We start from the raw sequence: 58072 nt of genomic DNA on the forward strand, positions 1-58072 counted from the left end.
TGATAAACACATGAACAACAGTCCCAAAAAATATTGTCATTAAAGTCCAAAAGAGAAAGACAAATAAAACCCATCAAACTAGAAGACAGAGATGAATCAAAATGTCAGGGACCCGAAGAGTTCAATTCAACGTGAATATCTACATTAAAAAGGACAAAAATTACAGTGAATATCTTTAACCCATTCTCTGAAAAGATAATGTTCAATGGAATCAACACTTCAGAATGTGACAATTCAATCAAATCGTAATATATTTTAAATAATCTGCAAATGCATAAAATCAAAGCTTACACCCAAAGGATAAGTTTTATGACATGTATAACAAGATTTGCAATTTATTTTAACTTCTGATGTAAAGTACATAAGATAGATTCTTAGAAATTTTTGACCTCATGTTTTGTCCACCTTGCTTTGTTATGGTAGAGCCCAAATTATTGAGCTCTTTGCTTTGGATGCTAAGCCCAAATTTAGTAAGTGCTAGCAGTGGGTTAAAGAATTTTAAAATTAATATAAATGGATGGAAATATAGAAATATATATAGTTTGTTGATTAATGAATGTATATATGGTTCTGATTTTAGAAATCTAAATTACTTTTATTTTGGAAAATGTGATTTTTAGTAGAATGTATTTAGAGTTGCATTGAATTTGTATTTTGTTTGAAACGAAATTTGTAGTCTAGATTAAGATTGTGATCATATTTTTATTTTTTTATAAATTTGACAATGTAATTTATCTCTTTTACTTGTTATTCTTTGTGTTAACCTTTATATGCTTCACTCTTTCTTAATATTGATGTGCTGATAGCATTTGAAATGAATATAAATCAATGAAAATGAAATAATAAAATAGATATATTTAATTTGTTAAGTAAAAAGAATGAAGATTTTAGAAATCTAATTTGTTCACGCTTTGAAAATGTTTCTCATTATTAATAGAATGCAATTAGAGTTGTCTTGAATATATATTTTGTTTGAGATGAAGTTCATAGTCTTGAAAATTTATGATAACACTTTTATTGTTTATGTTTAGATTTGGCAATGCATAATTTGTATGTTGTCTTTTTTTTAAAATCAAATTTGGCAATCTACCAAAGGGAATGACCCTTATACAACCGCAATCAAAAGGCATCAAGAGATCAACAACACATTAATAGAGGTGTTAGATATCAAAAGGCATCAAGAGATCAAAAACACATTAATAGAGGTGTTAGATATTACAAGTGAAGGATTTACAATAAGGTCAAGAAAATATCATTAACAATACACTAGTAACACAAGTAGTAGTCCACATCAAGAATGCAAAGCCATCTCACTCACTATGGGGGAAGGAAAATGCAAGATAGAGATATTCTTCCTTCACCAGTGAACAATGTTCAATCAACACTATCGTTAGGGTCCCCATCACATAGTAGTGAAACCCCCATTATGGGACCATCAACACCTGAAATAAAGTGTTGGCAACAGTATACATCAACCACCAAAGAAGCATATTAGGAGTAGTAGTCAGAGATTGCAACTAGAAGGGATTGCACCAATAATGAGAAGTGGAGTTAGGTCCACCAAATTAGAGGGATTTATTTCAGTAGGAGTGTCACCCATGGGGGATCATCATGAACCTATAAGGAGTCCTTAAAGGTAGAATTAGAGAGAGATAGAAGCTTGAATGGTTAAATTATCACCATTTTCATCCTTCCTCCATGTAGCACAATCTTTATGATGCAACATAGAGAAATCTATAGCCAGATGACCAATGGAGAAGCATTGCCCACATCGAAAGGGGAGACTTGAGGACCATAATCTAAAGATTGATTCCAAGGATTATCCCTAACCATGAGCACCACATCCCCTAGAATTGACCAGTGTGGATATATCCATGTCAACTCAAATACGAGAAAAAGAGAAACCTAGATTGAATTTATAGCCTCATGCACTTTCAAAAAAATGGCCAATAGAATTTGCAAGGACCTCAAAGTAAGAAATCTCTCAAAATTGGAGTGGAAGATTGGGGAGATGAACCCACATTGAGTGGTTCAATAAGAAGGTTAGAGGAGACTATCTATAGTTTGACTGAGAATGAGTGATTCCGCCAAACCCATGGCTTGTTGAGCATCAAACCAACGTCTTCAAAAGAAGAAAATACATCAATAAAAAAATCCTTTGTATAAAGGAAAAGTTCAATGTTACTAGAGACTAAGGATTAGTTTATTGGTTAAAGGATGTAATTTTTTTAATATTGATTTAAGAAATGAAATTTATCATTTTATATTGAAAATGTGATTTTTTTATTAATAAAATGCATTTAGAATTAGATTGAATTTTTGGTTTATTTGAGATGAAATCTATAACCCAGGTTAAGTGTATTTCACTCTCTTGATCAAGGTTGTGTCTATCCATGAGAAAAGGTGTTGTTATGTCTATAAATAAGTAGTTTCTTTTAAAATATATAATTAATTCAAAACCGCAATTATTATTTATCTCTACTTATTCATTTATTCTACAATAAGAGGAATGGCTTCCTTTAAATTAACTATTCTATTCTTTACAAAATTGATCTTGGCTTTTATAGCTTTAATCCCCTTGCATCATGATATGATCGATCTTGGCTATTATAGTTTCAATTCTCTTGCATGATATGATCTTTCGCCTTATAATAAGTCTTTATTCAATTCTCCATTTAACAACCTTTAATATTTGAAGTATAATAGCAATAGTGTTCCTTCATAAAATGATATTGGTAAATCTATCTTTATAAATCTTTCTCATTTTCTTCATTGTTCATTTCTTATTTTTCCTTTTTTATCATCTATTATATATTTGTATACATTATTCATATCTTATTTTTATTTCAGCTTGTTCATATTTATTATTTTTAGTATTTATCCATAAGCTAAATACTATTGCAATTAATTTTCTTTTCTCTTTTTTTTTATCAATAAAAGCAAAGAGTCGTAACAATTTTTTTTAGTGAACTTGTGAATTTTTTTAATTATAAAATTATTAAAATTATTTATCCTAATACTAAAACAAGGGTAGTACATTTATAAAACTAGTTATTTTAAATTAATTAATAACTTTTGAATTATGTATAAAATAACATAATTATTTATTGTTATTATTAACCATGCTATGTTCATTTCTTAATAATATATGTGTATTTGAATTTTAAGTTTGTTTTTATTTATGAGCCACATTTTGCATTTTGGTTTTTTCACTTTACTAAATTCATTTTGCTTGAGAATTTAAAAAACATTTACTATATGTAACTTAAATGCATATTTTTATGTAAATTTAAATTTTTTAAATTTAAAATACAATTAAAAATATAAATTATAGCATTTTCTACTTTTTATTTTATTATAAAAATTCTAAAGCTATTTTTCACATATAAAAAAATGTAAACATAAACTTTATTTAATATTTTATATATTTTTAAAAATATATATAAATATTTATCCTATTATATATATATATATATATATATATATATATATATATATATTTATTTATTTATTTATTTATTATTTTTTTTTTATTTATTTATTTTTTTTTTTAAATTGAAATCATATTACAACAATATTAAAATTTATTTTCAAATCTAACAAAATTTTTACTCAATTAATTTAATAAATAAAATTACCTATATTGAAAATAATACATAGACCTTTAAATTGTAATTTTTTAGTATATTTTTATCTTCAAAAGTATATATTATAATTATAAATATACAAATTATATATTAAAATATTATCTTTCATAAAACACAATAATTTTACAAAAAAATAATACATAAATAATATTTTCAATTTAAATTATTAATTTATAAATTTATTCTTATATTTTTATTTTCATTAAATTTTAATATTCACTTATTTTATGTCGTGACTCTCTAATTTTATATATGTCCTTATATTTTCATCCTCTTCTATCTATAATTCTCTGTACATTACAATTTTTTAAATTTATTTTTACATATTCAAGTTTATTTTACTTTTCCTTCTTTTTAATAATCTATGTTGTTTTTCCCTAATTTTATACATTTCCTTATATTTTCATCCTCTTGCATAGTTCTTTATGTATTTTAGTTTCTTAGATTTATGTTTGCATATTCAAAGTTATTGTAATCTTTTTTGTTTATTTTATATATTGTCTTAGTTTGCAATTTAATTATTCTACTCCTAGAGATCTCTCTATCATATTAGGATAAATGTGGAAGGGTGCTCTAAAATACTAATATTGAATAAATTTTACATGATTAAATCTAGATAATAATCTACTGAACTATAAACATTTAGTGACTTTAATTAATAAATTATTATTCAAATATAGATAAATTAAGATAAAAATGACACTATCAAATATAATTGTGATGACTAAAAGATTCTTTTAATTATAATATATCTTATAATTTTAAAGTAGAACAATATGACAACTATTATATTTATATTTATATTTATATAAAAATCTGCAACTCAATCATATTAAAGAGAACCATTAAAGATTATCTTTAATGGTAATTAAATCATAAAAATATATAATGGAAAACCACAATCATTGTTTGCCAAACGAAATTCAAGTTGATAATTCTTATTATTCAATGTGCTAGATTTTCCTACTAAAATATTTACATAATGATAGTTTTATTCTACCAAGGCCTTGCACAAAGTCTACTTGTGAGAAAAAATGCTTGCAATAAAATGATCAAGTAGTGATATTCAAATACACAGAATACCTCTCATCTTTGAAAGCCAAGAGAGGTGAAAGAAGGTAATTCCTGTTTGAACCAGTAGCAATGAAACTCATGGGATGATAAGTGCTCATGCCTGCATTTACATTGAAGCTTACTGCATGGTAGAATTCTGAATTACCTCTCTCAGGAATGCATTTCAATTGAACTGCTTGTTCAACTTGGTAACTTGTTCCTCCATGAAGAAAACAAGAAGGATGGTCTACAGACTCAAAAGATAGAGAATTTTCACTCTTGTCCAATCCAAGATGTACTTTGAAAATTGTTGCACTGTTCTTATTTGAAAGCCTATCCTCAACTTTATGTGAAGCGGTGACATTATTGTTTATCCCTTGATGTGCAATAAATATTTCCGGAAGAGGAAAAGGCTCCAAATAAACATTTTTCCCAACAAAATCCATGACTGAATTTGGTTTTCTCTCTGGATTAGTAGAATCTACTATTCTAAATGTGGAATGAGCTGCTTCATCTGTCCCCGACATTGGAAAATGGTTCATCATTATTTGGTGAAGAGCATTGTTATATGTGAATACAAGGGTGCTGTTTTGTGAGCCACGAACATTTGATATTTTTCTCTCTTGTCCAAAAGTGTATAATTGAGATGCATAAGAAGGAGGGACTGCTACAATTGAATCAGATAATGGAGATGTTTTATCTAAGTGTAAGTCCCACTCTCCATTACTCATGGCAGCTAGCAAGTATGGACCAAATAGAATTGCTTGAATGGATTCATACTCAGAACGATCATCTGCAAAAATTGTTAAGAGGAAGATTTCTATGTGATTATCTTCTAAATCAATGAAAGAGTTACCAAAGTATAAGTTTTTCACATTTGAATATGAATAGACAAACCTTTGATTTTCTCTGTACTGAGGCCAACTGGAAAGGATAGAGACACCTTATCTCCTGATATCCATTTTCTCGTGATTGTCAAAAAGTTTCCTGCAATCCATGAAACCCACAATTAAATTTGTATGAATTCGTGTAAAAATATAATTTTGAATTTTAATAAAGTGCTATAATTGTATGCACTGTAATTGTATACATTTTTGTTTCTAAAGAAGAGGATGAAATATTTTTCTTGTATATTAAAGACATAAAGTTGCATGGAGGTCCTTCCACTTTTGTCAACAAATTGCTCTGATTGTTGAGGAAAGATGATTGTTTATTTATTATTTGTGGACTCAAAACTTTTATGGTAGGTTATTCACGTTTACTATTTTTGGTAATTATTTGCAAATTTATTAACTTTTAGGGAAATATTTGTTATCTATATATCATTTTTATATTAATAAAATAGTACTGTTATTTGTTGACAACTTTTTGAATCAGAGATATTAAGTTTCCATAGTCCACAAAACTTCTCAAGTCAGTAAATCATAAAATCTATCACCTTCATGCTATAGGGGAAGATTAGTCCAACTTTGAATGGAGTAGTTCTTGGCATTTATCACCTCCATGGTAATGTTGAAATCCAACTAAACCATATCATATAAAGGCATCCATCACCTTGGTCATATTAGTGGGAACCAACTAGATTGAAAGATATAAGTCCTAGTATTTATCATGTGCGATAGTGTAGCTAGCCAATCATGCCTTGATCATGTGATAAATATTCTCAGGCATCTTTACCTCTATGTTACTAGCAAAAGCTAACTAATCCTTAAAATACATTAGCACTTGGTATTCATGCACAATACTAATGACAACCACTACTACACATGTATTTAGACTCAATTCTAACATGTGGATTCACATTATTTTCAAGTATTCATAATCCATATTTCTTTAAAATTCATAAATACCATTCAAGTTGACCTAAATACATGTCACATAAAGTGATTTACAAACCTATGCATGAGGTTTTCTAGGTCTTAATGCAGTGACATAAAAGAGACACATTGATCTACACTAGTTTGACTTGATTCCCAAATACATACCAACAGATAAAGTAATTGAGTCTATTCCTTTCATTCAATTTTTTTTATTAAATTCAGAGCCTAGGAGGGGATTACTCCATACACAACCATGCCCAAAAGCTGTCAAGAGATCAACAACACAACAACGACGGTCTGGCCATTACAAACTTGAAGGATTTGCAATAAGGTAAAGAACGTAGCATTAACAATATATTAGTAGAAAAGGTAGTCTGTACATCAAGATTGGGAAGCCAACTCACTTATAGCAAGAGGAGGAGAGTAACATATATAATGATTATCCTTAGCATTAGGTTCCCCACTACATGGTAGCACAACCACCATTGTAGGATTGTCAACACAAGGAACAGAGTGTTGGCAACGTTGTACATCAATCACCACATACTAAAACAAATCAAGAATAATCGAAGAAGCGTTTGTGCAGCTAGGAGTGCACCGACAACCAGAGGTGGAGAGATGTCCAATGGTTTAGAGGATGTCAAATCAACAAAAGCATCACCCTATAGAGGATCATCATTGTCTTGTGAGGAATCCTTAGAGGTAGAATCAGAGAGAGAAAGCCCAAACAATCAAATGATCATCATTTACATCCTTCCACCAAGTAGCAACACCTTTACAACACAAAAGAGAAACATTTGTAGATATATGACTAGTAGAGAAGCATCCTCGACATCAAAAGGGAATGTCCTCATAGTCCAATGATTTAGTCCAAGTCTTATCCCCAACCATAAACATCATCATCACTTAGAAGTGGTGTCAAGATATTTATGTCAACCAAAATGAAAGTGAAAGTAGAGTGGCCCAATGAATCCATAGCCTTATCCACCTCAAAGAAATGGCCAATAGAGTTTTCGATGGCCTCAAAGAAAGATCAATCTCCCAAAAATGAAGTGGAAGATTGGGGAAATGAACCCCCACTATGTTGTTCGGTAAGAGGGTTGAAGGATACTATCCAGGATTTGGCTAAAAGAGAGTGATTTCTCCAAATCCATAACTTTCTCAGCACAAAATTACTATCTTCTAAAGAAGAAAATGCAAAAAATAAAAACCCATTTGTGCAAGAGAAACAATCATTATTAGAGATAAGGGATTTCTAGGAACTTGTTACCCAACAATGCATATCCAAAAGAGAAGGCCAACAACTAATGGATCTATATAACAACCCAAAATATTCATAGAAATTCACATTATCCACCACATCCAAGCCACACCACCATGGGGAGGTCTTCGCATAGACAATTGGTCATTTTTTTGCCTTCAAAGGAATACTAGCAATAGATTTGGCAACATGGACATAGCTTTTCCAACTAACATCAGTAGATTTTAAGGGTGGGACCCCATCTTTAACAAACCAAGAAGCAGAAATCCCTCCACCACTAATGCCAGGAACAAGAGTCTCAACAGCCACACTCTACAGTGGAGAAGCAAACACCTATTTGGTCAAGGTAGACAACTTAGCTCCCATCAACACATCTAATGTAGGGGTAGTACAATCTCAATTCATACATATACGAGTCATTTGGGAAGACAGAAAGATCAAAGGCATTTTCAAAATATCTATTTATTGTCTTCTTGTTTCTTTCATTTAGACGTTATTCGAGGATACATTATTATTTTAAGTAGGTGGTCCCATGAATTTTGTAATGTAGTTTAAGCTCCTACATTTATGAAAGTTGAAGGTCTCATGAATTTTCATAGTTACATCGTCATCAAGGATTGGGGGACAACAAAATATGTATATGACTATTAAGAAGTAAAATGACATAATTACAAAAGCCAAATACTAAATAGAAAATACTTTAATGTTGAACAATGAACATTGAAGTTTCAAATATTAAATTACTAATTAGAAATTAAGATATTGAATGCTAAATAAGTTTTAAATTTTTAATCAATCGAATCAACAAATGGAAGATTTCTATTATATGAAATATATCATAAAGATGATTACAATGAGTAGCATGATATCAAAACAATTACAAAATATCAAATGTAGTGAAGAGAGGCCTCAAATCATCCATTGGGAGGTCAAGCCTCAAGGAAAACTCGTCATAAGAATTACTAGAACACCAACTAGCTCTACATCTAAAGATGTTGTGTCCTTGTCCACATCAATCTATGATGGCTCCTCTGACTCTACACAAGGAAAAAGACGATCACCAATGACAGACACCCAAACTTCCCCGAGACACTCAAGGTTGCTCGAGTGTCACCTTCGATGTCTCAAGCATGTTAGAACATCCCTGCATCACATCAGCAAACAACAATTAATATAGGATATAGTTGGGGACTTGGGGACGACACCCCCACATCTTGAGGGCATCCTCGTACTAGGATTGCAAGGGTTTTGAGGGGGAATTATCCCCATGGAAGACTATGACTTTTATTATTTTGTATAGGAATATAGCACTAGTTACTAACCATGTTTGAATTATGGTTCCCTCCTTGCTCACCTAACTTCCCAATTACTGACTTTTAAGAAGCCAACAAAATGATAACTAAAAGCTCATTAATGAATTTCACATATACCAATAGTCACTAGCGTTTGCCACATTATTTGGAATTTCTGAATAGTTATTAGAGTTGTGAAACTTTATTGGTACCTATAGTGCAAACTACGACTTGAGATTTGTGTATATTAAAGTATTAACATTTTTTGAGGAGGTTATAGTGCCCAATAATTGGAGCATCTTTAAGTATTGCACTACACTTTGAAATGACCATTTTTTGGCACTTGCGCACAAATCCTAGAACATATATTGTTATTACCTAGAAACTAGAAAAATAGCGATAAGAAGTAAAGTCACATTCAAAAAAAAAATGTAAACATTGTTACCATTCAATGTACCATGTAGAATCTCTAGGTGCATAAAATTATCTCCTAACGAAGAGTACACTTCTCCTACTCAATTCCACAAAAAATTAAATTTCAAAATGAATGAAAGAAATTTCTAACCCCACTCCAAATATAGGAACTTGAAATTGTAATATTAAATTAAGATTGATAAGTAGGATATCACAATAGGATTTAGTTTGGTAGATGACTATATTCAATTGAAAGATAAGTAGGATTTAGTTTGGTAGATGACTATATTTGGTTGAAAGAGTAGAAAATAGTCGAGAAAATAGGAGATCAGTGTATATTTGGCATGCAAATATTATGCATGTACTACCACTTGGGAGACATGTTCCTTCCCAGTTCAAGTGCGGCCTAAATATCCTACTGTGTTTCGATTGATATCCATCAGCAGCTCTTGCATTGTTGGTGCCAGACAATGAGGGTAAGGAATTAAGACCGGTGTCTCGTGAAGGGATTTCAAATATTATTTCTACACAAGGGTCTTAGGGTGCAGTCCCATGAGAGGGTATGATCTATTTTTATGGAGTGGAAGGTCCCATGAAGTGGAAAATAAGAATCTATAGGGTTAATTGGAACCTTGTCCTAAAAAATAGCAACCCCTACTTTTTAGGGTACAAATTTGAGTGGGTTGAAAATGTGGGGGATTAGAAATTGCCCCATCAGCTTAGGCTTTTTGTCTGTCCCTTGTCAACAATATTTTCTTTTTAGTCATGTAAATTGACAATGTTGAGTAAAACAATTCTTGAGACCACCAGCTTCCATAAATTATGAAGGCTAAACTTTCTTTTTATAATGGAGGTTTCAGAACTACAAGGCAACCGAGCAAAGGCACGAAGCGTGCAAGCTACCAACCAACGAAGGCCACCACATAAATATTTTAAGAACATGATATGGGCCCACGCGTGCATCTCTTGAACTTAGAGCCAAGGAACGAGGGCATCCAAGCAAGCAAAATCACCCAGAGCATGATCCCGACCTCATCCCTTATGATGTCGAAGCCTTGCACACAACAAAACTTGACCCATGGTGGGCTCTTTGTGAGCCATTCAACTTCACCAGTAGACCAAGGACCCATTGGCTAGAGGTTGAACTTTTAAGTATAAACTCGGGAGTAAAATTCTCGAGACCTCCCACTTTAAAATAATCCTAAAAGTTTTATTAACACTCGCTATTTTTTTTAGGAAGCCCCCTCCATGGGATCACACCCTTATGAAAGTGGTGAAATTATTTTGTGGAATAGGGAGTCTGATGGAGGCTAGTGTTTTAGGAAACTGCATAATTGAGCTTTCTTTTAGATATAAAACACTCGCCTCCATAAGACCCTTGTTCTGTACAAATAATATGTGAAACCCCTCCACGAGATGACAATCTTAGCTTGGGGTTCCACGGAGGGGGGCTTCCTTAAAAATAGAGTGGGTGACTGCTATGAGTTTTTAAAGCTGAACAATCTCATTGTTTCATCTTTAAAATTTGAGCTCCTAAATTTAAGGAGGAATATCACCTTAAAAATTTAAATTTATGTTGTAATTATTTTATTATATTTTTTTTATTAAAAAAAAAAGATTCTTGACATGTGGCAAAAAAAATTCCAAAGTTGGTGGGGCTAATTCCACCCAATTTTCACCCAGCTAATTCCAGCCCCACCCCATTTTCACCCAACTCAAATTGAAGGGACTAAAATATAGGAGCTCCTATTTTGTAGGAAATGATTCCAATTAAACCTTTAGTCCCCCTCCCCCTAAAAAAAATTACCATGGAGCTATCCCCTGGACAAAAATAGAGCCCAAGCCCCTTCCATAGAACCCAAGTTAATTTCTTACCCTCATTGTCTGGCACCAGCAATACAGGAGCTGCAGATGGTCTATCGATTGAAACACGATAGGATGTTCAGGCCGCACTTGAACTGGGAAGGAACATGTCTTCCTAATGGTAAGCATGCATAATTTTTGCATGCCAAACATGAACTGATATGTTCTAGTATTTTCATGTGTCAGCTATTTTCTGTTTTTTCAACTGAATATAGTCTATCTACCAAACTAAACATGCTATTGGGAGATTAGGGAGGCTGTCCTGTCCCAAGCAGTGACACGGATTTGAATTTGAAGTGCGCTAGTGTATTTTTAAACCCATTTTGTGTGAGGTATCTTTCCATTATGAATGCCACTTGAATTGGTGCCACCTTCCCATTCCTCATTCTCAACTTCTTTAATAACCTCTGTCCTGCAAATGTAATCTTTTCTCTCAATATGGAAATCAAATGCAAAACGACTTCACATAAGCCAAAATTCCTATAACTTCTATGCTTTGATGGACTTTCACAAATTTGTTTTTTCTTTCCACCAGCTTCTATCAAATCAGTTTAAGTGGTGATGGATGTCCATACTACATTTCATAGCCTCCCATTTGGTGGTCCCTTTTGTCTTAATGAATTTAATGCCCTCAACTGCAGGTCCTCCTCCTTTGAGTTTGAACCATGCAGCTCATGTCTATTTTAATCACTTCCTCTACCCCACAATTAACCCCTTTTATTTGAATATCACCAGCTTCCAATTTCCTTATTGAATTTTAATGCCCAAAACCCTTCCTTCTTGAACTAGGCAGCCAATGAATCATTAATTCCCATCCAGCCCCCACCATCGACCTTTTTTAATTTGGAATAAATCTACAATTTATTTTTCCGCACTAGGACAACAAGGGATGTGACACTGACATAGTGGAAGGGCAAGCCATGGTAGTTGGACTCTTGAACTCTTTGAACCAAGAAGTTCAAAGTTGCTGAAAGAAGTGGAGTGTCTTTAATGCAGATCATTCTACTTCTGCCGATTTTGTGCCCAGATTGTTTAGGAAAATTTACTGCTTGTGAATTTAAGTTTGTCCTTTACCAACTTTACTAGTTCTTTGAAACTGCTCAGTCTTTAGAGAAACAATTGTTATTTAATATGTTTGGAGTCAAAATATATGTGTTGCTGAGTCCTTTCGGGTAGTAATTAGTAATGCCTGTGTGCTAGATAAAAGGGACTTTCTGAGCTGTAAATTATTTCTTTTGTAACAGAACCATGCCTTTATTTTTATTCTTTTTAAGTTGGAAGACTTAATTATAATATCACAAAAGATTAAGTGCATGTGAGATGTGTTGACTAATTAATCTTTTATGAACATTAGAGAAAGAGAAAGAGGGACTTTCAAGCATATCTCTCAAATAAACCTGAAAAAAATTGGCACAACCCAAAAGGATGTGTGGATGTCAATGCTAAATCCAAGCCCTCTCAAACGTGTATACTTAGAGATCTCTTTCTATGTGGTTTCTCTTTCCCTTAATTGTAATGTAGATTGTTTGATAATGCTTAATTTGTTTATCTAATGCTTAATGTGTTTATCTAATGTAGTTTGATTAGCTAATTGAAATGTAAGGAATGTAGAAGCAAATGTGATGTTGGCAAACAGATTTGTTCTTTCTGATTTTAACTCTTCAACGCCCTAATTTGTGAACAACATCTTATTACAACAGTTGGAAAGTTGCTTCAGAGAAGACCTAATTTCCTCTGAATTGTTAGGTGCAGCTCCCTATTTTGAAATTTGCAATGAATTTTGTTTACTCCTAAATCTAAACAGGGTATGTTCTTAACTAGAGAACAGGAGAGGTAAACTAAGCCAAACTTATAAGGGAATCAACTCAGGCAAGAAATGATATTTCGAGGGTTAGTTGAGTTTGTGAACTCACACATCTTATGAACTCATAGCTAATATGCACTAAGACTGATTGATCTATCTAGAAACTAAATTGCAGAGGGAGATTACATTGAATGAAAACATCTAAAGGATCTCTTTTAAGCCTATAATGACAATACTTATCATATTCAGCTCATTGTCTTAAAACAGGGGAATAAAACTCTTTTCGTTCCTCATTTCAATCCAAAATAAAGAGAAAAACAAGCAATTGATGACTATTCAAAATGGAACAAAAAATAATTGATACAGAAATACCATTCAATTGACTCTGCAACATCAAGTACTTCACACCAAGAATTTGCTGACCTTTTATTAATCTTTTAATCTCATACATATAGGACTCAGAGATGACCAATACATAGGAAGTTTAATCGATTCATCTCTCTCAAAAATGACAAATGGCAAAGAGCCTAATTGCCCATTACAATGATTACATCAAAATATGAAAGAAGCGAAAAATGGATCACTTTGCTTTCTTCCCTTTTTCAGTTTTTGTCCTATAGGCCTTGGCAGCAACAATGATTCGAATTAGTTCCTCATGCTTATGGACGTGTACATTGGTGTATCTCAAGAGCCATTTAGAGAGCTCTCGGGCCAGGTCTTTGAAGGCGCCCAAATGGTCTTCTAGTTCTTCCATGGCCACATGCACACCTCCACCCAGCTTCTGCACTTCAGAGATCCTGTTCTAAGGATTAGAAGCTATTCCTATAAGTCCATCTATAAAATTAGAGAAACTTGTCTTCATGACGGGTATTCCAATAATTGTCTTTCCTTGCCCACTAGACTGTGAATCTGTGTGCAAGGCTCTTAGTAGTTTGTAATCTCTATCCTGCTCCTTTGCTTTAGCTTCAGTTTCCTTTAGTCCCTCCTCTGCAGCTATGATCATCTCAAATTTGAACTACATGCTCTGAAACCATTCAACTAAGGGCTCATCCCCTTTAGGCAAGATATTTGCTTTGACAGCCTCCTTTGTCTTCATTTAAATGATCATCTTCAATAAGGAAACACAATCATCACTCCTAATTTTCTCCATAGCCAAGGTGGCTCTGTTTGATGATATGTTGTCCTTCTCTATTTCTAGCCTTAGTATAGCATTACCAATCTGCTCTATGATGGAGAGTCCTTCAATCTTGATTTTTCCGCTCCACTCTCTACCGATTTTCCCAAAATGCTTATCTTCCTGGAGCTGGGAGATGAGTACTTAAATATCTGCAGCAGTGGGATCACTAGTCATAGGCATCCCGGAAATGCTTGCCAATGGGGTGACCAATTGCCTGATGAAACCATTCAATTCTTGTATCTCCACCTTCATTCCGACTTTTGACAACTTGAGGCTTTCCAATTGCCCTTCAATCACTTCATTTTTTGACTTCCATAAGCCAACCTTGGTGTCATGTCTAGCCTCTCCAAGATCCATGGAGTGTAAGGCAAAATTATCAGTAGACATGTCCTCCAATCTTCCTTCCTTGATGGGCTTGGAAACTTCCATGGTCAGATGCCTTGTTTCAGGGTCTTGTCCAAGGATGGACAAAGTCTTTTGCTTCTTGACTTTGCTCAATGTTGATCCAGAGCAGATGGCAAGGGACAGAGTATCTTTGTTGGGGGTGCCTTCATCCTTCCTCTTTCTTGTTCTCTCTAAGGTATCCTCCAACCATGAATCTATACTTGTTACTTTGGAGGTTGTTCCAAGAGTTTCTATGCTGAAGATCTTTCTTTTGGCTGAAGTGGTGGCTTTGGCAGTCGAAGAAAAAGGATTCTTCGGAGTTTGTGAAACCAATTGCGACGAGCCTTGAGCTTTCTCCACTTCTTTGGATTTCTTTGTCGCCTCATTAGATTTGGTGGATTCGCTGTCACTGCTTTCACTGTCTCCCAAATCTACCACTTCTACATGAGGGCTACTTGGTAAAAGGAGTGCAGGGCTCACTGATGGGACTGCACTACTATGAGGCAAAAGGGAAGGAGTGACCACAGTGGCGTAGGCTTCTTCCACCTTCTTCTCTGCATTCGACAAGGATTCGATCACTAGGAGGGAGCCATCATGGCAAGTTTGCACAATGGGGATGTTCTTATCAAGAGGTTGATCACCTCCGCCGGATGGTTGGGTTGGTCCTTGGGTGAAAGCCAATGTTACACCTGATGTACCACCTTGAGAGGAAGGAGCTTCGGCAGCAGCTAGAGAGGCTTGAGCTGTGGCACTTTTCCTTCAGCTCTTCTTTTCTGTGGTCCACTAGATCCATTTCCCGGTTCTCTTGATAATTCGGGCCATCATCACCTATAGATCTTCACATGCATCTTCATAAGGCTCAAAACTACCAGGAATGCCCCTCAACTTTGTCCAATAGGTAATACTATACATGTTTTGTCCATCATCCTCAATTCCTTCAACGTCAAGGTTGATTTCATACATTTTTACTTGATCTACTATGAGCCTGGCGAAAGCACGGTCACAGCTTTCAAACTCATCTCTGTAATCAGCCCAGCAGTCTTCTATGGTGGTAATATGTTTTATTACACCAACAATCTGTAAAACATCTCTTGCATATCCGTTTGGGTCAAACATAGGTCTCAAGACCTCATACATTTCCAGCTTGTCCTTCATCTCAAACACTTTAAGCATGTTCTTTGCATCAGAACAAGATTCGCAACTGAAAGCTCCCACCTTCATAGGAAACTCGTAGCCTTTCTTCTTTAAGCTCTCGCTCAGCATGTTCACCTGAATCCCCTGCCTCATGATCTTGATCAACACAATCATGTCACTCGGGTACCTTAGTAGCTTCAAAGGGAACCCGTCAAAAGCCACAAGACACAAATACGAAAAGGATGAGAACTGGATGAAAAAGCTTAGAAATTGACCGATAGCCGCAATAGCTTCCAAGCTAAATCTCCATTTTGGACACCCTTGAAGTTCCTTGCAAATTCTCATAGTAAATGCATCATTAACTCTTATATACTCGCATAACTATTCTCCAATTGTAAACAAGCGTACAACTCATAAGACTTCACATCATCAGAGAAATTCTACACCCTTGGGAGGCTTGGCCATAATTGCAGAGAAGCTAACATATAAATGAGGAAAGACGACATATAGAATGTGTTTTAGAACTTTGCAACACGAAGAGCATTGGATAGATTCTCACTTACCTCATAGGCCCAATCAATGTATTGGGTATTAGAACAAATAACTTGCACCAAGAAGAAGTATTGCTCAACAAAATTCAAAGCTTCTACCTCACCTTTCAATCTATGCAAGAGGACCATGATATCGACAATCTCAGGCTTGAGATTAGTCCCAAACAGAGTCTTAGGGACCTTACTCTTGATGCCTTGTGGCTTTTGGAACCATGATTGCATGATCTCCTTTCTCCAAATCATCTTCTTGGCGGAGAATTCAGAAACAGCTCCTCCGACTATTAAATCCGAAAATTCTTCCTGCTCTGGAACTTGAAGGCAATTCACCATAGTTTGCCTATCAATAGAGATCAATACTGTGTTATCTAGCAATATAATTTTCCTGGTGCCTGGGTTATAACGATTTATGCATTCGTAAATCAATTCAAGAGCCTGGACTGCAACTGGAAAATTGGCTGCTTCAACTAGCCCGCATCCTTGGAGCTTCTCAGTGATGGGATGGATTGGCTCCGATTTCACTCTTCTAAAAATATTGCATGTCAAAGAAACGGGGAGAGGTATCAATGAAATTCTGCAAAGAAGACTTGATTCCATTTAATCCGTCAAAACTTGCAAATCTAGTTGCCATTCCGTTCGTGGGTGAATTTCAAAATCTAGAAAAGCAGAGAATAGTAAATGCACAAAGGCTAGCTTTTCAAACAGAGGTTGTGCAAACTAACAAAATAACAATTTGAGCAAGCGTGATAATTTTTGCAATTGTTTATGTATCTCTCTATATAGGAGTTTCAATCCATCCGTTAATCTTTAGGATTCGCGCCACACGAATGAATTGAAGGAGAGGTCTGTTGAAACAATAAATGTGTGGTTTCAACGAATATCTCGATGTCTTTCCACTTTTTCGTTGGGCCAACGGTAATTTTCTATCTCTCATATTTACTTTCCCGTTTTCCACTAAGTTTTGGAAAGTTATAAACAGTACTCTGTAACAAAATATCCGCTAAAGCAAATTCTACTTAATAGATCTTTCCCGCAATGGTTAGATTATTTACATTATCATCTTGAGAGGTTTGGCACACGAAATATGGGTTTAATTTGCTCACCAACTTGGTTTTCTTTATAATCCGGAAAATCGCCCTCATGGGTTGAAAACCCGCAGAGGAGAAGACAATTTCCATTTCTCTGCCCAAGCTTGCCTTTTAACTTTACCTTTTGATTATGGTTTCCTTTGGGTTTGGAGATGTCCAAAAGTAGTGTGAAAAGTCATCAGGGACCCACCTTTGCTTCTTTTCCTTCAGAATTAGCTTTTTCGGGAAACTGACTTCATGGGTTGAAAACCCACCGAGGAGAAGTCAATTTCTAGTTTTCCGCCTAGAATGATTTTGAGAATTGTGACATACCCAGAATCTTTCCTGAGGTAGATAATTGTAAGAGGAAGATTAATTTATTGTAGGGTACCTTGTTATCTTCTTATTTCGACCTGCATTCATCATTTGCTGCTTTCCACGAAAAATCACCTTCATGGGTTGAAAACCTGCTAAGGAGAAGATGAAGTCTGGAATTCCGCAAACTTCTGTCCTCATGGAGAAAACGATGGATCCCAAGCAGATATAACTCTTGTAAATGATCTTTGCATGTTTTGTGAATCTCCATCAGATTTGGTACTAAGCTACCCACAAAACTCACAACACAAAGGAAGACCACCCAGCTATGAAATGTGGAGAAGGGGAAAATGAAAAATGCAATGAAGACTCTTCCCACCTAAGGGGATTTGGACTTAGACTTGAACACACCTAGGACTTTACTAGAACACAAAATTTCCACTTTGCAAATTGGTTGGTGAATGAAAAGTGGGGCAACAGCTGGCTTTGACTGGGGACTTGGGTAAGCTATACCCAAGCAAGGAACCCAAAATCTCTGGTTTCACAAAAACAAAAGGTGGCACGCAATAAAACTAAAGCAAAGAAAGCAAGGGAAACCTAAATAGGAAAACATAAACAGGAACTAAACATAACTATAGTACAGTACAGGAGTTACCTGTTTTCAATTTGAAATTTGATAAAGCTTTAGATCCTGACCATTATACGTCAGGGGTAGCATCTCACCATCTGGATATGCCAATTTGACCAAGTTGTTTTCAAACGACTGATGAATAGTGAATGGGCCTTTCCACAAGGTATCAAATTTCTTATGCATACCTTTTGGAGCTCTTCGCTTATCCCACAATAACACACTATCTCCTATGATGAATTTTTGCAGCCTCGCCCTTTTATCAAATAGGTTCTTGACACGCATCTAATGTTGTGTGATATGATATACGATTTCTTCCCTTTCCTCTTCGAGTTTGCTCAAGTACAGAATCCTCTTTTCTAAACCATCCCTATAGATATCATGTTCAATTACTGTTCTTAGTTTGTTCATAGCTAATTCCAAGGGTAATGGAAGATTGGCTTCAGTGCCATAGACCAATTCAAAAGGAGATATACCAATTGCCCTTTTAGGTGTCACCCTGTCTGCCCATAATGCCTTGTGAATTTTCTTGTGCCAAGTCTTCTGATTATCTGATACTAATTTCTTGACAACATTCATCAAATTTTTGTTACTGGATTCCGCTTGACCATTTCCTTGTGGGAAATAATCAGATGAATGGCTGACTGTGATACCATGCTTGAAACAAAAATTGGTGATCTCAACTAACGAGAAATACGCTGCATTGTCCATCACCAGTTTGATGGGGACACCGAATCTAACTATTATGTTTTCTTTAATGAATTCGCACACTACTTCGGAAGTAGTTTTCTTAGTTGCATTGGCTTCCACCCACTTAGTGAAATAATCAGCAACAGTTATAACATATTGGTGACCGGCACTGGATGCTGGGTTGATAGGCCCAATGAAATTGAGACCCCATTGTTGGAAAGGACCTTCAATGATGACAACTCTGAGAGGCAAAGCAGCTAACTGAGCTCGCCCAGCGAACATCGTACGTTTCTCGCATTTTGCCACCCAAGAGTAGGCATCCTTAAACATTCCCGGCCAGTAGTAACACTGTCTCAGTATTTTGAAAACTATGACTGAAGATGAGAAATGTCCACCATATGCTTTATCATGGAAGGTTCTCAACAACTTTTCTTGCTGTTGTTTGTCGATGCATCGGAGAAAAGTACCATCTATAGCCCTTTTAAACAATTTGTCATCCCAAATTATGTATTTAGCTGCTTTCAACTTGAGATCTCTTCTCTGTCTTGTTGTCATGCCTTCTGGACATTCTCTATATGTCAATAAGTAAGCAATATTCTCGAAACAAGAATCTTGCATGCCTACTGCTAATACTAACTGCTTTTCTCTTGGTTCCTATGTTTCTTCAACAATTCTATTTTCTACAATTGCTTTGCACAAGGCATTGCCTCTCACTAGCTTAGTAGGCTTGATTTCAATATCATACTCTTGCATTTTCACTATCCACCTCCCTCTAGCATCACACCCTACATCTTGTTGCCTCAACACACCTTTTACTGCTACATCTGGAACGTAGACCACAGAATGCGAGTGCAAGACGTAGAATCGAAAATTCTTCAATGCTTTGACTACTGCAAAGGCATGTTTCTCGATTTGTGAGTATTTCAACTCATGATTTTTTAGAGGTATGCTCATGAAAGCTATAGGGGCTTGTATTCTTTCTTTGTTGTCTTGCATCAGGATTGTTGATAAAGTGTGTTCAAAGGCATAACGGTAAATGATGAAATCCTGTTTATAATCCGGATGACATAATACTAGAGCGTTAGCAATGGCGGTCTTTATGTTCTTGAATGCTTGTTTTCCAGCCTCATTCCATTTAAAATTTGAATTCCCTTTCATCATATCTACAATACATTTAGTAGTTTCCGCAAAATCTGGGACGAATCATCTAAGGAAATTTACCTGTCCGAAGAGTGACTTAACTCCTGTTTTATTTACTGGCAGACTTAAACCATCGAATGGCCTCCACCTGTTCTGGGTTGATTCTGATACCTTCCTGGGAAACTATATGACCCAGAAGCTTTCCTTTTGTAACACAAAAAATGGATTTTTTTTAATTTAGGGAGATTCTGTGCTCCCAACACCTTTGTAATACCTTCTTCAAATCTTCGATATGATTCTTTCTTTTCTTTGAAAACACGGTGAGATCATCCAAGTATATAACAATAATCCGGTCTTTTAAATCAGCAAATGTTTTGCTCATACATCTTTGAAATGTGGCACTGGCATTAATGAGCCTGAAAGGCATTCTATGGTATGCAAACGTACCCCACGGAGTAGTGAAAGCCCTTTTGTGTTGGTCTTTCTCCTCTACTTCTATTTGATTGTACCCTGAGAAACCATCAAGCATGGACATCATTTCAACCCCAACTACTATTTGTAATAGGTAATCCATGTTGGGAAGAGCAAAATTGTCTTTCAAAGATACCTGGTTCAAATTCTGAAAGTCAACACAAATCCTTATTTCTCCATTCTTCTTTCTAACTAGCACTATATTGGCTACCCAGGTGGAATGATGAATGGGATAGATAATCCTTGCTTTTAACATCTTGTCTACCTCCCTGAATATAGCATCAGCTACTTTAGGATTATAATTCCTCTGTTTCTGTCGGAAGGGAATTGCATCAGGCTTTAGGGGAATTTGATGTTTTACCTTCCCACCCCTATAACTTTTCAAATCTTCGTAGCTCCAAGTGAATACATCTTGGTATTCTATGAAAAGTTGTCAAGCAACTTCTTTCTCTTCAGATGAACAACACTTTCCAATGTTAATCATTTTGGGACTATGATTGTCTCCTATATTAACTCCTTCGTACTCACCTGTAGTAGGACCATTTTCCATTCTCTTTCGCTTGATGTAAGCATCGTGTATATTAAACAGTCTTTCCAAATATACAAAGTATGGGGGAATAATATTACCTCGCAATTGGACTTCATCAGCTTGATCTTCTCTTTGCTCGGGTTTGAGGTCTCCATGGTTGTCTTCCTTTGATGAGTGTTTGCAGTAGCTTTGTCATTTTCTACGAACAATTGCAAAGACTTACCAGGATTCTATATTGTCTAGAATAGAGGCTCGATACACAATCTCAATCTGGTATTTCTTATCTTTGAATTCAGGATGAGGTAGCAACAAGGAAGCGGAAACAACTGAGTTAGCTTTGGTGTTCATCTCCCTTGGTACTACTTCAATAGCAAAAGCATCCAAGCCTTCTATTTCGTCCCAAACTCTAATTCTATAGTTTTTCAACTTGTGGTTCTTCGCAGAGTATTGTCCTTTAATTTGTCTCATAATAAGTTCTGCATCACCTCAAGCTTTCAGGATCTTTACTCCTTTTTCCTTTGTGGCAATTATTCCAAGAAGTAAGGCTTCATACTCTATAGTGCTATTAGTGTTTGCAAATTCCAATTTGAAAGCCATGGGTTCAGGTTCTCCTTCGAGAGGTATTAACACTACACCTGCGCCAGATCCTGAAGAGGAACAACTTCCTTCAAATTCTAATGTCCATATAGACAAAGATTCCTTTTCTTCAACGGGGATTATTGGTTCTAGATTTTTTATTCCTTGTCCATTCAGGGTGTCTTCAGTGAACATGTAATTGCCAAATTCTAATTCTTGATAGAGGACCTGTGCTTTAGGGTCTTCTGACTTTAAGACAGTTAATTTCGCCTTTACCTCAAGTGCCAACTTAACTCTCTTGCTCCCTATGGGAATCATTGCTTGAGACCAGTGGATTTTTATTTCTCCTCCTAAATCTCAGCAAAAACTCCTAGTTAAGAGAAGACCATAGCTTGCCAAAATATCCACAAACAGGATGGTCAATAATAGTTTCTTTTCTGATGAGAAGCTAAGGCTACTTGAGCATCTTTGATTTGTCCAAGCAAGGGGACTTGTCTGGCATTCATAAAGTAACACCTTCCATGAACTTTAGTAAGAGTGAGACCCACGGCTTTAGCTACGGAATAAGGCATCACATTGTCTGATGTACCTAAATCTATTATGCAATTGCACAATTTGCATCCGTTAATATACAGTGAAATGTAGAATGGGTCGGGTTTCTGCCTGGGAGAAGTTGCTAGGACAGCGGAATCCTCTTGGTTAAACAAGTTAGATGTCAAAGTTTCATCCCCTTCTTCAATGGTCACATTATGATTCAAATCTGAAGCATTCCCTTTACAATGATCTACCAATCTTTTCAACTCAGAGGGATGAGATTTCAAATAATCTATAGAGGAGATTTGAATTTTTGACTCTTCACAGAATTGGATGAAATCAAAAGGGGTCTTGTCCTTACCTGTTTGAGACGTTGATGCTCCCTGATCAATGTGAATATTATTGATGAAGAGTTGGGGTCATTTCCAATAACATGACTAGAGCATGACTACTTGAGTTTTTGACCTTGGATTAGTACTATGTATGAAGTTCCATCAATAGTCACATAGCATTCACCCTTTGGCTCAAAATCGGATTCATATTCCAAGAATAAGTTTCTAGAGTCGCCATTTGAGTATGAATCTGACTCAGGGCAGGGGTTTGTGGTGCTTAGCTCATTAGTGGATAACAATTGCATCATACGAGCAGTTTCCAGGCAGCTTTCACTATCATGATTTGTTGTCAAATGAAACACATACATGTTTCCTTTCTGCGGTGCCGCTTCAATTGCCAATCTTGGTTGTGACCCTATAAGTTGTGAAAACTTTCCATCATTATTTCTTCCTAGCGGGTTTTGATAGTTTCGCTGGTAAGATTTATTTAAACCGGGTAATTGTCTCTTCACTGCCACCAGTTTATTTGATAACTTTTGAATCAATTTGTCATATGAGGTGGTATGGCTGGAACTTCCCTTGGTTTGGAGTTCCCTTTTCCACTTCCCGGCAGAGATCAAGTCATCTTCAAACTCGACCACTTTCTTTTGTGCATCTACTAAATCTGTGGGATGAGACCTTCTTAGGTCATAATTGATATCTAGTGGCATTGCACTTATAAAGAATGTTTTCAAATTGCCAGCAGTAGGTCTATCAGCTGTCGAGATCCGGCTAGTGATCTTATTAGAAGTCACAACGAAGTCCCTCATACTCATGGTGAGTTGTTTTTTAATGGATGCCAACTGTGTTAACAAGACATGTTCATCTTCTACAATCTTGAACCTAGTTTCGAAGGCTGTCCTCATGGTATCCCAACTAGTAACTGAGCCATCATCAAGATGATAAAACCAATCTGCTGTATTTTCTATCAAAGTTTCGACAAATAGCCTTACAACTACGTCCTCATGAGCAACTCCTAGGATGTGAGTCACTACGAAAAGGCCTTGATATGTTCATCTATCGTAACCTTCCCATCACCTGAAAAATTTAGGGATATTCTTCCTTGAACTAGATGGGAGTGGGTGATAACTTGTCAATGCCAACAGACTTGTTGCTGCAGCCCAAGGAGCAGCCATAATTTTTCTAGCAAGGTATGGCGAAAAATTAACAATAGGAGGAGCAGTCACTCCGTGCAAGGCCAATACCTAACAGGTAGTATGTGAAGAGCTTTGGTTTCTAATAGGTGAAGGTGGTCTACTTCAACTTTTCTTATCACCTTTCCGCTTAGGAATATCTAGGATGGGTAAACCGAGTTCTGTAAGCTTTTCAAAAACAAGGTCTTGCCCACCTTGTTCTTTGGTACTTCTAAGGAACCTTGTTTGTTCTAGGATGCTAGTTTAATTTTGTCTCTAAGCTTCATGCGCTAACCGTCTTTCTACTCCTCAGATTTCTCTCCTCTAAACAGCCCTTTCTAATGCTTCTGCTCTAGATTCTTCTTCCAATATTCGACTAGCGTTCCTGTAATGCTCAATGTTCCTCCTATTTCTCCAAACAAATGATTAAGGGATGAGATTATGTCTTCTTGGTCATCTTGGAAACCAAGGTTAGGTTGAAGCACTGGGACTATATTCTCATGAGGTAGTACCATTTTCCCTCATGTTATAAGGTGAATTAGTCAAGCAACTATTTGTCTTCTCCCCAACGGAGTCACCAAAAATTTGTTGGTAAACAAATTTTTTTTTTCTGATTTTATCTCTTCAACGCCCTAACTTGTGAACAACTCCCAATCTGTAAAACGTCTCTTGCATATCCGTTTGGGTCAAACATAGGTCTCAAGACCTCATACATTTCCAGCTTGTACTTCATCTCAAATACTTTAAGCATGTCCTTTGCATCAGAACGGGATTCGCAATTGAAAACTCCCACCTTCATAGGAAACTCGTAGCCTTTCTTCTTTAAGCTCCCGCTCAGCATGTTCACCTGAATCGCCTGCATCATGATCTCGATCAACACAATCATGTCACTCGGGTACCTTGGTAACTTCAAAGGGAACCCGTCAAAAGCTACAAGACAAAAATACAAAAAATGATGAGAACTAGATGGAAAAGCTTCCAAATTGACTGGTAGCCGTGATAGCTTCCGAGCTAAATCTCCTTTCTAGACACCCTTGAAGTTCCCTGCAAATTCTCATAGTAAATGCATCATTAACTCTTATATGCTCCGCATAACTATTCTCTAATTGTAAACAAGGGTAGAACTCATAAGACTTCACATCATCAGGAAAATTCTCCACCCTTGAGAGGCTTGGCCATAATTGCAGAGAGGCTAACATATAAATGAGGAAAGGAGACATAGAATGTATTGTAGAACTTTGCAGCATGAAGAGCATTGGACAGATTCTTGCTTACCTCGTAGGCCCAATCAATGTATTGGGTATCAGAACCATAGTTCTGAAAATTGCCCAAAAATTGCCAGAATCGCCGATTTTGCAAGTCAATTCAACCAAGCTAAGTTTTTGTGAATCATGAATCGTAATCGGCAATTTTTTGGCATGAATTGCCGATTCAGGCGATTCATGCCAAAAATTGCCTAAATCTGCCTCGTAAATCAGCCATGGCAGCCTATAAAATTGCATTGAGTATTTTTTAAAAAAATACATATTTTTATTCTTTTCTTTTTAGCCTTTCCTCTTTGTTTTAACCCTAAAGGGCCTTATAATTGTTAAGCATGAGTAGAAAAGAGGAAAAGTGAGAGAGAAGAAGAGAAAAGAAAAACCACAGGTTTCCAACCAGCAAGAAGGAAGAGGACCAAATAGATCAGAAGTCCATTTAGGGAGGCCATAAATTGCATTGGGAGCATTAAGGAGTCAATATCAACACTCCTCAACTCATTTGCAAGAGGTAAGTGCTATTTTTTTTTGCATGTTAGTGTATTATGCATTTTTTGTTAAATTTTTTTAGTTTTCATTTGCAAATCTTGAATGTTTTTTAGTTTTACTAAATTGCAAACTAGGGTTTGTTGTTTTGTAGCTTTTGTTTATTAGTTTCAAATTTTGATATTTTACATGAATTTTTTTATTGCAGCAGCCTTTTGCTTTCATTTTCCGCAATGGGTAAAAAAGATGAATGTTGGAAATATAACAAAGAGTTTCCTGGAAGAACCAAATTTCAAACAAAATGAATATTTTGTAAAGAAAAAATAAATTCTGGAGATATTTATATATTGAAATACCACATTGCTGCTATACCTGGACTGATGTTACAATTTGCACTCAACAAACTACTGAGGCAAAACGCACTTGTTTAGTGGCATTAGAAAAAATTGAACAAGACAAATTGAATAAGAAAATGCAACTTGAAGGGTCAAGAGGTATTGGATCCCATGCTCCCGTAGCCGCATCTACATCTGCATCAGCTTCCGCATCCATAGGTTGTGTTGGAGAGGGTTCTTCAAAGCCTCCTTTTTGTCCTAGTTCTAGTGCTCATGCGAGTGCTAGTGCTAGTCGGTCTTATACTGAAACTAAGTCCAACTCCAACCTATTGCAGCCTAGAGTGCGGAAAAACAAAATAGATAGTTACTTTGTGCCCCACACTACTCCTTGCTCCCAACCCATGCTTAAGGGCATGGTTTTGAACAAGGAGATTCATGATGCTGCCAAAAAAATTTGGTATTTTTGCAACATTCCATTTGTTGCAGCCAAGTAATTGATTCTTTTTTCTTTATTTTCTTTAAGGTTAAACTTAGAAGTAAAAGTAAAACTTTAATTATATCTACTTGTTTTATGATTCATTGACTAATCATAGATTCGCTTTACAAGCTTACATAATGATTTGAGTATTTGACATCTAAATTTTTAATCATTATCTATTTGTGATAGGGCTCCTTATTGGCAAAACACGATAGATGCAGTTGCTATTTGTGGTCTGGGGTTTAAAGCCCCAACTGAGTCTGAGTTGAGTGGATACCTCTTGGATGATATGGTAGAGGATATGAGGGTTGAGCTTGAGGAGAACTAAAAAGATTGGATCGAAAAGGGTTGCACCATCATGACTAATGGTTGGACAGATAGGAGGAATAGAACACTACTCAATTTTCTTGTATCCTATGGAGGTGATTGATCATTCTACTTTCCTAAATACATAATTGTGAATCGTGATTGACTATTTCAAATTTTGATTTGTTGATTGCTAATTTGTTAATGATCCATTATAATTCGTTGTTTTGTAGGATATACCATGTTTCTCAAATCCATTGATGCTTCCGCTCATGTAAAAAACGCCACATAGTTATGTGAGGTTATTGAGGAAGTCATAGCAAAGGTGGGGGAACAACATGTGGTGCAAGTGGTGACAGATAATGCAACAAGTTATGTTGCTGCAGGTAAACTTTGAACTTTTCAAGTTTTGAAAATAAATTTATTTGAATTTTGAACTTTTTCTAATTCTAAGTTTCCTAAGTTCTAACATGTTTGAAATTTGAATTTCTAATTAACTTAAAATTGTTGTAGGTAAACTTTTGATGGAGAGGCACCCCACCATATTTTGGTCCCCTTGTGCGGCACACTGCATTGACCTCATGTTGGAGGAAATTGGCAAGCTTGAGTGGGTCAAGTCATGTATCGAAAGGGCAAAAAATATATGCAAGTTTATTTATAATCATTCATTTGTCCTTAGCACAATGAGGAAGTACACAAGAGGCGAGAAGTTAGCTCGTCCAGGCATCACGAGGTTTGCCTCGAATTTCATCACACTGTAGTCCTTGTTAACATCAAGGGACAATTTGAGGAGCTTGTTTGTTGGGTGGGAGTGGATTTCATCTTTCTATGCTGCGACCACTGCAAGGGTAGATGTGGTGGATTGCATATTTGATGATGATGGTTTTTGGAAACCTGCTAGAGAAATCCTTAAGGTAAATTTATTGCAATTTAACATTTAGTATTTTACAGTTTACTATTTAGCATTTAATATTTAATATTTAATTGTTTAATGATTTAGTTTTACTTTAAGTTATATTATTTTATATTTAAGTTTTGACTCAAATTTTCATTTTACTTTATATGTAGGTCACTGAGCCCCTTGTATCTCTCCTACGAACTGCTGATGGGGAAAAGCCCTCTATGGGCTACATATATGAGGGCATGGATAGCCATTAGAGCCCAGTATGCAGGAGTGCAGAAGAAGTATGCCCCTATTTGGGATATTATTGATAGGAGATGGCAGAATCAGCTCCACCGACCCATCCATGCAGCAGCTTACTTTTTGAATCTAGCATTTCGTTTCCGTCCTGACTTCAAGGCAGATGAGGAGGTTCTCACCGGCTTATATATAGTGATCCAAAAGTTGAGTAGTGATGAGGATAGTGTAGCTGCAATCATTGAGCTCGACAAGTTCAATAATAAAGAAGGACCACTTTTCTTTGGCAGGATGGCCATAGATGCTCGGGCAACAATACAACTAGGTAAAAATTAAAATATATATTCAATGTTCATGAATCTAAACTTAAAGTTTATGACTTATAAGTTGTGCATTTTAAATTTTAATTGTTGATTATGTAATTTTAGAGTTGTAAATGAGACTAATTGTTTTTGTTTTCCCTTATTTTAGATAGATGGTGGCAAATGTTTAGGGCCACAACCCCAAAACTTCAAAAAATTGTCATCTGTATTCTAAGTCAGCCAAGCAGCGCTTCTGGATGTGAGCACAGTTGGTCCATGTTCGAGCACATCCACTCAAAAAGGAGAAATAGGTTGACTGTGCAGAGGTTGAATGATCTTGTCTTTGTTCATTACAACCTTCGTCTTAGAATCAGACAGATTTTGGGCGCTGATTCCTCTCCAATCATTCTGGAGGAGATTGATCCAGAATCAGAGTGGCTCACAGAGGTTGTGGATCCAATCTTCACTAAGGAAGACCGTGCGTGGGTTGACCAGGTGGATATAGAGGCTGAGGCTGTGGCCATGGTAGAGGAGGCAGCTAGAGCACGTTCAGGCACTGGTAGATGCACACACACACGCACAGACACAGGCCCTAGCGATGTTGTTCGTAAGCCCATCTTACATGCGAGGGATATGGCTCGGTGGTCCTCTAGGACCTACCTTAGACGCCTTTCTAGTAGGCAAACTGGATACTCAGAGGCTGAGGCTAAGGCTGCGGTCGAGCTTGAGGATGATGATGAGGCTTGAGTTGGAGCCTTCTTTTTATTTTGTTTATAGATATTGATACTGAATCACTGATAGACATACGTTTCAAACTTTCATGGATCTTCATCTTAAACTCTTACACACATTTATGATTTGATGTCTTATGGATCTTCATCTTACATACATTCTATGATTTGAATCATTATGATCATTTGATTTCTGTTTACTTCAGCTAGCCTACAATTTTCATTTTACATAACATAGTTACGTATGTGATGGATTTTATGTTCCATGTTTATGTATGTTAAGTTTTAACTTCTATTTGATGATGTTATAGTGTGTTTAAGTTATATTCACTAAAGGTTGCATGAAATAAGTTTTAAATTGTTAAAATCTCTAAATTTAAAGGGTTTTTTCAAATTTGCGGATTCATGGCCGATTCACAATTTGATTTGGCCTTGCCAATTCCGATTCTTGTTACTTTGATTAGAACAAATAACTTGCACCAAGAAGAAGTATTGCTCAACAAAATTCAAAGCTTCTACCTCACCTTTCAATCTGTGCAAGAGGACCATGATGTCAACAATCTCAGGCTTGAGATTAGTCCCAAACAAAGTCTTAGGGACCTTACTATTGGCACCTCATGGCTTTTGGAACCATGATTAATTGATCTCCTTTCTCCAAATCATCTTCTTGGCAGAGAATTTAGAAACGACTCCTCCAACTGTTACATCTGAAAATTCTTCCTGCTTTGGAACTTGAAGGCAATTCACCACAATGTGCCTATCAATAGAGATCAATACTATATTATCTGGCAATATAATTTGCCTAGTGTTTGGGTTATAATGATTTATGCATTCGTAAGTCAATTCAGGAGCCTGGATTGCAACTAGAAAACCAGCTGCTTCAACTAGCATGCATCCTCGGAGCTTCTCGATGATAAGATGGATTGGCTCTGACTTCACTCTCTTTTGAAAATCTAGCATGTCAAAGAAAAGAAGAGAGGCATCAATGAAACTCTACAGAGAAGACTTGATTCCATTTAATCTGTCGAAACCCACGAATCTAGTTGCCATTTCGTTCATGGGTGAATTTCAAAATCTATAAAAGCAGAGAATAGTAAATGCACAAAGGCTAGCTTCGCATACAGAGGTTTTGCAAATTAACAGAATAACAGTTTGAGCAAGAGCGGTAATTTTTGCAACTGGTCATGTATCTCTCTATATAGGAGTTTCAATCCATCCGTTAATCTTTAGGATTCGCGCCACATGAATGAATTGAAGGATAGGTCCGTTGAAACAGTAAATGCATGGTTTCAACGAATATCTCTATGTCTTTTCACTTTTTCGTTGGCCCAACGGTAATTTTCTATCTCTCATATTTGCTTTCCCGTTTTTCCACTAAGTTTTAGAAAGTTATAAACAGAGTACTCCGTAACAAAATACCCGCTAAAGCGAATTCTGCTTAATAGATCTTTCTCGCAATGGTTAGATTATTTCCATTATCATCTTGAGAGGTTTGGCACACGAAATATGGGTTTAATCCACTCACGAACTTGATTTTCTTTAAAATCTAGAAAATTGTTCTCATGGGTTGAAAACCCGCGAAGGAGAAGACAATTTTCATTTCTCCGCCCAAGCTTGCCTTTTAACTTTACCTTTTGATTATGGTTTCCTTTGGGTTTGGAGATGTCCAAAAGTAGTTCGAAAAAGTCATTAGGGACCCACCTTTGCTTCTTTTCCTTCAGAATTAGCTTTTTCGAGAAACTGACTTCATGGGTTGAAAACCCGCCAAGGAGAAGTCAATTTCTAGTTTTCCGCCTAGAATGATTTTGAGAATTGTGACAAATCCTGAACGTTTCCTGAGGTAGATAATTGTAAGAGGAAGATTAATTTGTCGTAGGGTACCTCGTTATCTTCTTATTTCGATCTGCATTCATCATTTGTTGCTTTTTGTGGAAAATCGCCTTGATGGGTTGAAACCCGCCAAGGAGAAGACGAAGTCCGAATTTGTGCAAACTTTTTGCTTGTGGAGAAAACAATGAATCCCAAGCAGATATAACTCTTGTAAATGATCTTTGCATGTTTCATGAATCTCCATCGGATTTGGTACTAAGCTACCCGCAAAAACTCACAACACAAAGGAAGACCACCCGGCTATGAAATGTGTAGAAGGGGAAAATGAAAAATCCAATGAAGACTCTTCCCACTTAAGGGGACTTGGACTTAGACTTGAACACACCTAGGACTTTACTAGAACACAAAATTTCCACTTTGCAAATTGATTGGATAATGAAAGGTGGGGCAACATGTGACAATCAAGAACATACAAAGTTCTGATCTAATACATCGAAGTAAGTGCAATGAACTAAAAAAGCAAGAGACTTAACCCAGCTTGAGGATTTGAAGAGGAAACCAATTTAGTTCAAATTGATTATCAAACATCACAAGAATCTAGAACAAAGCTGGATCTGGGATCAAAAAGGTTGAATCTTGCTAGAAAATATAAGACCTCTAGAATAAGGTTAAGTAGAAGGTATAGGTCGAGATTGAGGGTCAAGGTCGAGATGCGGAGGTTGAGGTTGACCTGTACCTCTATTGCTCAAAATTTTAGGATCCAAAGCTCTGATAGTGATAGTAAACCCTAAGTTTGCATCCTTGTGTTTTCCGCTTTGAAAACCTATAAATTTGCACCTAGACACAAGAAAAATGAAAATTGTTGGGGGGATGGGGCTTGATTGTAAGCCCCTATTTAGAAATTAACCTTGAAATGAGAAAGCGTGTAAAAGTAAGACAAATGTAAATATTCACGTTAATTGTCAAATTTCTAGGGATGGATTTGGATCCGTTATCCAAAAAGATGTACGAATGCTTGTATGTAGATTTATGGTAGTGAATGTAGGATGTTTCCTCAAATGCAATAGATCTACAAGTGCCAAATCATAGATCCATAGATGTAAGTATGCTAAAATGTATGAAGGGTTGAATGCTTGAATGCTTGTGCACTGTTGATGAATGTAGATCTACTTCCATGATGGCCAAGTCCACTATCTCCAATGAAGAAAGAAAATATCTCTTGAGAAAGAAGTGCATTACATGAAATGAGATGAGCATCCCCAATGAATCCTTGCTTGTCTTGCTTGAACTCCTTAAAGGAACCTTGAATGCTTGATTGCAAATGATGATTTGAATGCAATGTATGTGCAAATTGGTTGCCAAAGATATTATCTCCTATCCCCAAATGAAGTGAGTAGACCCCTTTTATGTACTGGATTCGAAATCAAAATCAAAAGGGCTGACCACCTTTGAGCGGGAAAGAAACAACAAACTCAAATGGGCGTGGGATCCTGAGGCAAATCACCTCAGGTAGAGGTCGACCTCAGCCTATGTCTGGAGGTTTTGCATGTCAGAATTAACTCTAGGATCTCAGGGGTAAAGATGGAATGGCTGGAAATTGGACAAAAATCGAGGAAAAAATGGACATTTGAGCATTAATTCATCCATGTTCTAGGAGATCACTAAAATAGGGCCCAAGAAATCTTTAGAGCCTCCAAATTAATGGGTGCTAACATATAAAAATTAAAACAGTAGAGTTATATGTGCTACATGTCTTAATGCTAATGACTTCTCCCTATCTATGTGTTTAATGCTAATTCTAGATTGAGCTACCAAGTTGTAAAAACAGAACTAGCAAAAAAAGTCATAAAAAAAATTTCTACATTGTTTCAGGATAGGCAAGGAGTTTATGCATCATTGCTATACCATAAAGAATACATCATTGCTGCAGCATACAGAACATGCTTGTAATTTAAATTGGTCATTATCTGAAGACAATACCAACAAATCACACAAACACCTCTAAGTGGAGGATGCTAATGCACAAACCTCTCTACTTGCATCCCAAACCTTGTCTGAATTAGCATTGTATGACTAAATTTCTTTCTCTAATCTTGTAAACAGAAATGTCAAGGTCTACCATTATTTTGTCTAGTTGATTTGTAAGCAATAAAATCCTTTAACGATTATGTCTAATTGATGTTACAAAATAATTGTTTCCACTATGATTGTCTTAAGGAAAAGAGTGCACTAACACAAAATGATAAAATCACATATTTGTAAATAAAGGTCACCATTAACACAGATTTCTTACTACCTGGATAGGGCAAGGATAATTCTTTAGAATTGAGCATTGCCCTTGCACTCCCTGTTGTCCAATATGGTATTCGTATATTCACAGAAGACTCCTCACTCTCTGCCATTGCATCCTATATTTCCATGACAAAAGTCAAAATATACAATGATACATTGGACGTATCAAACCAATTTCCATTTCAGTTATATTGGAAACTGCATACTCAAATTCAATTCCATTGGAAAATCAGCTCAGTAATTAAATAATACCTTCATTGCAGAGAACTCCACTGACACTTGAAGGTATGGATCCATTGAAGATGGCTGTTGAACTTCTTGCCTCAAAGCAAATCCAATTGCATCCCATGTCAGTGTGCTAGGGACGAATTGAATTATATACAAACTAGGGCTGGTGCCTTTCTCTAGGAAGTATATGGAATCTCCTAATTTAGCAAATGATTCAGTAGCTGCAACAGAACAAAACATAATTATATTAACTCCAAAGTAAATGATGATACTTAAAATGCAAATGAAAGCAGTGGCTACCGTTATATAAAGGAAAAATGGTTAAAATTATCATATATTAGAAAAAATGTCATGTAGCGATTGAAATGTTTCTCAAATTGTTACTATACTTTAATGATAGGTTGAGATAAGTTCCTTTTCAAAGGAATCACCAACATTCTAGCATTTTGCTATACTCCCCCAAGTTTCAGGGACATGGATGACAGGGGATGGCAGGAAATGTTTATGGTATGGGGATACTTTTGAGACATTTTTTAGGGGCCAAGCAGGGGACAGCTATTAAAAATAGGGAAATTCTTAAAAAATTTAAAGATATTTAAAACATTCATATCATAAGATTGATAAGGCATTCATCATAGACATTGTAGAAGCTTAATACATAACATTAGACTTGAATTGAGATTTCATGTGAGAATTCAGAGTTCAACTGTGTTCATTATCAATCTGTATATTCATTATATAAGAATTATAACAAAACTCCCAAAGGCCGCAAGCTTCCAAAATAAAATGACAAAAGTATAGAAAGTATAGATCTGTTCGGAATCAGCAGATACAACTAGTAGTTCTATCAAAATCAGAGCACAAGTTTGAATCGCTGCTAGCATTAGGGGCTGTATCTGGCAATGAAACCCCAAGTTCCCAAAACATTTTGGGGATGGGGGTAGGGGTACCAAGGTTGTGGATGCATACCCAGGGAGCATTGATATGTTGCTAAACGTATGAGATGGGGAGCTAAGGTTTTCTATTCATAGTATAACAAAATAGTAATTATAAACATACACAAGTATGATAGTGGACATAAGGAGCATGTAAATTTGTCCAAGCCTCAGCCGTTTCCTTCAATGACACTTTGCTACTGTTTTTCCCAGTACACACAACAAACTTAAAGGCGAGTAATCTATTTGGCGACAAAATGATGATAGGGTATAATAGGATGTTTCATGTAAGAGTGTAGTTAAGTGTCAGCTCAAAGGCATGATGAGAGGAATCCCAAATGTATATACAAAAATGTTTCTATTCATGTATACATTCTAAAACTTGATATTTGCTCCTCAATTTACAGATACTGGCTCTACTCTGATGCCCCTTTCTATTGTTTGCTACTTCTTTAATGAACTTCCCAATCACATTATCCTAGAATATATTACTGAATATAATTTTTTAACCATGCATTATTGTTGGAAGTGAGGATGGTCCTGAAAGGACCATTGAAGTGCTGTCTATTTAGAGAATATTAAATCCATAGGTCTTTTAACAAGTTCTACCCTGCATCTTTAACATTAGTGTTTTCCAGTGATATTGTTTCAGACTCGATGGATACTAGGGTTAGATTGGACTTTCCAACAATAATAGGATTCTTATTCCATTATAGATCACTTCCCATTTTTGTTTGGAGGAAGTCGGTCAATTTTAGGAGACCCTATTATTCTCTAAATTTAAAGGAGAGAACCTTTGGGCCCTTAGTTGAAGCTGAAGTCCTCTAGGTTCGAGGCCTTCATTTTCTTGGCCAGTTCCAGGTCATTTTATGCCCTGCATGTATAGAGGATTTATGCAAATGATTGACTAGTGAATTTTACTCACCCATACAACATCTAGTTTCATCCACAGAGTGTTTAGACTTAACCAACACATGTCGCATAATGACTTTATTCCAACTAATAAAATATATCAAAAACTTTCTACAACATGATTAATTTCTACATACAGGACAAGTACATATCTGATGCTATACAAAATAATAGCACCCATACTTGGGATATTATCATTAAGTAATGCAGTCCTGCTACTGAATACACAATGGACTACTTTGAGATATTGGGCACACACAAACATTTACCAATAAAAAGTTTTCATTGGTTAGTTGACAAAGAATACTACCTGTGCCATAGCAACACCAAAAGGAATCATATTTTGTACCCCAACCATGATAAGTGTGAGCCTTAGAAACCCCTGGTGCTTGGGGAAGCATGTAAATCATAATTCCAGGTTCAGTGCCTCTTTGGATGCTGAGTACACCATTTGTTAAAGCACGCTCATAATAGTCTGCATACACCATCTCTTTAGTCCATCTAAACAAATTACGAGCAACCTGCACCCAACAAAGGGAAAGGGGTATTCACTAAACTCAAATACAATCTATCTCAATTATGATGTAATCTGCATTTCCTTCCCAAGTGTGGTGCATATGAGGCTTATGTGGATCATATATATAAACTAAGGTGCAAGCTACATTCACATTCTGTAACAGTTTAATTTTATTAAGCTTTAGAAAACAAAAGAAATGTGAAGTAGTACAACTAACGGAAAAAAAAAAAAAATTCCAAATAATAAGGTGCTGAAGGTATATCAGTAGCAATGTTCAAACATAAAACAGAAAATAATTTAAAATGATATAAAGAATGCATCAAGTAATCTTGGTCTGTTAAAACTAACTATATTCATACATAAGAAACATAGATGAGTGGTCTATGTTTCTACATATTTGATCTTGCTAATATTTTGAGTATTTTGAAGATATGCAAACACAAGCAGTTATCCCGGAAGAAGATTTAGAAAGGGAAGAATATACACGACTAAGAGCATTCTATGATCATGAAATATACTTAAGATATAATCAATAAGGCCACAAAATGGCAGAAATAAAAATTCTTCTTAATTATGGAGATTTTTCTTCTACAAGGACATAATTGAACTAAGGAGCTCACAGCATAGAAGAAAAACAATGTTGGTTTCATATTTACATTCACTGTACTTCGAAGAATCCAAAATAGTGCCAATGAGTTAATTCACAGCAGAGAACTGAGAGTAGAGCTAAAAGGTTCATTCATTAAAGAAAAATGAGAAAGTTTGTCCATTTTATCTTCAAAAACAGAAAATTCAAAAGAGTAAAATAAGAAGGGAACTGTATGTTGGTTATTTGCATATCTATTAATTCACAGCAGAGAACTCAGAGTAGAGCTAAAAGGTTCATTCATGAAAGAAAAAATGAGAAAGTTTGTCCATTTTATCTTCAAAAACAGAAAATTCAAAAGAGTAAAATAAGAAGGGAACTGTATCTTGGTTATTTGCATATCTTTTTTTTTTTGGTTTATAGCAGCAAGTGGATGGGGAATATGAAGATATTTCAAATGAAGTAAAAAAAATAGACCTAACTATCCTAAACTTAGCTGATATGAGTTTTCTACGGCCCATGAAATACAGTTTGTAAGCTTCTGGATTCAAGTATGAAATAAAATTATGCACACAGTTAAATCTAGAAGCTTACATATTATATTATAAAATTAAGTAACAATTTAATAAGAAAATGATTTTTCACGACTGCACTCATAAGTGGGAATGGGAGCTGCATTGGGGTTTCAAATCCTGTAAGGGTGGAAAGAACTTTGAAGGGGTGGAGGCCAAAGATGAAGTAGATGGCAAAGACAAGGATGGCTGGGCAAGTGATAAAGGAGATAAATTCTTGATATCTATTTGATCAATGTGCTTCATTTTCTATACATGAGGCATTGGTGTTGCAGTTTGGGAAATGCATACTTATAACTGGCTGTAACTGAGAGAATTATGTTATTCAATATTATTATGCTAACATTCCCCCTTTAATACATTGATCCTAAAAACATCAAAAAATCACCTTAGGGAACCCCCCTTAAGGCTTACATAGCAAGACATGTTGAGTACATAATTTGAATACATAAGGAAAAATGATTTTCTGAAGTAGCAAACCTGATCCAAACAAGGCTCCATCAAGCTATCTTGTGACCCTCAGAAAGGTGTAGCTTCGAGTTGTGTTCTTAAGCCACAAAGTCGTGAATTATTCAACAATGATCCCTAAGAGATGCAGCATATCTCTACCATTGTCTAGTGACCATGAAAGGGTACAATTCTCAATCGTCTACTCTGAAGCTTGACAACAACCCATATTGAGCACAATATCAAGTCCCAAATCTATCTCTAAAATGAAGCTTCACAAAACAAAGCAAAAAACCCAAAAATGCTTCTCATGCAAAGCACCATCTCAAAGTGAGAAGCTGACTTGAGATGAAGGAAGTTCCTCCATCCTTCGATGTCACCAACCTCCAGATATGAAGGTTCAAAACATGAAATTGCAATTGATAGGAGAATTTTTAACAATCTCTCCATCATCTGATGTATCCGCATCTTCAATGGAAGCAACAATTCCCTCTTCATCAGATTGTTCTTTCAATTTTCCTTTGAGAGCATCACTAACTCTAGTTTTGCAAATCTATGTTGTGTGACCCTTTTTCTTACAATAAAAGCATTTATTGTCTCTTTTGTTTTTGTTTGACCATTTTTTAGTGCTCCGCGAGTATAATTCCTTGTCTATTAGATGATCTTCTTCTGTAACTTCCTCTGTCCTCTTTTCTTCTACCAAAAGGGCTTAAATCATGTCCTCTAAACTGTGTAAAGTGATTTGCTGAGTGTAAAGACAATGCTACTATATTTTGAATATAAGCTATTTAGCAGGATAGCCTTAGCATCATCATCGTCAACATGATCCTTAATCTCTAAAAGTTGTCTAATGAGAGACCTCAAATTACTTATATGGTTTGATATTGTGATTCTATTTTCCATTTTGAATCTAAACGATTGAAGTTTGAGGGAAAACTTTGCATTGAAAGCTTTCGCTCCAAAGAGCTTATTAAAATTATCCCAAATGCTTGGACACGATTTATCTAAATCTACATGATGACGCTCTGAATCTACAAGAGCAAGACCAATAATGGCCTTTGCTTTATCATCCCTACTATTCCACTCCAATAATTTATTTGCATCTATAGTTAGTTTTTATTTTCTGCTTACTATTCCCCATAAATTCGTATTCATCAGTTGCATTTGCATTTTTATTTTCCATTTATGAAAATTGAAACCAAAATATTCTTCTAATGGAATTTCTCTCTTCGCAATAATGAAATTTTAAGTTAATATCAAACCCATAAAATTCTCAAACAGAATACCATGTCAGATACTCAACCATTAAGTAGCTTCATCATTGGCTTAGAAAGAAATTCAAAAACCTAAAAAACCCATCCAACTAACCATACTGATTCCTTAATCAATTTCAAACTCACGCGGATTCTATTATGTCATCACGAATTTGAACACCAAACTAGAGTACTTTATGTTTGGGATGACTTGGCTTATTCTCAATATAATATACTCAGACCACTTCACTGAAAACAACTCGGCAATGCAAACCAAACTGGGAATATTTTTGTTTTGCTCCTCATACAGGTTGCTCAATGTTTGAGTACGCGGGCATTCACTAACTTTTTCCAGTCTCCTTGCATGAGTTACATAATTTCATAGGCTCCCGCAGAGGCTTTCCTCCATTTCACTGACTTTCACTGAATTCTTTTCTGCAACAACCATCGCTCTTCACAATCCACTCACTCAGATTGCCAAGACTGGCTTTCGCATACAAGTTGCAGTCTCAAACAGTAACACTTCATGCAACAGTCAGGTAGTAACTTCTATACCAAATGACAGAGATATTTAAAAAAACATTTGGGAGAGTACGTTTGGCTTGCATTTTACTGTGAACAATTTGCCACTGCCATTATCAAACCTTCTTTCACCTCACTTTGTTGTTCAAACAAACTATCACTCATGATCAATGCACAAGTACGAAACACTAGGCCAATCAGATACACCAACCACCAAAACACCATCTCATTGTACATGTCAAAATCATTTCAAGAATCTGATCTAGCACATTGCAGGTATGAAAGGTGGCTAATCCATTCGTAGTCTCTTCTGTCCAATAAATTAGATAAAAGCTTGATCTATTAGATCAATCTGCTTTGTTTTTTATACATGAGGTATTAGTAATGTGGTCTGGTAACTACATGATTATAATTGCTGCAATTGAGAGAGAGTTATTTTATTCAATGTTGTTAAACTAACATTGGGATTTGGAGGATGATGAACTACTAGTGGATTATTGTTGTAGGTCAATTTGAAGGGTTGATCACCTGTGGTTGTCAAGTATGACTCCACGATGGACCTCAATGTGTCTTTGAGTGACCATTATGATTTGGGCTTGCATAGGGGTTTTCTTTCCTTAGCGATTTCCATTGCTGTTCTTCTAGTAAAGGATTCCATTGGAGATGTGCTTGCTGAGCATTTGAAAATTATAGACGTGTTTAATGATGGTAAGAGCCTTTCTAGGACTATGTTTGGCTTCAAAGTGGTTTTTCCTATTGCACACTTAGGCATCTTGCAAGGAGGTGTTGGCAAGGGTTTCACGTCAGTTGATTCACCTCATACTATTGGTATTGGTGTCCAGAGGATTTCGGATCCCATCCAATTCTTTCCTTCAAGACTTTGATCGGAATTTACATTTTGTTTCTTGCCAATTTGACCATAGGGAGTATGATGTCAAACCTATGATTAAAGAGCAAGTTGAGGTTCCTTTTGGTGAACCACTAATTGGTGGTACTACTCTACTTGTTATGAGGTTTTCACACCAATGCCCCATTGCCAATGGGGACTTCCTCACTTTTTCCTTTAGCAGTAGAAGTAGCGGTCTTAGATGCTTTTAGGTGGCCTTTATGGCAATTTTCAAGTCTCCAAGTTGTAAGGATGAGTTTGAGCAATTTTGGCCTACTAGGAAGTTAAGATTGTCTGGGGTGTGAGTGAGAGTTGGGCTAAGTATGTCAAGGATATGGAGTTGAAACCAAGTGATTTGTGATGAAATGAGTTAGAACCTTTTATAAATATTTTTTCTAGCTTCAATTTTATCTTTGAAAGTCAAGAAAGGTCATGGGAGGTAACACTATTGAAGGCATATTGAACCCTAAAATTTGATGAAGTTTGGAATTTTTTGAAATCTCACAAAACCTAGAATCTTTATTAAAACTCTTATGAAGCTGAAACCTATCTCAAACATCTTGAGAATACTTAAAACACCTTATTAGCACATAGGGAAATACATTTTTCAAAATAATTCTTTCTCCTAAACCCTAATACTGCCCTAAAAGAGGCCATTAAACCACTCTTCATCACATTTTGTTTGCAGCTAGACTAATTTCTCATTTGGTGACCATTTTGGCATTTTGAAGGCAAGGTGACTATTTTTGAAAAGGATTGTTCGTAGGGCAAGAGAGAGCTTCCATAAACGATTTTTAAGCATCTAAGGTAAGCATTTGATCCCACTCTTGAGTTCTTTAATGAATCTTTTTGAGATTTGGAAGAATTTTTTCAAGTTTGTGAAGAAAATTTTAAAGTTTTTTCATTTTTTTAAAAAGAATAAATAAGGAATTAAGTTATCTATTTTAGTAGTTTTGTTTAAACTTTTATGCTTGATGTTCATTTTTTTTTTTTTTTTCTAATTTAAATTTATTTAATTTATTTTTTATTATAGGCATATCAAGAAATTATAATGTACCACTGGTAGTCAAAGCCTAGTGAGAGGGGAAGGAGCCAATAGTTTCAAAATTGATGTAGCATCGCTTTTACAGAGATATACCACAATAATCTCATAGGTATCCAGTGGTGGCTCATATATTTGGAAATGTAATTATTGTCAAAGTAACAAAGGAAAACCGTTCAATAGCTCATATGCCTGGGTCAAACTTCATTTTATGGGCCCTAAAAGTAAAGAATTTGCAATGTGCAAAGGCACAAATGGGAAGAGGCTCTCTAATGCACAAATAGCTTCATTTGTAAAAGAACAAGAAGCTACTAATAAATTGATAAAAGAATTAAAACAAAGTTTTAATTAACCTCCATCCTCAAAGGAAATAATGCAATTATCCATGGAACCAATTGTATCCTCCAAACACCCATTCTTGCAAGTACCTATATCGAGAGTAGAAGACAAAAGAAGTAGAAACTATTGCTCACAAAAGAGGTCCATTGGACATTGCACATAAAATGGAGGCAAGAGAGCTTGCTAATCAAGCCAATGCACGTTGCCTCTATGCCAATGGTCTTCCTTTCAACTTGGTGAGATCATCGTATTAAAAGGAAATAGTGGCAGCCATAAATAAGCACCAGCTGATTACACAAGTCCCGAGCATGAAAAGGTGTGTACCACTTTAGTGTAGAAAGAGAGGGCTTGTGTAGAGAGAGCTATTCAACCAATTATAAATTCATAGAAAACTTCAGGTGTTTCTATTGTTTCAAATGGATGGAAAGCTATGAGAAACTAACAATTGTTGATGTGATTGCAGCCTCACCTAAAGGGGCAATGTTTTTTAAGGCAATTGATTGTAAAGTGGAAGTGAAAGATTTGCAATTCATTTCAGAAATTCTCATTTGAGGCCATATAGATGGTGGGTAGTGAGAATGTAGTCCAAGTGATTACAGATAATGACAAAATTGCAGGGTTGTAGGTGCTTTGGTTGAGGGCCGGTGACCATATTTTTTTGACACCATGCATATACTCCCTAAACTTGGTCATGAAATGAATTGAGACCCAAATAGATTGGGTGAAGCACATATAACAAGAGGGAGTGGAGATACAAGTGTTTGTGACAAACCACCACATGTCATAATCCATATTCAGATCATTCTGCTATTTGGAGTTGCTGAAGGTAAATTGTAATTAGTATATTTCATTTATTTACTTAATATGAATATATTTTATGTCATGCTCAATTATCAAATTGTCTATAATTTTTCTTAATATTTATTAACATATTGTTGTGATTAACTTAGCTGGCTAAAACCCGATTTGCATCTCATACCGTTGTTATGATACGACTTGCCTAGGTGCAAGGGGCATTAAGCCAAATGGTTATTTCTAGCCATGGGGTATAATGGAAGGCTTCGAAGTCAAAGAGGGCACAAAAGGTCAAGGCATAGACCTTGGATGACAATTGGTGGGCTCGTGTGCAATCTGTATTAGATTTCACACACTTTATCATGGATATGCTCTACTTTGCTGATTTAGATCAGTCTTGTTTAGGGGATGTCTATGATGGCATGGATACAATGGTAGAGAAGTTAAAACTTTCTATACAAACACATGAGGATGACCCCACAAAATGTGAAGCCTTATGCAATCAACTTGAATCAATCATTCATCATCATTGGGAAAAAGTGACTACCCCATTGCACCTCCCAGCATATGCCTTATCTCCAAGGTACTTAGCAGGGAAGTACTTGGTAGGCCAAATAGAGTAGCACCATGTATGGATTAAGAAGTTGCTAGTGGGTGCTACAAAGCTTTGCAAGAATCTTCCAAGATGATAACACTCACAAAAAAGTTAAGACAGAATTTGCATTATTTGCTTCGGGAGAAAAATTTAGTCCACTTGCAATAAAGGACCAATGTGATATGGGAGATAGCACATGGTGGTACCTCTATGGCGAATGATTAAAGAATCTACAACCTCTCGCAATCAAAATCCTCTCACAAGTAAGTTTTATTTGTTTTTTGTTTACCACATGTATTCTACAATTCTTTATATTACTTTCTTATTTTTATGTTTTACTTTAATAATTAATTTTGTAATTGTGAAAATTGTCCAAGTTACAAGTTCTTTTGCCACTGAACAGAATTGGAGTGCATACTCATTTATCCACTCAGTGAAGCATAACTTGTTGAGCTCTAAAAAAGATGAAGACTTGATTTACATATATAACAACTTGTGTCTTTTGTCATGTAAAGAGGATCACTACAAGGAAGGGGCAGCCAAGCTTTGGGATGTAAAACCTGAGTGTATAAACTTGGATGCAACATTTCAAGATCTTACTCCAATCATGGATGATGATGTTGATAACATCATGACGCATGGTGCATCTAGTCCAAGTGGAACAATTTTTTGTTCAAATGATCTTGAACTTGCAGGAATTGGAGGAGTTGGAGATGATGAGGAATATTTTGCAAATCCATTGGATTCGAATTTGGATTGATGAACATTGATTGATGAATTATATTATGATTTTGTAATTGTGATAATTTACTGATTTGGATTGGAATCATGAACACAAATGTATATGATATGGTTTATAATCTTATTGAATATTTGAATTTCAGTTTGAATATGTATTGATTAAGTTAGAGGTATCATACTATCAAATGTTTTAATTTTTTATATTTCTTTCATTTCTTTGCATATACATTGTGTGTGTGTGTGTGTGTGTGTGTATACATATACATATATATACATATATATACGCATCTCCCCCAAAAACAATCGTGCATATCACATAATGAAACTGAGTGAAAGTCCACAATAAGAAGGAACCTTGAAGTTGTCTCATTTGATCACGCAACCCATTATATATTGTTTAGTATATGAGCAACCTTATTCAAGAGAGAGTTGGATATTTGGTTTTTCATCTTCATCTTTGGATATTAAGTATTTGGTTTTTTTTTTTGCTATAGTAGAACGAACTCACATCAACATTACCATGCATTTGCGTATTTTTTGTCAAGGAGAGGTGTCCTTCAAAGTTTCATGCACTTTCCAAAGGATTCTTGATGCTATTGTTGTTAAAGCGTTTCTTGCAAGGGGAATGACCTCATTGGGAGGTACTCAAGCTCTGATCTAAATATAGATTTTGACATATTGTCATATTGTTTATAGCTAGGCTCATTAAAGAAGAATGTATCTAATTAGTTTTAGAAGTCTGCCATGAAAAATTAACTTTTGTTCTCCTTCCAAAGCTATGTGGAAAGCATGGGAATCCTACATGAAGGTCCTTGGTTCCTTGGAAAATTTTATTTTTGATTCAAAAGATTGTCTACGAGATTTTGATGATACCAAGGAAAATTTTAATATGGTATCATTTAAGATTAGGATCCCAAGGCTTCCCTTTGAATAGTGGGATAAAGAGATAAAACAAGATACTGCCAATGCTCTTGGTTCTCTTTTAGCTATTATGAAATCTATGAATAAATTGTTTTGTGCTATACTTTGTTTTTATTGATATTAATATAATTCAACATGAGACCTCCTAGGTTTGCTTTCATTTCCAAGAGGCAACACACTTCTCCAATTCTTATGCCAAAACATCAAATACAAACTCCATGTTTAGTTAAAAAGGATCTTTCCTGCTCTTGATCACTGAAAGAGTTTCAGAATGTTGTTAACATGTACTGTATGATGAGGAATGAAGGATTTGGGATCTATGGTTGTGAACCTCAGAGGAAAAACTCAAATATCCTCCTTTAAGAACAAGAGAAAAACATATGTTGTGTGTCCTTTGGCTATCCTTGGTTATTCTTTGAATAAAGAAAAGGAGTTGGACATTGCAGTTGTTGGTCCCATTAGGGACATGAAGGGATCCCCTTTTAAGACAAAAAGAAAACTACAAGTTGTGATTATGTGTCCTCTGGTTGAGATTGGTTCTTCAAAAAGGGGCAAGGTGACCCAAAAATGTCAAGCTTTAATTCCACTACAGAGCTCTTTGGTGAGGTTTGGATTCAAATATCCTTGATTATTAATATGGCTGTCCCTCTACATTAGTTTTATTGTTTTTTTTCAGAAGCAGTTCTGATTTTGAGGCCTATACAATTGTTGTTTCTAGTCTAATATTGTTGTCTTTGTTGTTGTCCAACACTTTGGGATCCTCTCAAAACACTCTTTCAGTTCATTGCTCTGGTCAAAGTATTTATCTAACCAAAATCAAATTTACAGAAAAGCTCAACCAACCACCAAAGTTCCACAAAGAATTGAGGATAGAACTGAATTCTTTCTCTCCTGGTCAGAGTAGATGGAGAAAATAAAACAGCATACAAATGGAAAATTATATTGACATAGACACACAATACATTAATCTGAAGTGATGTTTGAAATGAAAGGGCTTGAGAGAGTCGCACGGAAAATCATTTGTGACATTAAATCATATCATGTTTAACTTTGAGATTAAATTCAAATGCACAATATGGAAGATAGAAAGTTATCTCTATTCCTTTCATTGTTTAAATTTAAAATGTTCCTATAAGACCCTAGACTGTTATATTACTTTTTGTTAGTCTTGTTAGATTTATATAAACATTTTCAATTAAGATAAGTTCCTGTGTGCACTTTGGCTAATGCCTGATTCCTGTGGTCTGAACTGGAACTGTTTACCAAGAATAACAACTGAGTACTTTGTTTGCATTGAATTATTAATTTGAAGAATTCTGTGTTTCACAATTAATATCTTGAGATGAATAAAATATTCTATTTCAGCTGTTAATACATGTGTGAACTTGCACTCGAGAAAGGAAGATGAAAGTTACATGCCTTCAGCATATTGTAAGTAGTACAAGACTCTTCATTCTCAGTGCTAAGTTGTGTAGCAACTCTTTTTGGATACTTCCTGCATAAAAAACCAACGAAAGATCACTTTTTCCCGGAATTGGCATCTTAGATATGTACGTTAATCAAACACAATTTAATTGTGCATTTAACTGTTTGCATTCAGTCTTAAGTGCTAAGATCACTAGTCTTACCAAAGTTCATCAACTGATGTTCCACCTGTTGCATAGGAATGTGATGAATTGATGATATCCATGAAGTATGTGCTAATATCCTGACAAAGTAATGCAATACAAATATATCAATATAAATTATGAATTTCTTCAAATTTTGATTGAAATATTGGACAGCAGTAGTATATTTATAATAAATCACATTGCTCAGGTTAAAATTATGTTTAAGTTATTTTGATCATTGTAAATCAATTATGTCAGATTAAATGGAATAATATTTTATAGAAACTCAGTAATATTTTTCAGACAAGATAGATTTCTCTCTACCAATATGATGATTTTAGGAGGATGCAAACCTAAACGTTCAGCAACAAGGTGGAAGTATTGAACTGGGTGTTTGTTGCTATTATTCTTTGTCAAACATGCCTAGCAGATCCAACAACATGATGAGAAACTAGCAGATGGTGTAACATTTAAGTTTGCTTTTTATTATTGAAGATTAAGATGTGAAGTTGATAGAATGTGAGGTAATGTCAAAAAATGACTCCAATAGTTTGTCTAGAGACAGTTTACAAATGACTTTTTTAGACCTGGTAAGAACTCGGCATTGGAAGTTATTTGCGGTAACAGGCTATAGCAGACATGCACTAAATACACAGTAACTACTGTACTGTTAGCAATAAAGGTGAGATCAAGAGACTTCGAATTGATGAAATATGTTTGATATGCAAAAAGCTACTCATAGTAACATTACATTTGCCATTTGGATTCCATTCTACTTAAATGCCACCCACTTCAAAGGTAAAACAGTTAAATACTAATAGCCATTTTGCATATCACCCACAACAAAATGTGGTAAATAATTATCCTATTTTTATTGGCCAAAATAAACCTTTGAGTATTAAACTAAAATATGCTTACTAATAACCTTTGAAATCTATCATAGACTGGAGTTTGGTTCTTGATCATTCTCACATCAATTAGTCTCTATCTCTCATACCATTTCCATTCAACAAAAGAATTTTTTGAGTTACCTTGTAAAGTGAATCACCAACAACCTCATAGCGCATTTGGGCACCTACAACTATAGGAATGTGTGTATTGGCGTGGAGATCTGAAATGTCATCTGCCTGTGAAACAATTATAAAAGCAAGCAAATCAGGTAGAAAAGCCTAAATTACAACTTTTACTGCACAATAATTCATAACAATGCATAACCATCATTCCATAGATGTGCCTCAAAAGACATGAATCAAAATGCGATTTGATGCATGTTTCTCTCTTAGAAAGCTGTGTTAGATTTGACTCTGGGAAAAGGAGTACCTGAACAGCTAACAATCCTAAAAAGGATGGCTTATCAAACAGATGAGCAAGCTCCAGATGTTTTTGATCTCCCTGCAATCAAGTATCATTTAAAATATCTTAAGATTTAGACTGAAAGAAAATTTAGATAAAAAGGAAACTGTGCTGGGAATAAGTACTTAATGTTGAAAATTTATTCACAGGCAACGTTCCATGCATAAATCTTCTCAAAACTTACAAGGGACGGAGAGTTTCATTCTTTTGTTACCCAGTTATCCCATTAGGCAGGCCACATCACAACCATATACAAAGGGAGACATACATATCATTTCATTGGGATAGAGAAAAAATAGCTTATAGAAATTGCAGGGCCTATCAAATCATAAAATTGCATCATCTGTACACACGTTTCATTATGAAATATCTTCTCTGACAAGCAATTGCTAGACATATTTGAACTGACTAGAGCTAATCTGAAGAGGATTCTTCGACACCTGCGAAGAATTACAATGATTTTTGTATAGCATAGTTAATATCAAGGTTACCGGGAAACTGGGTACTTGGAGACGTCAATATTTTTTTTACAACTTAAGTTTAATAATCTCTAGAAAATAACATTACGTAGAACTTTGAGAGAAAGAACAGCAAATAATATTAAGTTTAAATACACGTGTACAATAAAATTGTGTCAGATTTTAAAACTCACACTTCATATTTCAATGTTTAATATTAGATTTTCATTACATATTGAAATGCAAAAATATTGATAGTTCAAGAGCAAATTTCTGATATACAAACAAAAAAACAAAAATCAGAAATCTATTTTCATTTTTTACTTTTTTCAACGTGGAGATGTTGATTTTTCAACTGGAGACTGCAGGAGACATCAGGAGACATCATTACCCGAACCTTAAGCACCCACTGAGTCTCCGGAGATGTTCAAGTACCAGTACCCGAGATGCGTCCCAGGGGTCTCGAGACGGGTCTCCCGGTAACGCTGGTTAATACTTTAGTAACATTGTATTCGTGAATCATGCATCTCTGAAATAAATAACCATCCTTGTTATTAGATCTGAATTTTCAACTTTCCTATCTGACTAGTACTGTAGATTGTAAGAAACACAAAAATATTATAACAACAAAGCTTTGGCCTTCCTATGAAAGAGAACTAAGCACTTGCATGGTCAGTACTCGTCAGACCTGATGTTGAGGCTTCCTTTGCAACAGCTGATTTGACTATATGAAAGACCTTCGGTTGATGGGAGGGTAATCACTGAAAGACATCCCTCTTACGGATTTGTTTTGGAAGAAATTCGTGTGCCTTGTAAGACCTCGCTCTTATATTTTTAGATGATAGCCCATATACTAGAAACATTACGCGCTATCTCTTGGCTATTTTAAGTAGGCTTTACTCTTACGGTCTCTGAACCCTTTTGGTTAATAGAAAGCATTAACTTGCAGATTTTCTCAACCAGTGAATTCTACTAACACAAAAAAAAATTCAATGGTTCATTTTCTTCATTCCTTTCATCAATTCAAGAGCATCCATAGGGTCAGGGTTACAACTCAACATGCAATTGAGATTTCTTTCAGGTCAATTACAAAATATAATCACAAGATAAAACTAAAATAGTTAAAGAGCGATTCCCGCTAGGTCTTTTTGTAATGCAAAAGTAAAACGTCCCTGCTCTAAAAATCATTTATTTTGTCTCTAAAATGTCACGTCCCTTTCAACTGTAACTGGCTTTAAGAATTCATACGGAAGCATATCAGTATCACTTTTTATGGGTTTTTCTGATTAGAATTAGATTCCTTTGGAAATAGGGGCAAGTGGAAAAAATAGGTTGCAACATAGACAAAAACAAAGCTCGTTTATCAGATATAACTTTAAGAAATGGGGACACGAGAAGAGAGAACTCACCGAATGTGTATAGAGGCGATAGAGAACATCATTCATACCACCAACCTCTTGATTGAGAGAATTCCAGTGCCATTTTACAGAGTATCTCCGTATAACATTTTGAACACGACTGTAGAAATAATCAGCCATCCATACGACCATACTTAATGCTTGAGAATTCCCAGCAAATTTATACTGATCCAGCAATCCTGCCATAATCTATACAGAGACTCCAAATAATTATTTAAGCCAAGAAGGAATAAAAAAAATTCTTCTTTAAACGTCATAAATTGTTTTGTGGGTAGACCATATTTTCTCAATGTAACATTTGTCTCTTATAGTAGGGCTAAAACTTACCTTGTGAATAGTGTAATATGGAGCCCAAACAGGCTTCAGCATTTCAAAACGATCAAATTCCTCGGAAGGAAAAGCTGAGAGATAACCCGTCCCCATTGCTTTCTGGCATTCGTAAAGAGCAGACACCACAGCTGTCATCTTTTGGCGAATGGCCTCGTTGTGGGTAGCAGCCCATGACATTGCCGATGAGCTCATATAATGCCCTGTAATACTAGTAGTTGGATTATAGTGGAACTGAATACTCGGCTGGTGAAATACGAACAAGCTTGCAATTTGTATTTAAGAACAAAGCGATTCAAAAAGCACACAAACACCAAGAATGTTAGCACGTCATTCATGAGAATTCACCCATCTCAAAATCTAATCATCAATGGAAAAGCAGCTTCAAATTCACCCTCAATCTATTGACTTAAGAATGAAGAACTACTCTATTTGCTATATTTAAGTTTTAAACGGACTGTATCGAATATCCTAATTAGAAGAAAATCACTATAGACATTACAAACACCACTAAACTCTTTTCAAGCAAACACACATGACTGCAGATACACTTCAAACAGCCTACCCACTACAGAGTACGAAATTGCGAGCGAATTTATAGATTCAAAGATCACAAAGAAATATAATTAATAAATTGCTACTTTTTAGCATAGATTTGTTCCACTGACCCATAAAATGTCCTCTGAGTTCAACAGTGGGAGCTTCCCAACCGCCATAAGGCGTCCCCGGGGTAGGCAGACCGGCTGTTTTTCTGAAACTCCAGACCAGATTATCCACATCCAGAAGCAGCAAATACTCCAAGTTAGTGTTCTGAGAGCTACCATGTAGCGAATTTAAGTCCAGCCTAACATTGTGCAATGGAACCTCTATCAGAAAATTATTATTGGGAACATTATTATTTGGAGCATTTGTCTCCATGTTGTGTATTCAAGTATGTGAGCAATGAAACTGATGAAAGAAAGCAAAAAGACGCTGTGATTTATATCAAGTTGGGTATTTCAATGTCCACACGGAGAAGACCAAAAAAATAGTGAAATGTTATGTGGTTTATGTGAAGTTGGGTATCAAACTGTGCAAGCAGAGATTGTGATTTTTGTGAAGTCTGGGTATTCATTCCGTCATTTAGAGTGTGATTAAAGAACTGTGGCCTTGTACGCAAGCATATTCAGAACTTATAAAGATGGATATAAGGAGAGAACAGACAAGGCTGAACTAATACATTACTACCATACACTATTTGACAGAATTATGGACGAATGAAGGAAGTAATACTAGGGGAGTTAGGCTGGGGTCTTATGTATGCCAGCTTTCTTGAGATTTTTTAGGAAATTCTTAAGCTAAGCAGTCGTATGGATTTTATAATTTATTTCACTTTAAAGTTTCAGCTCTTAAGTTTAAGGAAGAACTTTCTAAAATTTATTTTACAATAAAGACATTTTTAGTTTTTTAGTGTCAGTTTTTGACAAATGGCTACATTTTTTCCTAAGTTGGAGCCCCACCTCATTTTCATCTACTTCTTAAAAATGCGGGGCTCCTATTATAAAGAAAAAGATTCTAATTAACCCTATAGCCCCCCAAAAAAAATCTTATAAGACTTCATGTACCTAAAAAATAGACCTGTAGCCCCCCCTCATGGGACCCCAGCCTTAATTCCACTTGTGGGAATAATACTAGGGGATAATTTAACTGCAACTTGAACACAGAAAAATATATATACACATATGGTGGTGATACTCATCAATTTTTTCAAAAAAAGAATTGGAAACATGAATTATCTTATTATTGGGTTAATTTGTTGAGGCATAACATTTTTGAGGAAAGGATACATTAAACTCGTGTTTTTGTTAGCTAAAAAGACTTGAACACATTAGGTTTAGTGTTGACTAAATAAATTGTGTCTAGATTGAAGGCTAGAAGTTATATTTTGATAGAAGTAATTTTGTTGAGTTTTTTAAGTAGAATATGCTTATGGTGCTATATTAAAATATATATTTTTGGTTTATGCGTATAAAAACACTTCAAAATAGACGAATGATAGTTGGCCATATATTTTGTTGGTGTGTTGATGTGTATTGGATGATTAGTTGTTATTCTAATTCAAAGGAACCATTTCATTCTGTTAAGAGTATACATGATCACTGTTCACAATTTTAACCTTAATTAGAAATGTTTTCCTATTGTAAATATTAAGTATTCAAATCAATAAAGATTGCATGTTCATTAGAACTCTTGACACAAAAGTTTGCACCCACATTTGAGGTATGACCCTCAAGCAACCTTATGTAACATGGAAACAACCTCCAAGTGTGGGACTTGAGCTTTGAGGTTGAATATTCGAAAAAGACCACCTTCCTTACAATTAGAATGCACTTAAACTAACACTTTTGAGGAAAAGGGGAGAAGGATTGCAAAAATTAAAATGTTGAAGAGGAAATATGGTGATGCACCAAATATATTGTTTGATCTACTTCTTCCAATACTTGCACTAAGATTCAATAGAACTCACAAAGATATACCATTGTTTGTATTTTATCAACCTTAGCACCAAAGAAAAGTCAAGAATCACTACAACCATGCAAAGAATGCAAAAAAATCATTTAACAGATTAATTAATTGAAATAAACATAATCATCTAGTATTCTAGATGTTGAAATACATCCAGACAAACAAGGCAGAATAGATTGCACAAATTCATTTGGCTAAAGGTGAATATAATAATAGTAATTTCTATTGGAAAAGAGGCAACCACATTTACAGAAAGAGAAATCTATAATAAGACTAGAAAAAGAGATCTCCTGAAAATATACAAGGTTGTCTTTTAAAGAGATCAAGCATAACTCATGGAGTTCAAACTCCCACCAACTAAACTTAAGAAATTACAACTTGGTGCAAATCCAGAAAAATCCTAATTTTGATCAAAAAATCTACTCATGAAGTGATAGAAAATTGGCCAATAAATGCTCCCAAAATTAAAAAAAGTCATGCTTGTATCCTCTACAAGTGGCAACAAAGGAAGGAAAAGCCTTTATGTCACATGAAAAAACCCTAAAAGCAATTCGACCATAAATATTAAGCTCTCGGGTCATATCACAGTTACCAAAAAAAATATTGCAGGCATGAAAACAGACAACATATTTGGCATGCATGTCATCACAACATGAAACAACTTCCTACACAAAGACATGCAATCATCCAAGAAGATCGAAAAAATACAAAAGTTTGACTTTCACACCATTGCAACATAATTTTATCTCTCTTCAAACTGGGCTACAATCATGTGAAAAGGTAAAAAATAAACTGGCGTAACATTTTGGCAAGAAACCTCTATCTATAGAAAAGACTTGCAATGTCGCTCAAATACGAAAACACACTGGCACAACTTCGCAACCTACACAACTTCGTAATGTTGAATGAGCAAAAAGGGTCTCCTACGATAATTGAACTCATTCAACATCAACCTTTACAATGCCCAAACTCCTATGATGTTTTTGTCTTGTGCAACATCTCCCTAAGAAAGCTCTTCTCTTCAATTTGACATGTGATCATGTGCGAGCATGACAATATATTGCAGTTTCAACCTGCATGTGCATGGAATGAGCAAAACATGTCAAAAGAGTAAAACATGTTTCCTACGATGCATGGAAACACGCAATGTTTGTGAGTGCCAGAGCATATGCTAAAAATACACAACCTTTCTTGACCGAAAACAAATAGAACTTAGCACGTACAAAATGTCCCTAATCAGTTATCTATGATGGGCTAAAGGGTGACAAAAATGTCAACAAGAACCTCTCCTACAAATCACTTTTATTCAATCTAGTAGACATGAAGTCTTGGAGAAACATTCTATTACCCCTTCTAAAAATAAGCTTTATAACACCAAACTAGTTTAAATTAATAAATTGTTTTTGAAGTCTTAAAAATTAAATTAAAATTTTAAAAATTAGCAATGAAAATGGCCACACAAGATCTAGTGACCTAATGGAACACACAATAACAAGATAGAGTAGTATGACAACAATAAATTGTAGTTTTCTAGATAATGAAATAGAGTAATTTGAATTCATTTCATTGAATCAACTTGAACAATTAATCGAATATTGCAAAGTAGTCCCCTTGGTGGATCATCCTCCAAAGTGGAATAATTCAAGTATGCCAAACACATCCACTAGAAGTGGAAAGTAATATAGTGATAAGAGCACTAAAAGTGGAGGTATAGCATTAAGTTGAATCTGATAACATGGTAACACCACCTAAACTGAAGATTATCCTAAAAGCTCCTATGTGGTTTCTAAGTAAACTTAAATAATATGTGTTCTTGTGTTGTAGGAGAATGACTTACTAGGTACAACAATTGAACTCACTAACACCTCCCCTTAGGTACAACTTAGGGAATATGCAATATAGTACCATCTCCTAGTCCATCTTAGACATCCATGTACAAATGCAATGCAATATCTAACAAATGGAGAAACAAATAAAGCCTATGGGAACAAAATCCTCCTCAAGTGAGATAGATGAAAACCATAAATTAATCTCAACAATGAATGAGAAAGACAAAACCCCACGTGAGGAAACAGTGATTTCCAATCCCACACCCCCATCCCCACCTCTTAATAAGAGAGAAAACAAACTTTATGCCCCCATTATTATATGTATAGTCATCTCAAACAATGTTCCTCTCATTAATTATGCATAAATAGAGTCAACATTGTAATAAGAATGTCAAAGTGTGGCATAACTAAGTACCACTATTGGTGATGAATCTCTTTCTACAATATGACAGAGATCAATTACAAAAACATCATATTTGTAATCCCTCAAAAATGGTCTAGTTGACTATAAGCTCCCCTTTTAGCATTTTTAAATCTTTATGCTAGATTACATCTTATGCTTAATCAACTCTGCATATTTATCAATCACTAATCCTTGATCAAATCATCATTTTAGCATTCATTCAATTTTATCCTATGATTTGACCACCTTATCCTAATTCTTAATTTAATTAGAAGAGCATGCTCCCTTTTAATTAAATAAATCCCCTTTATCCTATGAGTGCACATAAAAATGAATATTCTAATTTAAAAATAAAAGAAAAAACATTTTTGTCTACACATTGAATGCACAATTTCCAAGATGAGTGAAATCAATTTGCCTCTTAATATCCTCCATACATCTTTTGCCACTTAAATGCAACTATTTATTTTACCTCTTAATCTCTAACCATCCAAATCTCTTTAAAAGGAATGTCTGAAACACACTTTCATATCTTAGATGCTTATGCTATTATGCCAAGCTACACTTGATTTCCTAATCATCTGAGCACTCTCAATTACATTCTCATGTAGTTTACTTGCATCTTAGATTAATCTTTCCTTTATTGCATTTAGCTTAAATCACATAGTCTAATTCTAAGGATTGTAACTCTCATCTTGATGCAGGAGCATCTTGCATGGAAAAAAAAAAAATTTGGAGTAGAGAGAAAGTGACGAAAATTAGAGAAGAAATAATAAAAAAATAAAAAGGAGAAAAGAAAGGAAAAGAGGATTTTTATTTTCGAGGTGCATAGGTGGCATAAATAGAAAAATAAGAAAATAGTTGTCATTACATTAATCGAGGTGTGTAGGTGGCATCTTAGAAGCTTGTGGAAAGTTTCTTAAATCTTGCATTTAATATTTGTTGTGATCCATAAAGGAAATGTAATTTTCTAATTGCGCCACATGGTGGTGCTTAGTTGTAATTCTAGAAGGTTATGGAAGTTGTAGAAGGTTGTGGAGGAATTCTAGAAGGTTGTGGATAAGTCATGCATGGGGTGGTAAGTGCCTATTTAAGCAAGGCATATGAGCATTTCTAAATCAAGCTTGAGGAGTAGAAGCTCGAGAAGGGGAAACTTGGAGAAGCTTGAGGAGTGGAAGCTCAAGGAGAAGCTTGAGGAGTGGAAGCTCAAGGAGAAGAAGCTTGAGAAGCGGAAGCTTGGAAGGTGTGAAAGAGAAGGAGGAAGTGAAGAGTGAGTTTTCCTGAGTCTGTGGACAGAGTGCCGAATGTGAGGCAGTTTACAGCAAGATTGTGATGGACTTGTGAGTGTGTAGATAGAGCGTCGAATGTGAGCCAGTTTACACTTGGATCTTGGATTAGGTTTGTGAGAAGAGCTAGTGGCTGCGGTTTAGAAACAAGGAGGTTGCTTGGTGGCTTGCAAGCACAAGTTGAGATCTCAAAAGTTTCTACCAGAGTGTGGATCTGGACTAGCTTGGGTTTGGATTGGATCTTGAGAGATCTTGGAAAAATGTTATTGTAATTGCTATTGAATTTTCAAGTATAATAAAATTGTCTTCATATTGTTGCATTATTGGTTGTGAGTTGGTAAGGGTGGTGTGGCCCTTCGTCAGTGGTATTAGAGCCGTACCTTCATCACATCTTGTTAGATTAGCTTTTACTTTCATTCCTTGCATTGCATCATAGCTTAGTCTTTGCATTTTCATCTTAGCTTGCTCTCTTGTTTGCAATGCATTTCTACTTGGAAATCCTTCAATATTAACATCTAATTGCATTTACTCTATTGAATTTTATATCTTCTAGTATACTTTGCGAGGGTCATGTATATTGGTTCATTTGAGAGCCACAAGTACATCACTTATTTCATTTTCCTTGCACATAAAAAGTAGGAAGCTACAAGCCACTTCTTGGGACACTATACATCATGGATTCTCTCAACTGTAATAGTTTATAGAAGCGTACCCCATTTTTGGTATACATTTTTGGCACCCATCGCGAGGGGCCCAAACCCAATTTATAGCTCCACTTCTTGCTCACTTTCAAATTTTTAGCTTGCAAATTTGTCATTTTTATTTTTTTAGTAGGGAATATCATACAACATTTTTACAAGTCTTTTGTGCAACATTTTGTTGTACTACAAGTGATTTTTTCTAACAATAATATAGAATATAATCCTTGGTAGGGAAAAATTTTGTACAGTTATGTGTTCTTTGTCACTTGTGGTTGAAATATCTGTTGGTTTACATAAAAACATCGTATGATATTCTAGTGAGTTACAAAAGATTGTACATATTGCTTGTTTTCTTTTGATTTTTGGTAGACTAGTTTGTTTTTGTCTCATTGCATTTTGGTTATATGATCTCTAATTGTGGCCTAACAAGTTATTTTGCAAGGTTACTTTTCTTTATTTGCATATCTCATTCCCTAACTTGTGGTTTTGTGGGGTTGCTTGCTAAAGGAGATTGCATTGTGTTGGCTTTCCTTTGGCACCCAAGCTTTAACTTTTGCAACTAAGCCCCATGGAGATAATTCCTAAATTATCTCAATATCTTATTGAATTTTTTAACAATGCTTTTGTAAAGTTCATGTTTATGAAGAGGAAGCATTGAGGTGAGCTCTTGAACATGAATACTAAAACATCAAGTTTAAGCTTCAAAGTTCAGATTCAATGATTTAGAAGTGAACCTCCAAGTTCAAGGTTCAAAGTTCAAAGACATGGACAATTGCTTTGCAACACAGATCCAAGTTTCAAGATTCAAGTTTGAATTACAAGTTCAAGTTCATCAACATAGAAGTATGGTTCAAAGATTTAGGTTCAATAGTGTAACATTTCAAACTATTTGGAATTAGTTATTGAGGTATGATATGCTTTAGACAACATGTAGAATATTTAACCAAGAAGAAGAATAGATTGAAGCATCTCTATGTTAATCAAGATGATAGGGAAGGTACCAACTCATTGTGGTTTCCCATATTGAGGTTAAAGATTGTAGTTTTAGTGAATGTCATCATATTTTAGAAGCACCACTATAATTTGGTGACCTAAAGATGCCCCAATCATATCCACATTTTCACATTAATTTACATGAATTAATTATGCACAACATGATTGTGTAAGGACTCTAAATTCAAGGTTCAAAATTGCAATCAACAAGATGGTTTGAAAGTACTATTTAAAAATGGAATTTAGAAACTCGAGGCTCGGCTATCAAGCTCTACTAAAAAATGGCATTCTAAAGAATTTTATTAGAATGCTCAATATTAAATGGATGCAACTATCCTCATGAAAAAGTGTCCACCCATACAACAATCATACAGAAAAAATACATACGTAGATGTAAATGCTATGGCCATCAGATGCCTCCACGATTTGGTTGTTGATAGAACTGAAACTGAGGTGACAGGTGATAGGTGACGTTGTACTAGTTATTGGCAAGCAAAAAATTTATGACATTTTTTTTGCTAGGAAATGTTGTTAGAAAAGTTTATAGCTGACATCTTAGACAGGCATAGTTGCAGTCAAGCAATTTGGTATAGTAGGTTTCTTTATTACGGTTTACTAACCATTGAATCTGGGTGAGTTTATTTGGCGTGCATGGGGAGTTAATGGCATCAATATACTTTCCTTGAATTTTTGTAGAAACTTGAATCCCACATTTAATGTTGCAAGAAACATGGACGAAAATGTGGTACACTTTGTGGGTCATTTATATTGAAAACACATTGCATTTTTCATTTTGTGTTGGCACATGTAATAAACTTCTATTATTTGATTTCATTTATTTGCATATGCTATTGTTGCATATAATCATGGTTACAAAATAATGAAATTTAAAT

At 35.3% G+C, this 58072-nt stretch overlaps 2 protein-coding genes across 2 annotated transcripts; one reads left to right on the forward strand and one right to left on the reverse strand.

The window, feature by feature from the left end:
• Nucleotides 1-4552: 4552 nt before the first annotated feature.
• On the reverse strand, nt 4553-50660 carry LOC149543457 (uncharacterized). Its single transcript, XM_089798255.1, has 12 exons — nt 50131-50660; nt 49463-49665; nt 49127-49324; nt 47227-47298; nt 46938-47033; nt 45925-46004; nt 45716-45791; nt 35391-35601; nt 33258-33454; nt 33010-33121; nt 5598-5687; nt 4553-5493 (listed from the first exon to the last, which is right to left on the reverse strand). The coding sequence occupies exons 1-12, from the start codon at nt 50378-50380 to the stop codon at nt 4700-4702; spliced, it is 2379 nt and encodes a 792-aa protein (XP_089654381.1). The 5' UTR covers nt 50381-50660; the 3' UTR covers nt 4553-4699.
• On the forward strand, nt 27504-28186 carry LOC149543458 (uncharacterized). Its single transcript, XM_089796540.1, has 2 exons — nt 27504-27626; nt 27781-28186. Exons 1-2 carry the CDS (start codon nt 27565-27567, stop codon nt 28184-28186), a joined length of 468 nt encoding a protein of 155 aa, XP_089652666.1. The 5' UTR covers nt 27504-27564.
• Nucleotides 50661-58072: the final 7412 nt, after the last annotated feature.

This window comes from Cupressus sempervirens, chromosome 8 (assembly GCF_028749045.1).
Source record: "Cupressus sempervirens isolate cs-2001-9-10 chromosome 8, ASM2874904v1, whole genome shotgun sequence".
Taxonomy (NCBI): domain Eukaryota; kingdom Viridiplantae; phylum Streptophyta; class Pinopsida; order Cupressales; family Cupressaceae; genus Cupressus; species Cupressus sempervirens.

Coding starts and splice junctions, on each gene's coding strand:
- LOC149543458 (XM_089796540.1), top strand. CDS start 27,565: ATGTGGTGGATTGCATATTTGATGATGATGGTTTTTGGAAACCTGCTA. Junction 27,627..27,780: donor CTGCTAGAGAAATCCTTAAG/GTAAATTTATTG, acceptor CTTTATATGTAG/GTCACTGAGCCCCTTGTATC.
- LOC149543457 (XM_089798255.1), bottom strand. CDS start 50,380: ATGGAGACAAATGCTCCAAATAATAATGTTCCCAATAATAATTTTCTG. Junction 35,602..45,715: donor CTACTTACAATATGCTGAAG/GCATGTAACTTT, acceptor TGTTGGGTGCAG/GTTGCTCGTAATTTGTTTAG. Junction 5,494..5,597: donor CAGTACAGAGAAAATCAAAG/GTTTGTCTATTC, acceptor CAATTTTTGCAG/ATGATCGTTCTGAGTATGAA.